Below are 72,089 nucleotides of genomic sequence, written 5' to 3'. Positions count from 1 at the left end.
GGTGAGCGGGGGAATACAGGGCCACCGCTGGGAGAAACAACCGGAGCAGTCGGTTTCGGAAGGACCCGATGCTTGGGTGCCATCTATTCCTGTGCGAGTGAAATGCTCGGTGCTCCGAACATAATGTGGCCCCCGCGTCGGACAGAGAATCGTTACCTAAATGTGTTCTTTCCACCGTGAGTACAACATGAAGCGGTGAGCGAGGGAATGCAGGGCCACCGCTGGGAGAAACAACCGGAGCAGTCGGTTTCGGAAGGACCCGATGCTTGGGTGCCATCTATTCCTGTGCGAGTGAAATGCTCGGTGCTCCGAACATAATGTGGCCCCCGCGTCGGACAGAGAATCGTTACCTAAATGTGTTCTTTCCACCGTGAGTACAACATGAAGCGGTGAGCGAGGGAATGCAGGGCCACCGCTGGGAGAAACAACCGGAGCAGTCGGTTTGGGAAGGACCCGATGCTTGGGTGCCATCTATTCCTGTGCGAGTGAAATGCTCGGTGCTCCGAACATAATGTGGCCCCCGCGTCGGACAGAGAATCGTTACCTAAATGTGTTCTTTCCACCGTGAGTACAACATGAAGCGGTGAGCGAGGGAATGCAGGGCCACCGCTGGGAGAAACAACCGGAGCAGTCGGTTTGGGAAGGACCCGATGCTTGGGTGCCATCTATTCCTGTGCGAGTGAAATGCTCGGTGCTCCGAACATAATGTGGCCCCCGCGTCGGACAGAGAATCGTTACCTAAATGTGTTCTTTCCACCGTGAGTACAACATGAAGCGGTGAGCGAGGGAATGCAGGGCCACCGCTGGGAGAAACAACCGGAGCAGTCGGTTTGGGAAGGACCCGATGCTTGGGTGCCATCTATTCCCGTGCGAGTGAAATGCTCGGTGCACCGAACATAATGTGGCCCCCGCGTCGGACAGAGAATCGTTACCTAAATGTGTTCTTTCCACCGTGAGTACAACATGAAGCGGTGAGCGAGGGAATGCAGGGCCACCGCTGGGAGAAACAACCGGAGCAGTCGGTTTGGGAGGGACCCGATGCTTGGGTGCCATCTATTCCCGTGCGAGTGAAATGCTCGGTGCACCGAACATAATGTGGCCCCCGCGTCGGACAGAGAATCGTTACCTAAATGTGTTCTTTCCACCGTGAGTACAACATGAAGCGGTGAGCGAGGGAATGCAGGGCCACCGCTGGGAGAAACAACCGGAGCAGTCGGTTTGGGAGGGACCCGATGCTTGGGTGCCATCTATTCCCGTGCGAGTGAAATGCTCGGTGCACCGAACATAATGTGGCCCCCGCGTCGGACAGAGAATCGTTACCTAAATGTGTTTCTTCCACGTGAGTACAGCATGAAGCGGTGAGCGAGGGAATGCAGGGCCACCGCTGGGAGAAACAACCGGAGCAGTCGGTTTGGGAGGGACCCGATGCTTGGGTGCCATCTATTCCCGTGCGAGTGAAATGCTCGGTGCTCCGAACATAATGTGGCCCCCGCGTCGGACAGAGAATCGTTACCAAAATGTGTTTCTTCCACCGTGAGTACAACATGAAGCGGTGAGCGAGGGAATGCAGGGCCACCGCTGGGAGAAACAACCGGAGCAGTCGGTTTGGGAGGGACCCGGTGCTTGGGTGCCATCTATTCCCGTGCGAGTGAAATGCTCGGTGCTCCGAACATAATGTGGCCCCCGCGTCGGACAGAGAATCGTTACCCAAATGTGTTCCTTCCAACGTGAGTACAACATGAAGCGGTGAGCGAGGGAATGCAGGGCCACCGCTGGGAGAAACAACCGGAGCAGTCGGTTTAGGAGGGACCCGATGCTTGGGTGCCATCTATTCCCGTGCGAGTGAAATGCTCGGTGCTCCGAACATAATGTGGCCCCCGCGTCGGACAGAGAATCGTTACCTAAATGTGTTTCTTCCACCGTGAGTACAACATGAAGCGGTGAGCGAGGGAATGCAGGGCCACCGCTGGGAGAAACAACCGGAGCAGTCGGTTTGGGAGGGACCCGATGCTTGGGTGCCATCTATTCCCGTGCGAGTGAAATGCTCGGTGCTCCGAACATAATGTGGCCCCCGCGTCGGACAGAGAATCGTTACCAAAATGTGTTCCTTCCACCGTGAGTACAACATGAAGCGGTGAGCGAGGGAATGCAGGGCCACCGCTGGGAGAAACAACCGGAGCAGTCGGTTTGGGAGGGACCCGATGCTTGGGTGCCATCTATTCCCGTGCGAGTGAAATGCTCGGTGCTCCGAACATAATGTGGCCCCCGCGTCGGACAGAGAATCGTTACCTAAATGTGTTTCTTCCACCGTGAGTACAACATGAAGCGGTGAGCGAGGGAATGCAGGGCCACCGCTGGGAGAAACAACCGGAGCAGTCGGTTTGGGAGGGACCCGATGCTTGGGTGCCATCTATTCCCGTGCGAGTGAAATGCTCGGTGCTCCGAACATAATGTGGCCCCCGCGTCGGACAGAGAATCGTTACCTAAATGTGTTTCTTCCACCGTGAGTACAACATGAAGCGGTGAGCGAGGGAATGCAGGGCCACCGCTGGGAGAAACAACCGGAGCAGTCGGTTTGGGAGGGACCCGATGCTTGGGTGCCATCTATTCCCGTGCGAGTGAAATGCTCGGTGCACCGAACATAATGTGGCCCCCGCGTCGGACAGAGAATCGTTACCTAAATGTGTTCCTTCCACCGTGAGTACAACATGAAGCGGTGAGCGAGGGAATGCAGGGCCACCGCTGGGAGAAACAACCGGAGCAGTCGGTTTGGGAAGGACCCGATGCTTGGGTGCCATCTATTCCCGTGCGAGTGAAATGCTCGGTGCTCCGAACATAATGTGGCCCCCGCGTCGGACAGAGAATCGTTACCTAAATGTGTTTCTTCCACCGTGAGTACAACATGAAGCGGTGAGCGAGGGAATGCAGGGCCACCGCTGGGAGAAACAACCGGAGCAGTCGGTTTGGGAGGGACCCGATGCTTGGGTGCCATCTATTCCCGTGCGAGTGAAATGCTCGGTGCACCGAACATAATGTGGCCCCCGCGTCGGACAGAGAATCGTTACCTAAATGTGTTCTTTCCACCGTGAGTACAACATGAAGCGGTGAGCGGGGGAATACAGGGCCACCGCTGGGAGAAACAACCGGAGCAGTCGGTTTCGGAAGGACCCGATGCTTGGGTGCCATCTATTCCCGTGCGAGTGAAATGCTCGGTGCTCCGAACATAATGTGGCCCCCGCGTCGGACAGAGAATCGTTACCTAAATGTGTTCTTTCCACCGTGAGTACAACATGAAGCGGTGAGCGAGGGAATGCAGGGCCACCGCTGGGAGAAACAACCGGAGCAGTCGGTTTGGGAAGGACCTGATGCTTGGGTGCCATCTATTCCCGTGCGAGTGAAATGCTCGGTGCTCCGAACATAATGTGGCCCCCGCGTCGGACAGAGAATCGTTACCTAAATGTGTTCTTTCCACCGTGAGTACAACATGAAGCGGTGAGCGAGGGAATGCAGGGCCACCGCTGGGAGAAACAACCGGAGCAGTCGGTTTCGGAAGGACCCGATGCTTGGGTGCCATCTATTCCCGTGCGAGTGAAATGCTCGGTGCTCCGAACATAATGTGGCCCCCGCGTCGGACAGAGAATCGTTACCTAAATGTGTTCTTTCCACCGTGAGTACAACATGAAGCGGTGAGCGAGGGAATGCAGGGCCACCGCTGGGAGAAACAACCAGAGCAGTCGGTTTCGGAAGGACCCGATGCTTGGGTGCCATCTATTCCCGTGCGAGTGAAATGCTCGGTGCACCGAACATAATGTGGCCCCCGCGTCGGACAGAGAATCGTTACCTAAATGTGTTTCTTCCACCGTGAGTACAACATGAAGCGGTGAGCGAGGGAATGCAGGGCCACCGCTGGGAGAAACAACCGGAGCAGTCGGTTTGGGAGGGACCCGATGCTTGGGTGCCATCTATTCCCGTGCGAGTGAAATGCTCGGTGCACCGAACATAATGTGGCCCCCGAATCGGACAGAGAATCGTTACCTAAATGTGTTCTTTCCACCGTGAGTACAACATGAAGCGGTGAGCGAGGGAATGCAGGGCCACCGCTGGGAGAAACAACCGGAGCAGTCGGTTTCGGAAGGACCCGATGCTTGGGTGCCATCTATTCCCGTGCGAGTGAAATGCTCGGTGCACCGAACATAATGTGGCCCCCGCGTCGGACAGAGAATCGTTACCTAAATGTGTTCCTTCCACCGTGAGTACAACATGAAGCGGTGAGCGAGGGAATGCAGGGCCACCGCTGGGAGAAACAACCGGAGCAGTCGGTTTGGGAAGAACCCGATGCTTGGGTGCCATCTATTCCCGTGCGAGTGAAATGCTCGGTGCTCCGAACATAATGTGGCCCCCGCGTCGGACAGAGAATCGTTACCTAAATGTGTTTCTTCCACCGTGAGTACAACATGAAGCGGTGAGCGAGGGAATGCAGGGCCACCGCTGGGAGAAACAACCGGAGCAGTCGGTTTGGGAGGGACCCGATGCTTGGGTGCCATCTATTCCCGTGCGAGTGAAATGCTCGGTGCACCGAACATAATGTGGCCCCCGCGTCGGACAGAGAATCGTTACCTAAATGTGTTCTTTCCACCGTGAGTACAACATGAAGCGGTGAGCGGGGGAATACAGGGCCACCGCTGGGAGAAACAACCGGAGCAGTCGGTTTCGGAAGGACCCGATGCTTGGGTGCCATCTATTCCCGTGCGAGTGAAATGCTCGGTGCTCCGAACATAATGTGGCCCCCGCGTCGGACAGAGAATCGTTACCTAAATGTGTTCTTTCCACCGTGAGTACAACATGAAGCGGTGAGCGAGGGAATGCAGGGCCACCGCTGGGAGAAACAACCGGAGTAGTCGGTTTGGGAAGGACCCGATGCTTGGGTGCCATCTATTCCCGTGCGAGTGAAATGCTCGGTGCTCCGAACATAATGTGGCCCCCGCGTCGGACAGAGAATCGTTACCTAAATGTGTTCTTTCCACCGTGAGTACAACATGAAGCGGTGAGCGAGGGAATGCAGGGCCACCGCTGGGAGAAACAACCGGAGCAGTCGGTTTGGGAGGGACCCGATGCTTGGGTGCCATCTATTCCCGTGCGAGTGAAATGCTCGGTGCTCCGAACATAATGTGGCCCCCGCGTCGGACAGAGAATCGTTACCTAAATGTGTTCTTTCCACCGTGAGTACAACATGAAGCGGTGAGCGAGGGAATGCAGGGCCACCGCTGGGAGAAACAACCGGAGCAGTCGGTTTCGGAAGGACCCGATGCTTGGGTGCCATCTATTCCCGTGCGAGTGAAATGCTCGGTGCACCGAACATAATGTGGCCCCCGCGTCGGACAGAGAATCGTTACCTAAATGTGTTTCTTCCACCGTGAGTACAACATGAAGCGGTGAGCGAGGGAATGCAGGGCCACCGCTGGGAGAAACAACCGGAGCAGTCGGTTTGGGAGGGACCCGATGCTTGGGTGCCATCTATTCCCGTGCGAGTGAAATGCTCGGTGCCCCGAACATAATGTGGCCCCCGCGTCGGACAGAGAATCGTTACCTAAATGTGTTCTTTCCACCGTGAGTACAACATGAAGCGGTGAGCGAGGGAATGCAGGGCCACCGCTGGGAGAAACAACCGGAGCAGTCGGTTTGGGAGGGACCCGATGCTTGGGTGCCATCTATTCCCGTGCGAGTGAAATGCTCGGTGCACCGAACATAATGTGGCCCCCGCGTCGGACAGAGAATCGTTACCTAAATGTGTTTCTTCCACGTGAGTACAGCATGAAGCGGTGAGCGAGGGAATGCAGGGCCACCGCTGGGAGAAACAACCGGAGCAGTCGGTTTGGGAGGGACCCGGTGCTTGGGTGCCATCTATTCCCGTGCGAGTGAAATGCTCGGTGCTCCGAACATAATGTGGCCCCCGCGTCGGACAGAGAATCGTTACCTAAATGTGTTCTTTCCACCGTGAGTACAACATGAAGCGGTGAGCGAGGGAATGCAGGGCCACCGCTGGGAGAAACAACCGGAGCAGTCGGTTTCGGAAGGACCCGATGCTTGGGTGCCATCTATTCCCGTGCGAGTGAAATGCTCGGTGCTCCGAACATAATGTGGCCCCCGCGTCGGACAGAGAATCGTTACCTAAATGTGTTCTTTCCACCGTGAGTACAACATGAAGCGGTGAGCGAGGGAATGCAGGGCCACCGCTGGGAGAAACAACCAGAGCAGTCGGTTTCGGAAGGACCCGATGCTTGGGTGCCATCTATTCCCGTGCGAGTGAAATGCTCGGTGCACCGAACATAATGTGGCCCCCGCGTCGGACAGAGAATCGTTACCTAAATGTGTTTCTTCCACCGTGAGTACAACATGAAGCGGTGAGCGAGGGAATGCAGGGCCACCGCTGGGAGAAACAACCGGAGCAGTCGGTTTGGGAGGGACCCGATGCTTGGGTGCCATCTATTCCCGTGCGAGTGAAATGCTCGGTGCACCGAACATAATGTGGCCCCCGCGTCGGACAGAGAATCGTTACCTAAATGTGTTCTTTCCACCGTGAGTACAACATGAAGCGGTGAGCGAGGGAATGCAGGGCCACCGCTGGGAGAAACAACCGGAGCAGTCGGTTTCGGAAGGACCCGATGCTTGGGTGCCATCTATTCCCGTGCGAGTGAAATGCTCGGTGCACCGAACATAATGTGGCCCCCGCGTCGGACAGAGAATCGTTACCTAAATGTGTTCCTTCCACCGTGAGTACAACATGAAGCGGTGAGCGAGGGAATGCAGGGCCACCGCTGGGAGAAACAACCGGAGCAGTCGGTTTGGGAAGGACCCGATGCTTGGGTGCCATCTATTCCCGTGCGAGTGAAATGCTCGGTGCTCCGAACATAATGTGGCCCCCGCGTCGGACAGAGAATCGTTACCTAAATGTGTTTCTTCCACCGTGAGTACAACATGAAGCGGTGAGCGAGGGAATGCAGGGCCACCGCTGGGAGAAACAACCGGAGCAGTCGGTTTGGGAGGGACCCGATGCTTGGGTGCCATCTATTCCCGTGCGAGTGAAATGCTCGGTGCACCGAACATAATGTGGCCCCCGCGTCGGACAGAGAATCGTTACGTAAATGTGTTCTTTCCACCGTGAGTACAACATGAAGCGGTGAGCGGGGGAATACAGGGCCACCGCTGGGAGAAACAACCGGAGCAGTCGGTTTCGGAAGGACCCGATGCTTGGGTGCCATCTATTCCCGTGCGAGTGAAATGCTCGGTGCTCCGAACATAATGTGGCCCCCGCGTCGGACAGAGAATCGTTACCTAAATGTGTTCTTTCCACCGTGAGTACAACATGAAGCGGTGAGCGAGGGAATGCAGGGCCACCGCTGGGAGAAACAACCGGAGCAGTCGGTTTGGGAAGGACCCGATGCTTGGGTGCCATCTATTCCCGTGCGAGTGAAATGCTCGGTGCTCCGAACATAATGTGGCCCCCGCGTCGGACAGAGAATCGTTACCTAAATGTGTTCTTTCCACCGTGAGTACAACATGAAGCGGTGAGCGAGGGAATGCAGGGCCACCGCTGGGAGAAACAACCGGAGCAGTCGGTTTGGGAGGGACCCGATGCTTGGGTGCCATCTATTCCCGTGCGAGTGAAATGCTCGGTGCTCCGAACATAATGTGGCCCCCGCGTCGGACAGAGAATCGTTACCTAAATGTGTTCTTTCCACCGTGAGTACAACATGAAGCGGTGAGCGAGGGAATGCAGGGCCACCGCTGGGAGAAACAACCGGAGCAGTCGGTTTCGGAAGGACCCGATGCTTGGGTGCCATCTATTCCCGTGCGAGTGAAATGCTCGGTGCACCGAACATAATGTGGCCCCCGCGTCGGACAGAGAATCGTTACCTAAATGTGTTTCTTCCACCGTGAGTACAACATGAAGCGGTGAGCGAGGGAATGCAGGGCCACCGCTGGGAGAAACAACCGGAGCAGTCGGTTTGGGAGGGACCCGATGCTTGGGTGCCATCTATTCCCGTGCGAGTGAAATGCTCGGTGCACCGAACATAATGTGGCCCCCGCGTCGGACAGAGAATCGTTACCTAAATGTGTTCTTTCCACCGTGAGTACAACATGAAGCGGTGAGCGAGGGAATGCAGGGCCACCGCTGGGAGAAACAACCGGAGCAGTCGGTTTGGGAGGGACCCGATGCTTGGGTGCCATCTATTCCCGTGCGAGTGAAATGCTCGGTGCACCGAACATAATGTGGCCCCCGCGTCGGACAGAGAATCGTTACCTAAATGTGTTTCTTCCACGTGAGTACAGCATGAAGCGGTGAGCGAGGGAATGCAGGGCCACCGCTGGGAGAAACAACCGGAGCAGTCGGTTTGGGAGGGACCCGGTGCTTGGGTGCCATCTATTCCCGTGCGAGTGAAATGCTCGGTGCTCCGAACATAATGTGGCCCCCGCGTCGGACAGAGAATCGTTACCCAAATGTGTTCCTTCCAACGTGAGTACAACATGAAGCGGTGAGCGAGGGAATGCAGGGCCACCGCTGGGAGGAACAACCGGAGCAGTCGGTTTAGGAGGGACCCGATGCTTGGGTGCCATCTATTCCCGTGCGAGTGAAATGCTCGGTGCTCCGAACATAATGTGGCCCCCGCGTCGGACAGAGAATCGTTACCTAAATGTGTTTCTTCCACCGTGAGTACAACATGAAGCGGTGAGCGAGGGAATGCAGGGCCACCGCTGGGAGAAACAACCGGAGCAGTCGGTTTGGGAGGGACCCGGTGCTTGGGTGCCATCTATTCCCGTGCGAGTGAAATGCTCGGTGCTCCGAACATAATGTGGCCCCCGCGTCGGACAGAGAATCGTTACCCAAATGTGTTCCTTCCAACGTGAGTACAACATGAAGCGGTGAGCGAGGGAATGCAGGGCCACCGCTGGGAGAAACAACCGGAGCAGTCGGTTTAGGAGGGACCCGATGCTTGGGTGCCATCTATTCCCGTGCGAGTGAAATGCTCGGTGCTCCGAACATAATGTGGCCCCCGCGTCGGACAGAGAATCGTTACCTAAATGTGTTTCTTCCACCGTGAGTACAACATGAAGCGGTGAGCGAGGGAATGCAGGGCCACCGCTGGGAGAAACAACCGGAGCAGTCGGTTTGGGAGGGACCCGATGCTTGGGTGCCATCTATTCCCGTGCGAGTGAAATGCTCGGTGCTCCGAACATAATGTGGCCCCCGCGTCGGACAGAGAATCGTTACCAAAATGTGTTCCTTCCACCGTGAGTACAACATGAAGCGGTGAGCGAGGGAATGCAGGGCCACCGCTGGGAGAAACAACCGGAGCAGTCGGTTTGGGAGGGACCCGATGCTTGGGTGCCATCTATTCCCGTGCGAGTGAAATGCTCGGTGCTCCGAACATAATGTGGCCCCCGCGTCGGACAGAGAATCGTTACCTAAATGTGTTTCTTCCACCGTGAGTACAACATGAAGCGGTGAGCGAGGGAATGCAGGGCCACCGGTGGGAGAAACAACCGGAGCAGTCGGTTTGGGAGGGACCCGATGCTTGGGTGCCATCTATTCCCGTGCGAGTGAAATGCTCGGTGCACCGAACATAATGTGGCCCCCGCGTCGGACAGAGAATCGTTACCTAAATGTGTTCTTTCCACCGTGAGTACAACATGAAGCGGTGAGCGAGGGAATGCAGGGCCACCGCTGGGAGAAACAACCGGAGCAGTCGGTTTGGGAGGGACCCGATGCTTGGGTGCAATCTATTCCCGTGCGAGTGAAATGCTCGGTGCACCGAACATAATGTGGCCCCCGCGTCGGGCAGAGAATCGTTACCTAAATGTGTTCTTTCCACCGTGAGTACAACATGAAGCGGTGAGCGAGGGAATGCAGGGCCACCGCTGGGAGAAACAACCGGAGCAGTCGGTTTGGGAGGGACCCGATGCTTGGGTGCCATCTATTCCCGTGCGAGTGAAATGCTCGGTGCACCGAACATAATGTGGCCCCCGCGTCGGGCAGAGAATCGTTACCTAAATGTGTTCTTTCCACCGTGAGTACAACATGAAGCGGTGAGCGAGGGAATGCAGGGCCACCGCTGGGAGAAACAACCGGAGCAGTCGGTTTGGGAGGGACCCGATGCTTGGGTGCCATCTATTCCCGTGCGAGTGAAATGCTCGGTGCACCGAACATAATGTGGCCTTCGCGTCGGACAGAGAATCGTTACCTAAATGTGTTTCTTCCACGTGAGTACAGCATGAAGCGGTGAGCGAGGGAATGCAGGGCCACCGCTGGGAGAAACAACCGGAGCAGTCGGTTTGGGAGGGACCCGATGCTTGGGTGCCATCTATTCCCGTGCGAGTGAAATGCTCGGTGCTCCGAACATAATGTGGCCCCCGCGTCGGACAGAGAATCGTTTCCTAAATGTGTTTCTTCCACCGTGAGTACAACATGAAGCGGTGAGCGAGGGAATGCAGGGCCACCGCCGGGAGAAACAACCGGAGCAGTCGGTTTGGGAGGGACCCGATGCTTGGGTGCCATCTATTCCCGTGCGAGTGAAATGCTCGGTGCACCGAACATAATGTGGCCCCCGCGTCGGACAGAGAATCGTTACCTAAATGTGTTTCTTCCACGTGAGTACAGCATGAAGCGGTGAGCGAGGGAATGCAGGGCCACCGCTGGGAGAAACAACCGGAGCAGTCGGTTTGGGAGGGACCCGATGCTTGGGTGCCATCTATTCCCGTGCGAGTGAAATGCTCGGTGCACCGAACATAATGTGGCCCCCGCGTCGGACAGAGAATCGTTACCTAAATGTGTTTCTTCCACGTGAGTACAGCATGAAGCGGTGAGCGAGGGAATGCAGGGCCACCGCTGGGAGAAACAACCGGAGCAGTCGGTTTGGGAGGGACCCGATGCTTGGGTGCCATCTATTCCCGTGGGAGTGAAATGCTCGGTGCTCCGAACATAATGTGGCCCCCGCGTCGGACAGAGAATCGTTTCCTAAATGTGTTTCTTCCACGTGAGTACAGCATGAAGCGGTGAGCGAGGGAATGCAGGGCCACCGCTGGGAGAAACAACCGGAGCAGTCGGTTTGGGAGGGACCCGATGCTTGGGTGCCATCTATTCCCGTGCGAGTGAAATGCTCGGTGCACCGAACATAATGTGGCCCCCGCGTCGGACAGAGAATCGTTACCTAAATGTGTTTCTTCCACGTGAGTACAGCATGAAGCGGTGAGCGAGGGAATGCAGGGCCACCGCTGGGAGAAACAACCGGAGCAGTCGGTTTGGGAGGGACCCGATGCTTGGGTGCCATCTATTCCCGTGCGAGTGAAATGCTCGGTGCTCCGAACATAATGTGGCCCCCGCGTCGGACAGAGAATCGTTTCCTAAATGTGTTTCTTCCACCGTGAGTACAACATGAAGCGGCGAGCGAGGGAATGCAGGGCCACCGCCGGGAGAAACAACCGGAGCAGTCGGTTTGGGAGGGACCCGATGCTTGGGTGCCATCTATTCCCGTGCGAGTGAAATGCTCGGTGCACCGAACATAATGTGGCCCCCGCGTCGGACAGAGAATCGTTACCTAAATGTGTTTCTTCCACGTGAGTACAGCATGAAGCGGTGAGCGAGGGAATGCAGGGCCACCGCTGGGAGAAACAACCGGAGCAGTCGGTTTGGGAGGGACCCGATGCTTGGGTGCCATCTATTCCCGTGCGAGTGAAATGCTCGGTGCACCGAACATAATGTGGCCCCCGCGTCGGACAGAGAATCGTTACCTAAATGTGTTTCTTCCAGGTGAGTACAGCATGAAGCGGTGAGCGAGGGAATGCAGGGCCACCGCTGGGAGAAACAACCGGAGCAGTCGGTTTGGGAGGGACCCGATGTTTGGGTGCCATCTATTCCCGTGCGAGTGAAATGCTCGGTGCACCGAACATAATGTGGCCTTCGCGTCGGACAGAGAATCGTTACCGAAATGTGTTTCTTCCACGTGAGTACAGCATGAAGCGGTGAGCGAGGGAATGCAGGGCCACCGCTGGGAGAAACAACCGGAGCAGTCGGTTTGGGAGGGACCCGATGCTTGGGTGCCATCTATTCCCGTGCGAGTGAAATGCTCGGTGCTCCGAACATAATGTGGCCCCCGCGTCGGACAGAGAATCGTTTCCTAAATGTGTTTCTTCCACCGTGAGTACAACATGAAGCGGTGAGCGAGGGAATGCAGGGCCACCGCCGGGAGAAACAACCGGAGCAGTCGGTTTGGGAGGGACCCGATGCTTGGGTGCCATCTATTCCCGTGCGAGTGAAATGCTCGGTGCTCCGAACATAATGTGGCCCCCGCGTCGGACAGAGAATCGTTTCCTAAATGTGTTTCTTCCACCGTGAGTACAACATGAAGCGGTGAGCGAGGGAATGCAGGGCCACCGCCGGGAGAAACAACCGGAGCAGTCGGTTTGGGAGGGACCCGATGCTTGGGTGCCATCTATTCCCGTGCGAGTGAAATGCTCGGTGCACCGAACATAATGTGGCCCCCGCGTCGGACAGAGAATCGTTACCTAAATGTGTTTCTTCCACGTGAGTACAGCATGAAGCGGTGAGCGAGGGAATGCAGGGCCACCGCTGGGAGAAACAACCGGAGCAGTCGGTTTGGGAGGGACCCGATGCTTGGGTGCCATCTATTCCCGTGCGAGTGAAATGCTCGGTGCACCGAACATAATGTGGCCCCCGCGTCGGACAGAGAATCGTTACCTAAATGTGTTTCTTCCACGTGAGTACAGCATGAAGCGGTGAGCGAGGGAATGCAGGGCCACCGCTGGGAGAAACAACCGGAGCAGTCGGTTTGGGAGGGACCCGATGCTTGGGTGCCATCTATTCCCGTGCGAGTGAAATGCTCGGTGCTCCGAACATAATGTGGCCCCCGCGTCGGACAGAGAATCGTTTCCTAAATGTGTTTCTTCCACGTGAGTACAGCATGAAGCGGTGAGCGAGGGAATGCAGGGCCACCGCTGGGAGAAACAACCGGAGCAGTCGGTTTGGGAGGGACCCGATGCTTGGGTGCCATCTATTCCCGTGCGAGTGAAATGCTCGGTGCACCGAACATAATGTGGCCCCCGCGTCGGACAGAGAATCGTTACCTAAATGTGTTTCTTCCACGTGAGTACAGCATGAAGCGGTGAGCGAGGGAATGCAGGGCCACCGCTGGGAGAAACAACCGGAGCAGTCGGTTTGGGAGGGACCCGATGCTTGGGTGCCATCTATTCCCGTGCGAGTGAAATGCTCGGTGCTCCGAACATAATGTGGCCCCCGCGTCGGACAGAGAATCGTTTCCTAAATGTGTTTCTTCCACCGTGAGTACAACATGAAGCGGTGAGCGAGGGAATGCAGGGCCACCGCCGGGAGAAACAACCGGAGCAGTCGGTTTGGGAGGGACCCGATGCTTGGGTGCCATCTATTCCCGTGCGAGTGAAATGCTCGGTGCACCGAACATAATGTGGCCCCCGCGTCGGACAGAGAATCGTTACCTAAATGTGTTTCTTCCACGTGAGTACAGCATGAAGCGGTGAGCGAGGGAATGCAGGGCCACCGCTGGGAGAAACAACCGGAGCAGTCGGTTTGGGAGGGACCCGATGCTTGGGTGCCATCTATTCCCGTGCGAGTGAAATGCTCGGTGCACCGAACATAATGTGGCCCCCGCGTCGGACAGAGAATCGTTACCTAAATGTGTTTCTTCCACGTGAGTACAGCATGAAGCGGTGAGCGAGGGAATGCAGGGCCACCGCTGGGAGAAACAACCGGAGCAGTCGGTTTGGGAGGGACCCGATGCTTGGGTGCCATCTATTCCCGTGCGAGTGAAATGCTCTGTGCTCCGAACATAATTTTGGCCCCCGCGTCGGACAGAGAATCGTTACCTAAATGTGTTTCTTCCACCGTGAGTACAACATGAAGCGGTGAGCGAGGGAATGCAGGGCCACCGCTGGGAGAAACAACCGGAGCAGTCGGTTTGGGAAGGACCCGATGCTTGGGTGCCATCTATTCCCGTGCGAGTGAAATGCTCGGTGCTCCGAACATAATGTGGCCCCCGCGTCGGACAGAGAATCGTTACCTAAATGTGTTCCTTCCACCGTGAGTACAACATGAAGCGGTGAGCGAGGGAATGCAGGGCCACCGCTGGGAGAAACAACCGGAGCAGTCGGTTTGGGAGGGACCCGATGCTTGGGTGCCATCTATTCCCGTGCGAGTGAAATGCTCGGTGCACCGAACATAATGTGGCCCCCGCGTCGGACAGAGAATCGTTACCTAAATGTGTTCTTTCCACCGTGAGTACAACATGAAGCGGTGAGCGAGGGAATGCAGGGCCACCGCTGGGAGAAACAACCGGAGCAGTCGGTTTGGGAGGGACCCGATGCTTGGGTGCCATCTATTCCCGTGCGAGTGAAATGCTCGGTGCTCCGAACATAATGTGGCCCCCGCGTCGGACAGAGTATCGTTACCTAAATGTGTTCCTTCCACCGTGAGTACAACATGAAGCGGTGAGCGAGGGAATGCAGGGCCACCGCTGGGAGAAACAACCGGAGCAGTCGGTTTGGGAAGGACCCGATGCTTGGGTGCCATCTATTCCCGTGCGAGTGAAATGCTCGGTGCTCCGAACATAATCTGGCCCCCGCGTCGGACAGAGTATCGTTACCTAAATGTGTTCCTTCCACCGTGAGTACAACATGAAGCGGTGAGCGAGGGAATGCAGGGCCACCGCTGGGAGAAACAACCGGAGCAGTCGGTTTGGGAGGGACCAGATGCTTGGGTGCCATCTATTCCCGTGCGAGTGAAATGCTCGGTGCACCGAACATAATGTGGCCCCCGCGTCGGACAGAGAATCGTTACCTAAATGTGTTCTTTCCACCGTGAGTACAACATGAAGCGGTGAGCGAGGGAATGCAGGGCCACCGCTGGGAGAAACAACCGGAGCAGTCGGTTTGGGAGGGACCAGATGCTTGGGTGCCATCTATTCCCGTGCGAGTGAAATGCTCGGTGCACCGAACATAATGTGGCCCCCGCGTCGGACAGAGAATCGTTACCTAAATGTGTTCCTTCCACCGTGAGTACAACATGAAGCGGTGAGCGAGGGAATGCAGGGCCACCGCTGGGAGAAACAACCGGAGCAGTCGGTTTGGGAGGGACCCGATGCTTGGGTGCCATCTATTCCCGTGCGAGTGAAATGCTCGGTGCACCGAACATAATGTGGCCCCCGCGTCGGACAGAGAATCGTTACCTAAATGTGTTTCTTCCACGTGAGTACAGCATGAAGCGGTGAGCGAGGGAATGCAGGGCCACCGCTGGGAGAAACAACCGGAGCAGTCGGTTTGGGAAGGACCCGATGCTTGGGTGCCATCTATTCCCGTGCGAGTGAAATGCTCGGTGCTCCGAACATAATGTGGCCCCCGCGTCGGACAGAGAATCGTTACCTAAATGTGTTCCTTCCACCGTGAGTACAACATGAAGCGGTGAGCGAGGGAATGCAGGGCCACCGCTGGGAGAAACAACCGGAGCAGTCGGTTTGGGAGGGACCAGATGCTTGGGTGCCATCTATTCCCGTGCGAGTGAAATGCTCGGTGCACCGAACATAATGTGGCCCCCGCGTCGGACAGAGAATCGTTACCTAAATGTGTTCTTTCCACCGTGAGTACAACATGAAGCGGTGAGCGAGGGAATGCAGGGCCACCGCTGGGAGAAACAACCGGAGCAGTCGGTTTGGGAGGGACCCGATGCTTGGGTGCCATCTATTCCCGTGCGAGTGAAATGCTCGGTGCACCGAACATAATGTGGCCCCCGCGTCGGACAGAGAATCGTTACCTAAATGTGTTTTTTCCACCGTGAGTACAACATGAAGCGGTGAGCGAGGGAATGCAGGGCCACCGCTGGGAGAAACAACCGGAGCAGTCGGTTTGGGAGGGACCCGATGCTTGGGTGCCATCTATTCCCGTGCGAGTGAAATGCTCGGTGCTCCGAACATAATGTGGCCCCCGCGTCGGACAGAGAATCGTTACCTAAATGTGTTTCTTCCACCGTGAGTACAACATGAAGTGGTGAGCGAGGGAATGCAGGGCCACCGCTGGGAGAAACAACCGGAGCAGTCGGTTTGGGAAGGACCCGATGCTTGGGTGCCATCTATTCCCGTGCGAGTGAAATGCTCGGTGCTCCGAACATAATGTGGCCCCCGCGTCGGACAGAGAATCGTTAGCTAAATGTGTTCTTTCCACCGTGAGTACAGCATGAAGCGGTGAGCGAGGGAATGCAGGGCCACTGCTGGGAGAAACAACCGGAGCAGTCGGTTTGGGAAGGACCCAATGCTTGGGTGCCATCTATTCCCGTGCGAGTGAAATGCTCGGTGCTCCGAACATAATGTGGCCCCCGCGTCGGACAGAGAATCGTTACCTAAATGTGTTTCTTCCACCGTGAGTACAACATGAAGCGGTGAGCGAGGGAATGCAGGGCCACCGCTGGGAGAAACAACCGGAGCAGTCGGTTTGGGAGGGACCCGATGCTTGGGTGCCATCTATTCCCGTGCGAGTGAAATGCTCGGTGCTCCGAACATAGTGTGGCCCCCGCGTCGGACAGAGAATCGTTACCTAAATGTGTTTCTTCCACCGTGAGTACAACATGAAGCGGTGAGCGAGGGAATGCAGGGCCACCGCTGGGAGAAACAACCGGAGCAGTCGGTTTGGGAGGGACCCGATGCTTGGGTGCCATCTATTCCCGTGCGAGTGAAATGCTCGGTGCACCGAACATAATGTGGCCCCCGCGTCGGACAGAGAATCGTTACCTAAATGTGTTCTTTCCACAGTGAGTACAACATGAAGCGGTGAGCGAGGGAATGCAGGGCCACCGCTGGGAGAAACAACCGGAGCAGTCGGTTTGGGAGGGACCCGATGCTTGGGTGCCATCTATTCCCGTGCGAGTGAAATGCTCGGTGCTCCGAACATAATGTGGCCCCCGCGTCGGACAGAGAATCGTTACCTAAATGTGTTTCTTCCACCGTGAGTACAACATGAAGCGGTGAGCGAGGGAATGCAGGGCCACCGCTGGGAGAAACAACCGGAGCAGTCGGTTTGGGAGGGACCAGATGCTTGGGTGCCATCTATTCCCGTGCGAGTGAAATGCTCGGTGCTCCGAACATAATGTGGCCCCCGCGTCGGACAGAGAATCGTTACCTAAATGTGTTTCTTCCACTGTGAGTACAACATGTAGCGGTGAGCGAGGGAATGCAGGGCCACCGCTGGGAGAAACAACCGGAGCAGTCGGTTTGGGAGGGACCCGATGCTTGGGTGCCATCTATTCCCGTGCGAGTGAAATGCTCGGTGCTCCGAACATAATGTGGCCCCCGCGTCGGACAGAGAATCGTTACCTAAATGTGTTTCTTCCACCGTGAGTACAACATGAAGCGGTGAGCGAGGGAATGCAGGGCCACCGTTGGGAGAAACAACCGGAGCAGTCGGTTTGGGAGGGACCCGATGCTTGGGTGCCATCTATTCCCGTGCGAGTGAAATGCTCGGTGCTCCGAACATAATGTGGCCCCCGCGTCGGACAGAGAATCGTTAGCTAAATGTGTTCTTTCCACCGTGAGTACAGCATGAAGCGGTGAGCGAGGGAATGCAGGGCCACTGCTGGGAGAAACAACCGGAGCAGTCGGTTTGGGAAGGACCCAATGCTTGGGTGCCATCTATTCCCGTGCGAGTGAAATGCTCGGTGCTCCGAACATAATGTGGCCCCCGCGTCGGACAGAGAATCGTTACCTAAATGTGTTTCTTCCACCGTGAGTACAACATGAAGCGGTGAGCGAGGGAATGCAGGGCCACCGCTGGGAGAAACAACCGGAGCAGTCGGTTTGGGAGGGACCCGATGCTTGGGTGCCATCTATTCCCGTGCGAGTGAAATGCTCGGTGCACCGAACATAATGTGGCCCCCGCGTCGGACAGAGAATCGTTACCTAAATGTGTTCTTTCCACCGTGAGTACAACATGAAGCGGTGAGCGAGGGAATGCAGGGCCACCGCTGGGAGAAACAACCGGAGCAGTCGGTTTGGGAGGGACCCGATGCTTGGGTGCCATCTATTCCCGTGCGAGTGAAATGCTCGGTGCACCGAACATAATGTGGCCCCCGCGTCGGACAGAGAATCGTTACCTAAATGTGTTCTTTCCACCGTGAGTACAACATGAAGCGGTGAGCGAGGGAATGCAGGGCCACCGCTGGGAGAAACAACCGGAGCAGTCGGTTTGGGAGGGACCCGATGCTTGGGTGCCATCTATTCCCGTGCGAGTGAAATGCTCGGTGCACCGAACATAATGTGGCCCCCGCGTCGGACAGAGAATCGTTACCTAAATGTGTTCCTTCCACCGTGAGTACAACATGAAGCGGTGAGCGAGGGAATGCAGGGCCACCGCTGGGAGAAACAACCGGAGCAGTCGGTTTGGGAAGGACCCGATGCTTGGGTGCCATCTATTCCCGTGCGAGTGAAATGCTCGGTGCTCCGAACATAATCTGGCCCCCGCGTCGGACAGAGTATCGTTACCTAAATGTGTTCCTTCCACCGTGAGTACAACATGAAGCGGTGAGCGAGGGAATGCAGGGCCACCGCTGGGAGAAACAACCGGAGCAGTCGGTTTGGGAGGGACCAGATGCTTGGGTGCCATCTATTCCCGTGCGAGTGAAATGCTCGGTGCACCGAACATAATGTGGCCCCCGCGTCGGACAGAGAATCGTTACCTAAATGTGTTCTTTCCACCGTGAGTACAACATGAAGCGGTGAGCGAGGGAATGCAGGGCCACCGCTGGGAGAAACAACCGGAGCAGTCGGTTTGGGAGGGACCAGATGCTTGGGTGCCATCTATTCCCGTGCGAGTGAAATGCTCGGTGCACCGAACATAATGTGGCCCCCGCGTCGGACAGAGAATCGTTACCTAAATGTGTTCCTTCCACCGTGAGTACAACATGAAGCGGTGAGCGAGGGAATGCAGGGCCACCGCTGGGAGAAACAACCGGAGCAGTCGGTTTGGGAGGGACCCGATGCTTGGGTGCCATCTATTCCCGTGCGAGTGAAATGCTCGGTGCACCGAACATAATGTGGCCCCCGCGTCGGACAGAGAATCGTTACCTAAATGTGTTTCTTCCACGTGAGTACAGCATGAAGCGGTGAGCGAGGGAATGCAGGGCCACCGCTGGGAGAAACAACCGGAGCAGTCGGTTTGGGAAGGACCCGATGCTTGGGTGCCATCTATTCCCGTGCGAGTGAAATGCTCGGTGCTCCGAACATAATGTGGCCCCCGCGTCGGACAGAGAATCGTTACCTAAATGTGTTCCTTCCACCGTGAGTACAACATGAAGCGGTGAGCGAGGGAATGCAGGGCCACCGCTGGGAGAAACAACCGGAGCAGTCGGTTTGGGAGGGACCAGATGCTTGGGTGCCATCTATTCCCGTGCGAGTGAAATGCTCGGTGCACCGAACATAATGTGGCCCCCGCGTCGGACAGAGAATCGTTACCTAAATGTGTTCTTTCCACCGTGAGTACAACATGAAGCGGTGAGCGAGGGAATGCAGGGCCACCGCTGGGAGAAACAACCGGAGCAGTCGGTTTGGGAGGGACCCGATGCTTGGGTGCCATCTATTCCCGTGCGAGTGAAATGCTCGGTGCACCGAACATAATGTGGCCCCCGCGTCGGACAGAGAATCGTTACCTAAATGTGTTTTTTCCACCGTGAGTACAACATGAAGCGGTGAGCGAGGGAATGCAGGGCCACCGCTGGGAGAAACAACCGGAGCAGTCGGTTTGGGAGGGACCCGATGCTTGGGTGCCATCTATTCCCGTGCGAGTGAAATGCTCGGTGCTCCGAACATAATGTGGCCCCCGCGTCGGACAGAGAATCGTTACCTAAATGTGTTTCTTCCACCGTGAGTACAACATGAAGTGGTGAGCGAGGGAATGCAGGGCCACCGCTGGGAGAAACAACCGGAGCAGTCGGTTTGGGAAGGACCCGATGCTTGGGTGCCATCTATTCCCGTGCGAGTGAAATGCTCGGTGCTCCGAACATAATGTGGCCCCCGCGTCGGACAGAGAATCGTTAGCTAAATGTGTTCTTTCCACCGTGAGTACAGCATGAAGCGGTGAGCGAGGGAATGCAGGGCCACTGCTGGGAGAAACAACCGGAGCAGTCGGTTTGGGAAGGACCCAATGCTTGGGTGCCATCTATTCCCGTGCGAGTGAAATGCTCGGTGCTCCGAACATAATGTGGCCCCCGCGTCGGACAGAGAATCGTTACCTAAATGTGTTTCTTCCACCGTGAGTACAACATGAAGCGGTGAGCGAGGGAATGCAGGGCCACCGCTGGGAGAAACAACCGGAGCAGTCGGTTTGGGAGGGACCCGATGCTTGGGTGCCATCTATTCCCGTGCGAGTGAAATGCTCGGTGCTCCGAACATAGTGTGGCCCCCGCGTCGGACAGAGAATCGTTACCTAAATGTGTTTCTTCCACCGTGAGTACAACATGAAGCGGTGAGCGAGGGAATGCAGGGCCACCGCTGGGAGAAACAACCGGAGCAGTCGGTTTGGGAGGGACCCGATGCTTGGGTGCCATCTATTCCCGTGCGAGTGAAATGCTCGGTGCACCGAACATAATGTGGCCCCCGCGTCGGACAGAGAATCGTTACCTAAATGTGTTCTTTCCACCGTGAGTACAACATGAAGCGGTGAGCGAGGGAATGCAGGGCCACCGCTGGGAGAAACAACCGGAGCAGTCGGTTTGGGAGGGACCCGATGCTTGGGTGCCATCTATTCCCGTGCGAGTGAAATGCTCGGTGCTCCGAACATAATGTGGCCCCCGCGTCGGACAGAGAATCGTTACCTAAATGTGTTTCTTCCACCGTGAGTACAACATGAAGCGGTGAGCGAGGGAATGCAGGGCCACCGCTGGGAGAAACAACCGGAGCAGTCGGTTTGGGAGGGACCAGATGCTTGGGTGCCATCTATTCCCGTGCGAGTGAAATGCTCGGTGCTACGAACATAATGTGGCCCCCGCGTCGGACAGAGAATCGTTACCTAAATGTGTTTCTTCCACTGTGAGTACAACATGTAGCGGTGAGCGAGGGAATGCAGGGCCACCGCTGGGAGAAACAACCGGAGCAGTCGGTTTGGGAGGGACCCGATGCTTGGGTGCCATCTATTCCCGTGCGAGTGAAATGCTCGGTGCTCCGAACATAATGTGGCCCCCGCGTCGGACAGAGAATCGTTACCTAAATGTGTTTCTTCCACCGTGAGTACAACATGAAGCGGTGAGCGAGGGAATGCAGGGCCACCGCTGGGAGAAACAACCGGAGCAGTCGGTTTGGGAGGGACCCGATGCTTGGGTGCCATCTATTCCCGTGCGAGTGAAATGCTCGGTGCTCCGAACATAATGTGGCCCCCGCGTCGGACAGAGAATCGTTAGCTAAATGTGTTCTTTCCACCGTGAGTACAGCATGAAGCGGTGAGCGAGGGAATGCAGGGCCACTGCTGGGAGAAACAACCGGAGCAGTCGGTTTGGGAAGGACCCAATGCTTGGGTGCCATCTATTCCCGTGCGAGTGAAATGCTCGGTGCTCCGAACATAATGTGGCCCCCGCGTCGGACAGAGAATCGTTACCTAAATGTGTTTCTTCCACCGTGAGTACAACATGAAGCGGTGAGCGAGGGAATGCAGGGCCACCGCTGGGAGAAACAACCGGAGCAGTCGGTTTGGGAGGGACCCGATGCTTGGGTGCCATCTATTCCCGTGCGAGTGAAATGCTCGGTGCACCGAACATAATGTGGCCCCCGCGTCGGACAGAGAATCGTTACCTAAATGTGTTCTTTCCACCGTGAGTACAACATGAAGCGGTGAGCGAGGGAATGCAGGGCCACCGCTGGGAGAAACAACCGGAGCAGTCGGTTTGGGAGGGACCCGATGCTTGGGTGCCATCTATTCCCGTGCGAGTGAAATGCTCGGTGCACCGAACATAATGTGGCCCCCGCGTCGGACAGAGAATCGTTACCTAAATGTGTTCTTTCCACCGTGAGTACAACATGAAGCGGTGAGCGAGGGAATGCAGGGCCACCGCTGGGAGAAACAACCGGAGCAGTCGGTTTGGGAGGGACCCGATGCTTGGGTGCCATCTATTCCCGTGCGAGTGAAATGCTCGGTGCACCGAACATAATGTGGCCCCCGCGTCGGACAGAGAATCGTTACCTAAATGTGTTTCTTCCACGTGAGTACAGCATGAAGCGGTGAGCGAGGGAATGCAGGGCCACCGCTGGGAGAAACAACCGGAGCAGTCGGTTTGGGAGAGACCCGATGCTTGGGTGCCATCTATTCCCGTGCGAGTGAAATGCTCGGTGCTCCGAACATAATGTGGCCCCCGCGTCGGACAGAGAATCGTTACCTAAATGTGTTTCTTCCACCGTGAGTACAACATGAAGCGGTGAGCGAGGGAATGCAGGGCCACCGCTGGGAGAAACAACCGGAGCAGTCGGTTTGGGAGGGACCCGATGCTTGGGTGCCATCTATTCCCGTGCGAGTGAAATGCTCGGTGCACCGAACATAATGTGGCCCCCGCGTCGGACAGAGAATCGTTACCTAAATGTGTTTCTTCCACCGTGAGTACAACATGAAGCGGTGAGCGAGGGAATGCAGGGCCACCGCTGGGAGAAACAACCGGAGCAGTCGGTTTGGGAGGGACCCGATGCTTGGGTGCCATCTATTCCCGTGCGAGTGAAATGCTCGGTGCTCCGAACATAATGTGGCCCCCGCGTCGGACAGAGAATCGTTACCTAAATGTGTTTCTTCCACCGTGAGTACAACATGAAGCGGTGAGCGAGGGAATGCAGGGCCACCGCTGGGAGAAACAACCGGAGCAGTCGGTTTGGGAGGGACCCGATGCTTGGGTGCCATCTATTCCCGTGCGAGTGAAATGCTCGGTGCTCCGAACATAATGTGGCCCCCGCGTCGGACAGAGAATCGTTACCTAAATGTGTTTCTTCCACCGTGAGTACAACATGAAGCGGTGAGCGAGGGAATGCAGGGCCACCGCTGGGAGAAACAACCGGAGCAGTCGGTTTGGGAGGGACCCGATGCTTGGGTGCCATCTATTCCCGTGCGAGTGAAATGCTCGGTGCTCCGAACATAATGTGGCCCCCGCGTCGGACAGAGAATCGTTACCTAAATGTGTTCCTTCCACCGTGAGTACAACATGAAGCGGTGAGCGAGGGAATGCAGGGCCACCGCTGGGAGAAACAACCGGAGCAGTCGGTTTGGGAGGGACCCGATGCTTGGGTGCCATCTATTCCCGTGCGAGTGAAATGCTCGGTGCACCGAACATAATGTGGCCCCCGCGTCGGACAGAGAATCGTTACCTAAATGTGTTTTTTCCACCGTGAGTACAACATGAAGCGGTGAGCGAGGGAATGCAGGGCCACCGCTGGGAGAAACAACCGGAGCAGTCGGTTTGGGAGGGACCCGATGCTTGGGTGCCATCTATTCCCGTGCGAGTGAAATGCTCGGTGCTCCGAACATAATGTGGCCCCCGCGTCGGACAGAGAATCGTTACCTAAATGTGTTTCTTCCACCGTGAGTACAACATGAAGTGGTGAGCGAGGGAATGCAGGGCCACCGCTGGGAGAAACAACCGGAGCAGTCGGTTTGGGAAGGACCCGATGCTTGGGTGCCATCTATTCCCGTGCGAGTGAAATGCTCAGTGCTCCGAACATAATGTGGCCCCCGCGTCGGACAGAGAATCGTTAGCTAAATGTGTTCTTTCCACCGTGAGTACAGCATGAAGCGGTGAGCGAGGGAATGCAGGGCCACCGCTGGGAGAAACAACCGGAGCAGTCGGTTTGGGAAGGACCCGATGCTTGGGTGCCATCTATTCCCGTGCGAGTGAAATGCTCAGTGCTCCGAACATAATGTGGCCCCCGCGTCGGACAGAGAATCGTTACCTAAATGTGTTTTTTCCACCGTGAGTACAACATGAAGTGGTGAGCGAGGGAATGCAGGGCCACCGCTGGGAGAAACAACCGGAGCAGTCGGTTTGGGAAGGACCCGATGCTTGGGTGCCATCTATTCCCGTGCGAGTGAAATGCTCGGTGCTCCGAACATAATGTGGCCCCCGCGTCGGACAGAGAATCGTTAGCTAAATGTGTTCTTTCCACCGTGAGTACAGCATGAAGCGGTGAGCGAGGGAATGCAGGACCACCGCTGGGAGAAACAACCGGAGCAGTCGGTTTGTTAAGGACCCGATGCTTGGGTGCCATCTATTCCCGTGCGAGTGAAATGCTCGGTGCTCCGAACATAGTGTGGCCCCCGCGTCGGACAGAGAATCGTTACCTAAATGTGTTTCTTCCACCGTGAGTACAACATGAAGCGGTGAGCGAGGGAATGCAGGGCCACCGCTGGGAGAAACAACCGGAGCAGTCGGTTTGGGAGGGACCCGATGCTTGGGTGCCATCTATTCCCGTGCGAGTGAAATGCTCGGTGCACCGAACATAATGTGGCCCCCGCGTCGGACAGAGAATCGTTACCTAAATGTGTTCTTTCCACCGTGAGTACAACATGAAGCGGTGAGCGAGGGAATGCAGGGCCACCACTGGGAGAAACAACCGGAGCAGTCGGTTTGGGAGGGACCCGATGCTTGGGTGCCATCTATTCCCGTGCGAGTGAAATGCTCGGTGCACCGAACATAATGTGGCCCCCGCGTCGGACAGAGAATCGTTACCTAAATGTGTTCTTTCCACCGTGAGTACAACATGAAGCGGTGAGCGAGGGAATGCAGGGCCACCGCTGGGAGAAACAACCGGAGCAGTCGGTTTGGGAGGGACCCGATGCTTGGGTGCCATCTATTCCCGTGCGAGTGAAATGCTCGGTGCACCGAACATAATGTGGCCCCCGCGTCGGACAGAGAATCGTTACCTAAATGTGTTTCTTCCACGTGAGTACAGCATGAAGCGGTGAGCGAGGGAATGCAGGGCCACCGCTGGGAGAAACAACCGGAGCAGTCGGTTTGGGAGGGACCCGATGCTTGGGTGCCATCTATTCCCGTGCGAGTGAAATGCTCGGTGCTCCGAACATAATGTGGCCCCCGCGTCGGACAGAGAATCGTTACCTAAATGTGTTTCTTCCACCATGAGTACAACATGAAGCGGTGAGCGAGGGAATGCAGGGCCACCGCTGGGAGAAACAACCGGAGCAGTCGGTTTGGGAGGGACCCGATGCTTGGGTGCCATCTATTCCCGTGCGAGTGAAATGCTCGGTGCTCCGAACATAATGTGGCCCCCGCGTCGGACAGAGAATCGTTACCTAAATGTGTTCCTTCCACCGTGAGTACAACATGAAGCGGTGAGCGAGGGAATGCAGGGCCACCGCTGGGAGAAACAACCGGAGCAGTCGGTTGGGGAGGGACCCGATGCTTGGGTGCCATCTATTCCCGTGCGAGTGAAATGCTCGGTGCTCCGAACATAATGTGGCCCCCGCGTCGGACGGAGAATCGTTACCTAAATGTGTTCCTTCCACCGTGAGTACAACATGAAGCGGTGAGCGAGGGAATGCAGGGCCACCGCTGGGAGAAACAACCGGAGCAGTCGGTTTGGGAGGGACCCGATGCTTGGGTGCCATCTATTCCCGTGCGAGTGAAATGCTCGGTGCTCCGAACATAATGTGGCCCCCGCGTCGGACAGAGAATCGTTACCTAAATGTGTTTCTTCCACCGTGAGTACAACATGAAGCGGTGAGCGAGGGAATGCAGGGCCACCGCTGGGAGAAACAACCGGAGCAGTCGGTTTGGGAGGGACCCGATGCTTGGGTGCCATCTATTCCCGTGCGAGTGAAATGCTCGGTGCTCCGAACATAATGTGGCCCCCGCGTCGGACAGGGAATCGTTACCTAAATGTGTTCCTTCCACCGTGAGTACAACATGAAGCGGTGAGCGAGGGAATGCAGGGCCACCGCTGGGAGAAACAACCGGAGCAGTCGGTTTGGGAGGGACCCGATGCTTGGGTGCCATCTATTCCCGTGCGAGTGAAATGCTCGGTGCTCCGAACATAATGTGGCCCCCGCGTCGGACAGAGAATCGTTACCTAAATGTGTTCCTTCCACCGTGAGTACAACATGAAGCGGTGAGCGAGGGAATGCAGGGCCACCGCTGGGAGAAACAACCGGAGCAGCCGGTTTAGGAGGGACCCGATGCTTGGGTGCCATCTATTCCCGTGCGAGTGAAATGCTCGGTGCTCCGAACATAATGTGGCCCCCGCGTCGGACAGAGAATCGTTACCTAAATGTGTTTCTTCCACCGTGAGTACAACATGAAGCGGTGAGCGAGGGAATGCAGGGCCACCGCTGGGAGAAACAACCGGAGCAGTCGGTTTGGGAGGGACCCGATGCTTGGGTGCCATCTATTCCCGTGCGAGTGAAATGCTCGGTGCTCCGAACATAATGTGGCCCCCGCGTCGGACGGAGAATCGTTACCTAAATGTGTTCCTTCCACCGTGAGTACAACATGAAGCGGTGAGCGAGGGAATGCAGGGCCACCGCTGGGAGAAACAACCGGAGCAGTCGGTTTGGGAGGGACCCGATGCTTGGGTGCCATCTATTCCCGTGCGAGTGAAATGCTCGGTGCTCCGAACATAATGTGGCCCCCGCGTCGGACAGAGAATCGTTACCTAAATGTGTTTCTTCCACCGTGAGTACAACATGAAGCGGTGAGCGAGGGAATGCAGGGCCACCGCTGGGAGAAACAACCGGAGCAGTCGGTTTGGGAGGGACCCGATGCTTGGGTGCCATCTATTCCCGTGCGAGTGAAATGCTCGGTGCTCCGAACATAATGTGGCCCCCGCGTCGGACAGAGAATCGTTACCTAAATGTGTTCCTTCTACCGTGAGTACAACATGAAGCGGTGAGCGAGGGAATGCAGGGCCACCGCTGGGAGAAACAACCGGAGCAGTCGGTTTAGGAGGGACCCGATGCTTGGGTGCCATCTATTCCCGTGCGAGTGAAATGCTCGGTGCTCCGAACATAATGTGGCCCCCGCGTCGGACAGAGAATCGTTACCTAAATGTGTTTCTTCCACCGTGAGTACAACATGAAGCGGTGAGCGAGGGAATGCAGGGCCACCGCTGGGAGAAACAACCGGAGCAGTCGGTTTGGGAGGGACCCGATGCTTGGGTGCCATCTATTCCCGTGCGAGTGAAATGCTCGGTGCTCCGAACATAATGTGGCCCCCGCGTCGGACAGAGAATCGTTACCTAAATGTGTTCCTTCCACCGTGAGTACAACATGAAGCGGTGAGCGAGGGAATGCAGGGTCACCGCTGGGAGAAACAAACGGAGCAGTCTGTTTGGGAAGGACCCGATGCTTGGGTGCCATCTATTCCCGTGCGAGTGAAATGCTCGGTGCTCCGAACATAATGTGGCCCCCGCGTCGGACAGAGAATCGTTACCTAAATGTGTTCCTTCTACCGTGAGTACAACATGAAGCGGTGAGCGAGGGAATGCAGGGCCACCGCTGGGAGAAACAACCGGAGCAGTCGGTTTAGGAGGGACCCGATGCTTGGGTGCCATCTATTCCCGTGCGAGTGAAATGCTCGGTGCTCCGAACATAATGTGGCCCCCGCGTCGGACAGAGAATCGTTACCTAAATGTGTTCCTTCTACCGTGAGTACAACATGAAGCGGTGAGCGAGGGAATGCAGGGTCACCGCTGGGAGAAACAAACGGAGCAGTCTGTTTGGGAGGGACCCGATGCTTGGGTGCCATCTATTCCCGTGCGAGTGAAATGCTCGGTGCTCCGAACATAATGTGGCCCCCCGCGTCGGACAGAGAATCGTTACCTAAATGTGTTCCTTCCACCGTGAGTACAACATGAAGCGGTGAGCGAGGGAATGCAGGGTCACCGCTGGGAGAAACAAACGGAGCAGTCTGTTTGGGAGGGACCCGATGCTTGGGTGCCATCTATTCCCGTGCGAGTGAAATGCTCGGTGCTCGGAACATAATGGGGCCCCCGCGTCGGACAGAGAATCGTTACCTAAATGTGTTCCTTCTACCGTGAGTACAACATGAAGCGGTGAGCGAGGGAATGCAGGGCCACCGCTGGGAGAAACAACCGGAGCAGTCGGTTTAGGAGGGACCCGATGCTTGGGTGCCATCTATTCCCGTGCGAGTGAAATGCTCGGTGCTCCGAACATAGTGTGGCCCCCGCGTCGGACAGAGAATCGTTACCTAAATGTGTTCCTTCTACCGTGAGTACAACATGAAGCGGTGAGCGAGGGAATGCAGGGCCACCGCTGGGAGAAACAACCGGAGCAGTCGGTTTGGGAGGGACCCGATGCTTGGGTGCCATCTATTCCCGTGCGAGTGAAATGCTCGGTGCTCCGAACATAATGTGGCCCCCGCGTCGGACAGAGAATCGTTACCTAAATGTGTTCCTTCCACCGTGAGTAGAACATGAAGCGGTGAGCGAGGGAATGCAGGGCCACCGCTGGGAGAAACAACCGGAGCAGTCGGTTTGGGAGGGACCCGATGCTTGGGTGCCATCTATTCCCGTGCGAGTGAAATGCTCGGTGCTCCGAACATAATGTGGCCCCCGCGTCGGACAGAGAATCGTTACCTAAATGTGTTTCTTCCACCGTGAGTACAACATGAAGCGGTGAGCGAGGGAATGCAGGGTCACCGCTGGGAGAAACAAACGGAGCAGTCTGTTTGGGAAGGACCCGATGCTTGGGTGCCATCTATTCCCGTGCGAGTGAAATGCTCGGTGCACCGAACATAATGTGGCCCCCGCGTCGGACAGAGAATCGTTACCTTAATGTGTTCTTTCCACCGTGAGTACAACATGAAGCGGTGAGCGAGGGAATGCAGGGCCACCGCTGGGAGAAACAACCGGAGCAGTCGGTTTGGGAGGGACCCGATGCTTGTGTGCCATCTATTCCCGTGCGAGTGAAATGCTCGGTGCTCCGAACATAATGTGGCCCCCGCGTCGGACAGAGAATCGTTCCCTAAATGTGTTTCTTCCACCGTGAGTACAACATGAAGCGGTGAGCGAGGGAATGCAGGGCCACCGCTGGGAGAAACAAACGGAGCAGTCTGTTTGGGAAGGACCCGATGCTTGGGTGCCATCTATTCCCGTGCGAGTGAAATGCTCGGTGCTCCGAACATAATGTGGCCCCCGCGTCGGACAGAGAATCGTTACCTAAATGTGTTCTTTCCACCGTGAGTACAACATGAAGCGGTGAGCGAGGGAATGCAGGGCCACCGCTGGGAGAAACAATCTGAGCGGTCGGTTTGGGAGGGACCCGATGCTTGGGTGCCATCTATTCCCGTGCGAGTGAAATGCTCGGTGCACCGAACATAATGTGGCCCCCGCGTCGGACAGAGAATCGTTACCTAAATGTGTTCTTTCCACCGTGAGTACAACATGAAGCGGTGAGCGAGGGAATGCAGGGCCACCGCTGGGAGAAACAACCGGAGCAGTCGGTTTGGGAGGGACCCGATGCTTGGGTGCCATCTATTCCCGTGCGAGTGAAATGCTCGGTGCTCCGAACATAATGTGGCCCCCGCGTCGGACAGAGAATCGTTACCTAAATGTGTTCCTTCCACCGTGAGTACAACATGAAGCGGTGAGCGAGGGAATGCAGGGCCACCGCTGGGAGAAACAATCTGAGCAGTCGGTTTGGGAGGGACCCGATGCTTGGGTGCCATCTATTCCCGTGCGAGTGAAATGCTCGGTGCTCCGAACATAATGTGGCCCCCGCGTCGGACAGAGAATCGTTACCTAAATGTGTTCCTTCCACCGTGAGTACAACATGAAGCGGTGAGCGAGGGAATGCAGGGCCACCGCTGGGAGAAACAACCGGAGCAGTCGGTTTAGGAGGGACCCGATGCTTGGGTGCCATCTATTCCCGTGCGAGTGAAATGCTCGGTGCTCCGAACATAATGTGGCCCCCGCGTCGGACAGAGAATCGTTACCTAAATGTGTTCTTTCCACCGTGAGTACAACATGAAGCGGTGAGCGAGGGAATGCAGGGCCACCGCTGGGAGAAACAACCGGAGCAGTCGGTTTAGGAGGGACCCGATGCTTGGGTGCCATCTATTCCCGTGCGAGTGAAATGCTCGGTGCTCCGAACATAATGTGGCCCCCGCGTCGGACAGAGAATCGTTACCTAAATGTGTTCTTTCCACCGTGAGTACAACATGAAGCGGTGAGCGAGGGAATGCAGGGCCACCGCTGGGAGAAACAATCTGAGCGGTCGGTTTGGGAGGGACCCGATGCTTGGGTGCCATCTATTCCCGTGCGAGTGAAATGCTCGGTGCACCGAACATAATGTGGCCCCCGCGTCGGACAGAGAATCGTTACCTAAATGTGTTCTTTCCACCGTGAGTACAACATGAAGCGGTGAGCGAGGGAATGCAGGGCCACCGCTGGGAGAAACAACCGGAGCAGTCGGTTAGGAGGGACCCGATGCTTGGGTGCCATCTATTCCCGTGCGAGTGAAATGCTCGGTGCTCCGAACATAATGTGGCCCCCGCGTCGGACAGAGAATCGTTACCTAAATGTGTTCTTTCCACCGTGAGTACAACATGAAGCGGTGAGCGAGGGAATGCAGGGCCACCGCTGGGAGAAACAATCTGAGCGGTCGGTTTGGGAGGGACCCGATGCTTGGGTGCCATCTATTCCCGTGCGAGTGAAATGCTCGGTGCACCGAACATAATGTGGCCCCCGCGTCGGACAGAGAATCGTTACCTAAATGTGTTCTTTCCACCGTGAGTACAACATGAAGCGGTGAGCGAGGGAATGCAGGGCCACCGCTGGGAGAAACAACCGGAGCAGTCGGTTTGGGAGGGACCCGATGCTTGGGTGCCATCTATTCCCGTGCGAGTGAAATGCTCGGTGCTCCGAACATAATGTGGCCCCCGCGTCGGACAGAGAATCGTTACCTAAATGTGTTCCTTCCACCGTGAGTACAACATGAAGCGGTGAGCGAGGGAATGCAGGGCCACCGCTGGGAGAAACAACCGGAGCAGTCGGTTTAGGAGGGACCCGATGCTTGGGTGCCATCTATTCCCGTGCGAGTGAAATGCTCGGTGCTCCGAACATAATGTGGCCCCCGCGTCGGACAGAGAATCGTTACCTAAATGTGTTTCTTCCACCGTGAGTACAACATGAAGCGGTGAGCGAGGGAATGCAGGGCCACCGCTGGGAGAAACAACCGGAGCAGTCGGTTTGGGAGGGACCCGATGCTTGGGTGCCATCTATTCCCGTGCGAGTGAAATGCTCGGTGCTCCGAACATAATGTGGCCCCCGCGTCGGACAGAGAATCGTTACCTAAATGTGTTCCTTCCACCGTGAGTACAACATGAAGCGGTGAGCGAGGGAATGCAGGGCCACCGCTGGGAGAAACAATCTGAGCGGTCGGTTTGGGAGGGACCCGATGCTTGGGTGCCATCTATTCCCGTGCGAGTGAAATGCTCGGTGCTCCGAACATAATGTGGCCCCCGCGTCGGACAGAGAATCGTTACCTAAATGTGTTTCTTCCACCGTGAGTACAACATGAAGCGGTGAGCGAGGGAATGCAGGGCCACCGCTGGGAGAAACAACCGGAGCAGTCGGTTTGGGAGGGACCCGATGCTTGGGTGCCATCTATTCCCGTGCGAGTGAAATGCTCGGTGCTCCGAACATAATGTGGCCCCCGCGTCGGACAGAGAATCGTTACCTAGATGTGTTCTTTCCACCGTGAGTACAACATGAAGCGGTGAGCGAGGGAATGCAGGGCCACCGCTGGGAGAAACAATCTGAGCGGTCGGTTTGGGAGGGACCCGATGCTTGGGTGCCATCTATTCCCGTGCGAGTGAAATGCTCGGTGCTCCGAACATAATGTGGCCCCCGCGTCGGACAGAGAATCGTTACCTAAATGTGTTTCTTCCACCGTGAGTACAACATGAAGCGGTGAGCGAGGGAATGCAGGGCCACCGCTGGGAGAAACAAACGGAGCAGTCTGTTTGGGAAGGACCCGATGCTTGGGTGCCATCTATTCCCGTGCGAGTGAAGTGCTCGGTGCACCGAACATAATGTGGCCCCCGCGTCGGACAGAGAATCGTTACCTAAATGTGTTCTTTCCACCGTGAGTACAACATGAAGCGGTGAGCGAGGGAATGCAGGGCCACCGCTGGGAGAAACAATCTGAGCGGTCGGTTTGGGAGGGACCCGATGCTTGGGTGCCATCTATTCCCGTGCGAGTGAAATGCTCGGTGCACCGAACATAATGTGGCCCCCGCGTCGGACAGAGAATCGTTACCTAAATGTGTTCTTTCCACCGTGAGTACAACATGAAGCGGTGAGCGAGGGAATGCAGGGCCACCGCTGGGAGAAACAACCGGAGCAGTCGGTTTGGGAGGGACCCGATGCTTGGGTGCCATCTATTCCCGTGCGAGTGAAATGCTCGGTGCTCCGAACATAATGTGGCCCCCGCGTCGGACAGAGAATCGTTACCTAAATGTGTTCCTTCCACCGTGAGTACAACATGAAGCGGTGAGCGAGGGAATGCAGGGCCACCGCTGGGAGAAACAACCGGAGCAGTCGGTTTGGGAGGGACCCGATGCTTGGGTGCCATCTTTTCCCGTGCGAGTGAAATGCTCGGTGCTCCGAACATAATGTGGCCCCCGCGTCGGACAGAGAATCGTTACCTAAATGTGTTTCTTCCACCGTGAGTACAACATGAAGCGGTGAGCGAGGGAATGCAGGGCCACCGCTGGGAGAAACAACCGGAGCAGTCGGTTTGGGAGGGACCCGATGCTTGGGTGCAATCTATTCCCGTGCGAGTGAAATGCTCGGTGCTCCGAACATAATGTGGCCCCCGCGTCGGACAGAGAATCGTTACCTAAATGTGTTCCTTCCACCGTGAGTACAACATGAAGCGGTGAGCGAGGGAATGCAGGGCCACCGCTGGGAGAAACAACCGGAGCAGTCGGTTTGGGAGGGACCCGATGCTTGGGTGCCATCTATTCCCGTGCGAGTGAAATGCTCGGTGCTCCGAACATAATGTGGCCCCCGCGTCGGACAGAGAATCGTTACCTAAATGTGTTCCTTCCACCGTGAGTACAACATGAAGCGGTGAGCGAGGGAATGCAGGGCCACCGCTGGGAGAAACAATCTGAGCGGTCGGTTTGGGAGGGACCCGATGCTTGGGTGCCATCTATTCCCGTGCGAGTGAAATGCTCGGTGCTCCGAACATAATGTGGCCCCCGCGTCGGACAGAGAATCGTTACCTAAATGTGTTCCTTCCACCGTGAGTACAACATGAAGCGGTGAGCGAGGGAATGCAGGGCCACCGCTGGGAGAAACAATCTGAGCGGTCGGTTTGGGAGGGACCCGATGCTTGGGTGCCATCTATTCCCGTGCGAGTGAAATGCTCGGTGCTCCGAACATAATGTGGCCCCCGCGTCGGACAGAGAATCGTTACCTAAATGTGTTCCTTCCACCGTGAGTACAACATGAAGCGGTGAGCGAGGGAATGCAGGGCCACCGCTGGGAGAAACAATCTGAGCGGTCGGTTTGGGAGGGACCCGATGCTTGGGTGCCATCTATTCCCGTGCGAGTGAAATGCTCGGTGCTCCGAACATAATGTGGCCCCCGCGTCGGACAGAGAATCGTTACCTAAATGTGTTCCTTCCACCGTGAGTACAACATGAAGCGGTGAGCGAGGGAATGCAGGGCCACCGCTGGGAGAAACAACCGGAGCAGTCGGTTTGGGAGGGACCCGATGCTTGGGTGCCATCTAATCCCGTGCGAGTGAAATGCTCGGTGCTCCGAACATAATGTGGCCCCCGCGTCGGACAGAGAATCGTTACCTAAATGTGTTCCTTCCACCGTGAGTACAACATGAAGCGGTGAGCGAGGGAATGCAGGGCCACCGCTGGGAGAAACAATCTGAGCGGTCGGTTTGGGAGGGACCCGATGCTTGGGTGCCATCTATTCCCGTGCGAGTGAAATGCTCGGTGCTCCGAACATAATGTGGCCCCCGCGTCGGACAGAGAATCGTTACCTAAATGTGTTCCTTCCACCGTGAGTACAACATGAAGCGGTGAGCGAGGGAATGCAGGGCCACCGCTGGGAGAAACAATCTGAGCGGTCGGTTTGGGAGGGACCCGATGCTTGGGTGCCATCTATTCCCGTGCGAGTGAAATGCTCGGTGCTCCGAACATAATGTGGCCCCCGCGTCGGACAGAGAATCGTTACCTAAATGTGTTTCTTCCACCGTGAGTACAACATGAAGCGGTGAGCGAGGGAATGCAGGGCCACCGCTGGGAGAAACAACCGGAGCAGTCGGTTTGGGAGGGACCCGATGCTTGGGTGCCATCTATTCCCGTGCGAGTGAAATGCTCGGTGCACCGAACATAATGTGGCCCCCGCGTCGGACAGAGAATCGTTACCTAAATGTGTTCTTTCCACCGTGAGTACAACATGAAGCGGTGAGCGAGGGAATGCAGGGCCACCGCTGGGAGAAACAACCGGAGCAGTCGGTTTGGGAGGGACCCGATGCTTGGGTGCCATCTATTCCCGTGCGAGTGAAATGCTCGGTGCACCGAACATAATGTGGCCCCCGCGTCGGACAGAGAATCGTTACCTAAATGTGTTCTTTCCACCGTGAGTACAACATGAAGCGGTGAGCGAGGGAATGCAGGGCCACCGCTGGGAGAAACAACCGGAGCAGTCGGTTTGGGAGGGACCCGATGCTTGGGTGCCATCTATTCCCGTGCGAGTGAAATGCTCGGTGCTCCGAACATAATGTGGCCCCCGCGTCGGACAGAGAATCGTTACCTAAATGTGTTTCTTCCACCGTGAGTACAACATGAAGCGGTGAGCGAGGGAATGCAGGGCCACCGCTGGGAGAAACAACCGGAGCAGTCGGTTTGGGAGGGACCCGATGCTTGGGTGCCATCTATTCCCGTGCGAGTGAAATGCTCGGTGCACCGAACATAACGTGGCCCCCGCGTCGGACAGAGAATCGTTACCTAAATGTGTTTCTTCCACCTTGAGTACAACATGAAGCGGTGAGCGAGGGAATGCAGGGCCACCGCTGGGAGAAACAACCGGAGCAGTCGGTTTGGGAGGGACCCGATGCTTGGGTGCCATCTATTCCCGTGCGAGTGAAATGCTCGGTGCTCCGAACATAATGTGGCCCCCGCGTCGGACAGAGAATCGTTACCTAAATGTGTTTCTTCCACCGTGAGTACAACATGAAGCGGTGAGCGAGGGAATGCAGGGCCACCGCTGGGAGAAACAACCGGAGCAGTCGGTTTGGGAGGGACCCGATGCTTGGGTGCCATCTATTCCCGTGCGAGTGAAATGCTCGGTGCTCCGAACATAATGTGGCCCCCGCGTCGGACAGAGAATCGTTACCTAAATGTGTTCCTTCCACCGTGAGTACAACATGAAGCGGTGAGCGAGGGAATGCAGGGCCACCGCTGGGAGAAACAATCTGAGCGGTCGGTTTGGGAGGGACCCGATGCTTGGGTGCCAGCTATTCCCGTGCGAGTGAAATGCTCGGTGCTCCGAACATAATGTGGCCCCCGCGTCGGACAGAGAATCGTTACCTAAATGTGTTTCTTCCACCGTGAGTACAACATGAAGCGGTGAGCGAGGGAATGCAGGGCCACCGCTGGGAGAAACAACCGGAGCAGTCGGTTTGGGAGGGACCCGATGCTTGGGTGCCATCTATTCCCGTGCGAGTGAAATGCTCGGTGCACCGAACATAATGTGGCCCCCGCGTCGGACAGAGAATCGTTACCTAAATGTGTTCTTTCCACCGTGAGTACAACATGAAGCGGTGAGCGAGGGAATGCAGGGCCACCGCTGGGAGAAACAACCGGAGCAGTCGGTTTGGGAGGGACCCGATGCTTGGGTGCCATCTATTCCCGTGCGAGTGAAATGCTCGGTGCACCGAACATAATGTGGCCCCCGCGTCGGACAGAGAATCGATACCTAAATGTGTTCTTTCCACCGTGAGTACAACATGAAGCGGTGAGCGAGGGAATGCAGGGCCACCGCTGGGAGAAACAACCGGAGCAGTCGGTTTGGGAGGGACCCGATGCTTGGGTGCCATCTATTCCCGTGCGAGTGAAATGCTCGGTGCTCCGAACATAATGTGGCCCCCGCGTCGGACAGAGAATCGTTACCTAAATGTGTTCCTTCCACCGTGAGTACAACATGAAGCGGTGAGCGAGGGAATGCAGGGCCACCGCTGGGAGAAACAACCGGAGCAGTCGGTTTGGGAGGGACCCGATGCTTGGGTGCCATCTAATCCCGTGCGAGTGAAATGCTCGGTGCTCCGAACATAATGTGGCCCCCGCGTCGGACAGAGAATCGTTACCTAAATGTGTTCCTTCCACCGTGAGTACAACATGAAGCGGTGAGCGAGGGAATGCAGGGCCACCGCTGGGAGAAACAATCTGAGCGGTCGGTTTGGGAGGGACCCGATGCTTGGGTGCCATCTATTCCCGTGCGAGTGAAATGCTCGGTGCTCCGAACATAATGTGGCCCCCGCGTCGGACAGAGAATCGTTACCTAAATGTGTTCCTTCCACCGTGAGTACAACATGAAGCGGTGAGCGAGGGAATGCAGGGCCACCGCTGGGAGAAACAATCTGAGCGGTCGGTTTGGGAGGGACCCGATGCTTGGGTGCCATCTATTCCCGTGCGAGTGAAATGCTCGGTGCTCCGAACATAATGTGGCCCCCGCGTCGGACAGAGAATCGTTACCTAAATGTGTTTCTTCCACCGTGAGTACAACATGAAGCGGTGAGCGAGGGAATGCAGGGCCACCGCTGGGAGAAACAACCGGAGCAGTCGGTTTGGGAGGGACCCGATGCTTGGGTGCCATCTATTCCCGTGCGAGTGAAATGCTCGGTGCACCGAACATAATGTGGCCCCCGCGTCGGACAGAGAATCGTTACCTAAATGTGTTCTTTCCACCGTGAGTACAACATGAAGCGGTGAGCGAGGGAATGCAGGGCCACCGCTGGGAGAAACAACCGGAGCAGTCGGTTTGGGAGGGACCCGATGCTTGGGTGCCATCTATTCCCGTGCGAGTGAAATGCTCGGTGCACCGAACATAATGTGGCCCCCGCGTCGGACAGAGAATCGTTACCTAAATGTGTTCTTTCCACCGTGAGTACAACATGAAGCGGTGAGCGAGGGAATGCAGGGCCACCGCTGGGAGAAACAACCGGAGCAGTCGGTTTGGGAGGGACCCGATGCTTGGGTGCCATCTATTCCCGTGCGAGTGAAATGCTCGGTGCTCCGAACATAATGTGGCCCCCGCGTCGGACAGAGAATCGTTACCTAAATGTGTTTCTTCCACCGTGAGTACAACATGAAGCGGTGAGCGAGGGAATGCAGGGCCACCGCTGGGAGAAACAACCGGAGCAGTCGGTTTGGGAGGGACCCGATGCTTGGGTGCCATCTATTCCCGTGCGAGTGAAATGCTCGGTGCACCGAACATAACGTGGCCCCCGCGTCGGACAGAGAATCGTTACCTAAATGTGTTTCTTCCACCTTGAGTACAACATGAAGCGGTGAGCGAGGGAATGCAGGGCCACCGCTGGGAGAAACAACCGGAGCAGTCGGTTTGGGAGGGACCCGATGCTTGGGTGCCATCTATTCCCGTGCGAGTGAAATGCTCGGTGCTCCGAACATAATGTGGCCCCCGCGTCGGACAGAGAATCGTTACCTAAATGTGTTTCTTCCACCGTGAGTACAACATGAAGCGGTGAGCGAGGGAATGCAGGGCCACCGCTGGGAGAAACAACCGGAGCAGTCGGTTTGGGAGGGACCCGATGCTTGGGTGCCATCTATTCCCGTGCGAGTGAAATGCTCGGTGCTCCGAACATAATGTGGCCCCCGCGTCGGACAGAGAATCGTTACCTAAATGTGTTCCTTCCACCGTGAGTACAACATGAAGCGGTGAGCGAGGGAATGCAGGGCCACCGCTGGGAGAAACAACCGGAGCAGTCGGTTTGGGAGGGACCCGATGCTTGGGTGCCATCTATTCCCGTGCGAGTGAAATGCTCGGTGCTCCGAACATAATGTGGCCCCCGCGTCGGACAAAGAATCGTTACCTAAATGTGTTTCTTCCACCGTGAGTACAACATGAAGCGGTGAGCGAGGGAATGCAGGGCCACCGCTGGGAGAAACAGCCGGAGCAGTCGGTTTGGGAGGGACCCGATGCTTGGGTGCCATCTATTCCCGTGTGAGTGAAATGCTCGGTGCACCGAACATAATGTGGCCCCCGCGTCGGACAAAGAATCGTTACCTAAATGTGTTTCTTCCACCGTGAGTACAACATGAAGCGGTGAGCGAGGGAATGCAGGGCCACCGCTGGGAGAAACAACCGGAGCAGTCGGTTTGGGAGGGACCCGATGCTTGGGTGCCATCTATTCCCGTGCGAGTGAAATGCTCGGTGCACCGAACATAATGTGGCCCCCGCGTCGGACAAAGAATCGTTACCTAAATGTGTTTCTTCCACCGTGAGTACAACATGAAGCGGTGAGCGAGGGAATGCAGGGCCACCGCTGGGAGAAACAGCCGGAGCAGTCGGTTTGGGAGGGACCCGATGCTTGGGTGCCATCTATTCCCGTGCGAGTGAAATGCTCGGTGCACCGAACATAATGTGGCCCCCGCGTCGGACAAAGAATCGTTACCTAAATGTGTTTCTTCCACCGTGAGTACAACATGAAGCGGTGAGCGAGGGAATGCAGGGCCACCGCTGGGAGAAACAGCCGGAGCAGTCGGTTTGGGAGGGACCCGATGCTTGGGTGCCATCTATTCCCGTGCGAGTGAAATGCTCGGTGCACCGAACATAATGTGGCCCCCGCGTCGGACAAAGAATCGTTACCTAAATGTGTTTCTTCCACCGTGAGTACAACATGAAGCGGTGAGCGAGGGAATGCAGGGCCACCGCTGGGAGAAACAGCCGGAGCAGTCGGTTTGGGAGGGACCCGATGCTTGGGTGCCATCTATTCCCGTGCGAGTGAAATGCTCGGTGCACCGAACATAATGTGGCCCCCGCGTCGGACAAGGAATCGTTACCTAAATGTGTTTCTTCCACCGTGAGTACAACATGAAGCGGTGAGCGAGGGAATGCAGGGCCACCGCTGGGAGAAACAGCCGGAGCAGTCGGTTTGGGAGGGACCCGATGCTTGGGTGCCATCTATTCCCGTGTGAGTGAAATGCTCGGTGCACCGAACATAATGTGGCCCCCGCGTCGGACAAAGAATCGTTACCTAAATGTGTTTCTTCCACCGTGAGTACAACATGAAGCGGTGAGCGAGGGAATGCAGGGCCACCGCTGGGAGAAACAGCCGGAGCAGTCGGTTTGGGAGGGACCCGATGCTTGGGTGCCATCTATTCCCGTGCGAGTGAAATGCTCGGTGCACCGAACATAATGTGGCCCCCGCGTCGGACAAAGAATCGTTACCTAAATGTGTTTCTTCCACCGTGAGTACAACATGAAGCGGTGAGCGAGGGAATGCAGGGCCACCGCTGGGAGAAACAGCCGGAGCAGTCGGTTTGGGAGGGACCCGATGCTTGGGTGCCATCTATTCCCGTGCGAGTGAAATGCTCGGTGCTCCTAACATAATGTGGCCCCCGCGTCGGACAAAGAATCGTTACCTAAATGTGTTTCTTCCACCGTGAGTACAACATGAAGCGGTGAGCGAGGGAATGCAGGGCCACCGCTGGGAGAAACAACCGGAGCAGTCGGTTTGGGAGGGACCCGATGCTTGGGTGCCATCTATTCCCGTGTGAGTGAAATGCTCGGTGCACCGAACATAATGTGGCCCCCGCGTCGGACAGAGAATCGTTACCTAAATGTGTTTCTTCCACCGTGAGTACAACATGAAGCGGTGAGCGAGGGAATGCAGGGCCACCGCTGGGAGAAACAACCGGAGCAGTCGGTTTGGGAGGGACCCGATGCTTGGGTGCCATCTATTCCCGTGCGAGTAAATGCTCGGTGCTCCGAACATAATGTGGCCCCCGCGTCGGACAGAGAATCGTTACCTAAATGTGTTTCTTCCACCGTGAGTACAACATGAAGCGGTGAGCGAGGGAATGCAGGGCCACCGCTGGGAGAAACAACCGGAGCAGTCGGTTTGGGAGGGACCCGATGCTTGGGTGCCATCTATTCCCGTGCGAGTGAAATGCTCGGTGCTCCGAACATAATGTGGCCCCCGCGTCGGACAGAGAATCGTTACCTAAATGTGTTCCTTCCACCGTGAGTACAACATGAAGCGGTGAGCGAGGGAATGCAGGGCCACCGCTGGGAGAAACAATCTGAGCGGTCGGTTTGGGAGGGACCCGATGCTTGGGTGCCATCTATTCCCGTGCGAGTGAAATGCTCGGTGCTCCGAACATAATGTGGCCCCCGCGTCGGACAGAGAATCGTTACCTAAATGTGTTCCTTCCACCGTGAGTACAACATGAAGCGGTGAGCGAGGGAATGCAGGGCCACCGCTGGGAGAAACAACCGGAGCAGTCGGTTTGGGAGGGACCCGATGCTTGGGTGCCATCTAATCCCGTGCGAGTGAAATGCTCGGTGCTCCGAACATAATGTGGCCCCCGCGTCGGACAGAGAATCGTTACCTAAATGTGTTCCTTCCACCGTGAGTACAACATGAAGCGGTGAGCGAGGGAATGCAGGGCCACCGCTGGGAGAAACAATCTGAGCGGTCGGTTTGGGAGGGACCCGATGCTTGGGTGCCATCTATTCCCGTGCGAGTGAAATGCTCGGTGCTCCGAACATAATGTGGCCCCCGCGTCGGACAGAGAATCGTTACCTAAATGTGTTCCTTCCACCGTGAGTACAACATGAAGCGGTGAGCGAGGGAATGCAGGGCCACCGCTGGGAGAAACAATCTGAGCGGTCGGTTTGGGAGGGACCCGATGCTTGGGTGCCATCTATTCCCGTGCGAGTGAAATGCTCGGTGCTCCGAACATAATGTGGCCCCCGCGTCGGACAGAGAATCGTTACCTAAATGTGTTTCTTCCACCGTGAGTACAACATGAAGCGGTGAGCGAGGGAATGCAGGGCCACCGCTGGGAGAAACAACCGGAGCAGTCGGTTTGGGAGGGACCCGATGCTTGGGTGCCATCTATTCCCGTGCGAGTGAAATGCTCGGTGCACCGAACATAATGTGGCCCCCGCGTCGGACAGAGAATCGTTACCTAAATGTGTTCTTTCCACCGTGAGTACAACATGAAGCGGTGAGCGAGGGAATGCAGGGCCACCGCTGGGAGAAACAACCGGAGCAGTCGGTTTGGGAGGGACCCGATGCTTGGGTGCCATCTATTCCCGTGCGAGTGAAATGCTCGGTGCACCGAACATAATGTGGCCCCCGCGTCGGACAGAGAATCGTTACCTAAATGTGTTCTTTCCACCGTGAGTACAACATGAAGCGGTGAGCGAGGGAATGCAGGGCCACCGCTGGGAGAAACAACCGGAGCAGTCGGTTTGGGAGGGACCCGATGCTTGGGTGCCATCTATTCCCGTGCGAGTGAAATGCTCGGTGCTCCGAACATAATGTGGCCCCCGCGTCGGACAGAGAATCGTTACCTAAATGTGTTTCTTCCACCGTGAGTACAACATGAAGCGGTGAGCGAGGGAATGCAGGGCCACCGCTGGGAGAAACAACCGGAGCAGTCGGTTTGGGAGGGACCCGATGCTTGGGTGCCATCTATTCCCGTGCGAGTGAAATGCTCGGTGCACCGAACATAACGTGGCCCCCGCGTCGGACAGAGAATCGTTACCTAAATGTGTTTCTTCCACCTTGAGTACAACATGAAGCGGTGAGCGAGGGAATGCAGGGCCACCGCTGGGAGAAACAACCGGAGCAGTCGGTTTGGGAGGGACCCGATGCTTGGGTGCCATCTATTCCCGTGCGAGTGAAATGCTCGGTGCTCCGAACATAATGTGGCCCCCGCGTCGGACAGAGAATCGTTACCTAAATGTGTTTCTTCCACCGTGAGTACAACATGAAGCGGTGAGCGAGGGAATGCAGGGCCACCGCTGGGAGAAACAACCGGAGCAGTCGGTTTGGGAGGGACCCGATGCTTGGGTGCCATCTATTCCCGTGCGAGTGAAATGCTCGGTGCTCCGAACATAATGTGGCCCCCGCGTCGGACAGAAAATCGTTACCTAAATGTGTTCCTTCCACCGTGAGTACAACATGAAGCGGTGAGCGAGGGAATGCAGGGCCACCGCTGGGAGAAACAATCTGAGCGGTCGGTTTGGGAGGGACCCGATGCTTGGGTGCCAGCTATTCCCGTGCGAGTGAAATGCTCGGTGCTCCGAACATAATGTGGCCCCCGCGTCGGACAGAGAATCGTTACCTAAATGTGTTTCTTCCACCGTGAGTACAACATGAAGCGGTGAGCGAGGGAATGCAGGGCCACCGCTGGGAGAAACAACCGGAGCAGTCGGTTTGGGAGGGACCCGATGCTTGGGTGCCATCTATTCCCGTGCGAGTGAAATGCTCGGTGCACCGAACATAATGTGGCCCCCGCGTCGGACAGAGAATCGTTACCTAAATGTGTTCTTTCCACCGTGAGTACAACATGAAGCGGTGAGCGAGGGAATGCAGGGCCACCGCTGGGAGAAACAACCGGAGCAGTCGGTTTGGGAGGGACCCGATGCTTGGGTGCCATCTATTCCCGTGCGAGTGAAATGCTCGGTGCACCGAACATAATGTGGCCCCCGCGTCGGACAGAGAATCGATACCTAAATGTGTTCTTTCCACCGTGAGTACAACATGAAGCGGTGAGCGAGGGAATGCAGGGCCACCGCTGGGAGAAACAACCGGAGCAGTCGGTTTGGGAGGGACCCGATGCTTGGGTGCCATCTATTCCCGTGCGAGTGAAATGCTCGGTGCTCCGAACATAATGTGGCCCCCGCGTCGGACAGAGAATCGTTACCTAAATGTGTTCCTTCCACCGTGAGTACAACATGAAGCGGTGAGCGAGGGAATGCAGGGCCACCGCTGGGAGAAACAACCGGAGCAGTCGGTTTGGGAGGGACCCGATGCTTGGGTGCCATCTAATCCCGTGCGAGTGAAATGCTCGGTGCTCCGAACATAATGTGGCCCCCGCGTCGGACAGAGAATCGTTACCTAAATGTGTTCCTTCCACCGTGAGTACAACATGAAGCGGTGAGCGAGGGAATGCAGGGCCACCGCTGGGAGAAACAATCTGAGCGGTCGGTTTGGGAGGGACCCGATGCTTGGGTGCCATCTATTCCCGTGCGAGTGAAATGCTCGGTGCTCCGAACATAATGTGGCCCCCGCGTCGGACAGAGAATCGTTACCTAAATGTGTTCCTTCCACCGTGAGTACAACATGAAGCGGTGAGCGAGGGAATGCAGGGCCACCGCTGGGAGAAACAATCTGAGCGGTCGGTTTGGGAGGGACCCGATGCTTGGGTGCCATCTATTCCCGTGCGAGTGAAATGCTCGGTGCTCCGAACATAATGTGGCCCCCGCGTCGGACAGAGAATCGTTACCTAAATGTGTTTCTTCCACCGTGAGTACAACATGAAGCGGTGAGCGAGGGAATGCAGGGCCACCGCTGGGAGAAACAACCGGAGCAGTCGGTTTGGGAGGGACCCGATGCTTGGGTGCCATCTATTCCCGTGCGAGTGAAATGCTCGGTGCACCGAACATAATGTGGCCCCCGCGTCGGACAGAGAATCGTTACCTAAATGTGTTCTTTCCACCGTGAGTACAACATGAAGCGGTGAGCGAGGGAATGCAGGGCCACCGCTGGGAGAAACAACCGGAGCAGTCGGTTTGGGAGGGACCCGATGCTTGGGTGCCATCTATTCCCGTGCGAGTGAAATGCTCGGTGCACCGAACATAATGTGGCCCCCGCGTCGGACAGAGAATCGTTACCTAAATGTGTTCTTTCCACCGTGAGTACAACATGAAGCGGTGAGCGAGGGAATGCAGGGCCACCGCTGGGAGAAACAACCGGAGCAGTCGGTTTGGGAGGGACCCGATGCTTGGGTGCCATCTATTCCCGTGCGAGTGAAATGCTCGGTGCTCCGAACATAATGTGGCCCCCGCGTCGGACAGAGAATCGTTACCTAAATGTGTTTCTTCCACCGTGAGTACAACATGAAGCGGTGAGCGAGGGAATGCAGGGCCACCGCTGGGAGAAACAACCGGAGCAGTCGGTTTGGGAGGGACCCGATGCTTGGGTGCCATCTATTCCCGTGCGAGTGAAATGCTCGGTGCACCGAACATAACGTGGCCCCCGCGTCGGACAGAGAATCGTTACCTAAATGTGTTTCTTCCACCTTGAGTACAACATGAAGCGGTGAGCGAGGGAATGCAGGGCCACCGCTGGGAGAAACAACCGGAGCAGTCGGTTTGGGAGGGACCCGATGCTTGGGTGCCATCTATTCCCGTGCGAGTGAAATGCTCGGTGCTCCGAACATAATGTGGCCCCCGCGTCGGACAGAGAATCGTTACCTAAATGTGTTTCTTCCACCGTGAGTACAACATGAAGCGGTGAGCGAGGGAATGCAGGGCCACCGCTGGGAGAAACAACCGGAGCAGTCGGTTTGGGAGGGACCCGATGCTTGGGTGCCATCTATTCCCGTGCGAGTGAAATGCTCGGTGCTCCGAACATAATGTGGCCCCCGCGTCGGACAGAGAATCGTTACCTAAATGTGTTCCTTCCACCGTGAGTACAACATGAAGCGGTGAGCGAGGGAATGCAGGGCCACCGCTGGGAGAAACAACCGGAGCAGTCGGTTTGGGAGGGACCCGATGCTTGGGTGCCATCTATTCCCGTGCGAGTGAAATGCTCGGTGCTCCGAACATAATGTGGCCCCCGCGTCGGACAAAGAATCGTTACCTAAATGTGTTTCTTCCACCGTGAGTACAACATGAAGCGGTGAGCGAGGGAATGCAGGGCCACCGCTGGGAGAAACAGCCGGAGCAGTCGGTTTGGGAGGGACCCGATGCTTGGGTGCCATCTATTCCCGTGTGAGTGAAATGCTCGGTGCACCGAACATAATGTGGCCCCCGCGTCGGACAAAGAATCGTTACCTAAATGTGTTTCTTCCACCGTGAGTACAACATGAAGCGGTGAGCGAGGGAATGCAGGGCCACCGCTGGGAGAAACAACCGGAGCAGTCGGTTTGGGAGGGACCCGATGCTTGGGTGCCATCTATTCCCGTGCGAGTGAAATGCTCGGTGCACCGAACATAATGTGGCCCCCGCGTCGGACAAAGAATCGTTACCTAAATGTGTTTCTTCCACCGTGAGTACAACATGAAGCGGTGAGCGAGGGAATGCAGGGCCACCGCTGGGAGAAACAGCCGGAGCAGTCGGTTTGGGAGGGACCCGATGCTTGGGTGCCATCTATTCCCGTGCGAGTGAAATGCTCGGTGCACCGAACATAATGTGGCCCCCGCGTCGGACAAAGAATCGTTACCTAAATGTGTTTCTTCCACCGTGAGTACAACATGAAGCGGTGAGCGAGGGAATGCAGGGCCACCGCTGGGAGAAACAGCCGGAGCAGTCGGTTTGGGAGGGACCCGATGCTTGGGTGCCATCTATTCCCGTGCGAGTGAAATGCTCGGTGCACCGAACATAATGTGGCCCCCGCGTCGGACAAAGAATCGTTACCTAAATGTGTTTCTTCCACCGTGAGTACAACATGAAGCGGTGAGCGAGGGAATGCAGGGCCACCGCTGGGAGAAACAGCCGGAGCAGTCGGTTTGGGAGGGACCCGATGCTTGGGTGCCATCTATTCCCGTGCGAGTGAAATGCTCGGTGCACCGAACATAATGTGGCCCCCGCGTCGGACAAGGAATCGTTACCTAAATGTGTTTCTTCCACCGTGAGTACAACATGAAGCGGTGAGCGAGGGAATGCAGGGCCACCGCTGGGAGAAACAGCCGGAGCAGTCGGTTTGGGAGGGACCCGATGCTTGGGTGCCATCTATTCCCGTGTGAGTGAAATGCTCGGTGCACCGAACATAATGTGGCCCCCGCGTCGGACAAAGAATCGTTACCTAAATGTGTTTCTTCCACCGTGAGTACAACATGAAGCGGTGAGCGAGGGAATGCAGGGCCACCGCTGGGAGAAACAGCCGGAGCAGTCGGTTTGGGAGGGACCCGATGCTTGGGTGCCATCTATTCCCGTGCGAGTGAAATGCTCGGTGCACCGAACATAATGTGGCCCCCGCGTCGGACAAAGAATCGTTACCTAAATGTGTTTCTTCCACCGTGAGTACAACATGAAGCGGTGAGCGAGGGAATGCAGGGCCACCGCTGGGAGAAACAGCCGGAGCAGTCGGTTTGGGAGGGACCCGATGCTTGGGTGCCATCTATTCCCGTGCGAGTGAAATGCTCGGTGCTCCTAACATAATGTGGCCCCCGCGTCGGACAAAGAATCGTTACCTAAATGTGTTTCTTCCACCGTGAGTACAACATGAAGCGGTGAGCGAGGGAATGCAGGGCCACCGCTGGGAGAAACAACCGGAGCAGTCGGTTTGGGAGGGACCCGATGCTTGGGTGCCATCTATTCCCGTGTGAGTGAAATGCTCGGTGCACCGAACATAATGTGGCCCCCGCGTCGGACAGAGAATCGTTACCTAAATGTGTTTCTTCCACCGTGAGTACAACATGAAGCGGTGAGCGAGGGAATGCAGGGCCACCGCTGGGAGAAACAACCGGAGCAGTCGGTTTGGGAGGGACCCGATGCTTGGGTGCCATCTATTCCCGTGCGAGTAAATGCTCGGTGCTCCGAACATAATGTGGCCCCCGCGTCGGACAGAGAATGGTTACCTAAATGTGTTTCTTCCACCGTGAGTACAACATGAAGCGGTGAGCGAGGGAATGCAGGGCCACCGCTGGGAGAAACAACCGGAGCAGTCGGTTTGGGAGGGACCCGATGCTTGGGTGCCATCTATTCCCGTGCGAGTGAAATGCTCGGTGCTCCGAACATAATGTGGCCCCCGCGTCGGACAGAGAATCGTTACCTAAATGTGTTTCTTCCACCGTGAGTACAACATGAAGCGGTGAGCGAGGGAATGCAGGGCCACCGCTGGGAGAAACAACCGGAGCAGTCGGTTTGGGAGGGACCCGATGCTTGGGTGCCATCTATTCCCGTGCGAGTGAAATGCTCGGTGCACCGAACATAATGTGGCCCCCGCGTCGGACAGAGAATCGTTACCTAAATGTGTTCTTTCCACCGTGAGTACAACATGAAGCGGTGAGCGAGGGAATGCAGGGCCACCGCTGGGAGAAACAACCGGAGCAGTCGGTTTGGGAGGGACCCGATGCTTGGGTGCCATCTATTCCCGTGCGAGTAAATGCTCGGTGCTCCGAACATAATGTGGCCCCCGCGTCGGACAGAGAATCGTTACCTAAATGTGTTTCTTCCACCGTGAGTACAACATGAAGCGGTGAGCGAGGGAATGCAGGGCCACCGCTGGGAGAAACAACCGGAGCAGTCGGTTTGGGAGGGACCCGATGCTTGGGTGCCATCTATTCCCGTGCGAGTGAAATGCTCGGTGCTCCGAACATAATGTGGCCCCCGCGTCGGACAGAGAATCGTTACCTAAATGTGTTTCTTCCACCGTGAGTACAACATGAAGCGGTGAGCGAGGGAATGCAGGGCCACCGCTGGGAGAAACAACCGGAGCAGTCGGTTTGGGAGGGACCCGATGCTTGGGTGCCATCTATTCCCGTGCGAGTGAAATGCTCGGTGCACCGAACATAATGTGGCCCCCGCGTCGGACCGAGAATCGTTACCTAAATGTGTTCTTTCCACCGTGAGTACAACATGAAGCGGTGAGCGAGGGAATGCAGGGCCACCGCTGGGAGAAACAACCGGAGCAGTCGGTTTGGGCGGGACCCGATGCTTGGGTGCCATCTATTCCCGTGCGAGTGAAATGCTCGGTGCTCCGAACATAATGTGGCCCCCGCGTCGGACAGAGAATCGTTACCTAAATGTGTTCTTTCCACCGTGAGTACAACATGGAGCGGTGAGCGAGGGAATGCAGGGCCACCGCTGGGAGAAACAACCGGAGCAGTCGGTTTGGGAGGGACCCGATGCTTGGGTGCCATCTATTCCCGTGCGAGTGAAATGCTCGGTGCACCGAACATAATGTGGCCCCCGCGTCGGACAGAGAATCGTTACCTAAATGTGTTCTTTCCACCGTGAGTACAACATGAAACGGTGAGCGAGGGAATGCAGGGCCACCGCTGGGAGAAACAACCGGAGCAGTCGGTTTGGGCGGGACCCGATGCTTGGGTGCCATCTATTCCCGTGCGAGTGAAATGCTCGGTGCACCGAACATAATGTGGCCCCCGCGTCAGACAGAGAATCGTTACCTAAATGTGTTCTTTCCACCGTGAGTACAACATGAAGCGGTGAGCGAGGGAATGCAGGGCCACCGCTGGGAGAAACAACCGGAGCAGTCGGTTTGGGAGGGACCCGATGCTTGGGTGCCATCTATTCCCGTGCGAGTGAAATGCTCGGTGCACCGAACATAATGTGGCCCCCGCGTCGGACAGAGAATCGTTACCTAAATGTGTTCTTTCCACCGTGAGTACAACATAAAGCGGTGAGCGAGGGAATGCAGGGCCACTGCTGGGAGAAACAACCGGAGCAGTCGGTTTGGGAGGGACCCGATGCTTGGGTGCCATCTATTCCCGTGCGAGTGAAATGCTCGGTGCACCGAACATAATGTGGCCCCCGCGTCGGACAGAGAATCGTTACCTAAATGTGTTCTTTCCACCGTGAGTACAACATGAAGCGGTGAGCGAGGGAATGCAGGGCCACCGCTGGGAGAAACAACCGGAGCAGTCGGTTTGGGAGGGACCCGATGCTTGGGTGCCATCTATTCCCGTGCGAGTGAAATGCTCGGTGCACCGAACATAATGTGGCCCCCGCGTCAGACAGAGAATCGTTACCTAAATGTGTTCTTTCCACCGTGAGTACAACATGAAGCGGTGAGCGAGGGAATGCAGGGCCACCGCTGGGAGAAACAACCGGAGCAGTCGGTTTGGGAGGGACCCGATGCTTGGGTGCCATCTATTCCCGTGCGAGTGAAATGCTCGGTGCTCCGAAGATAATGTGGCCCCCGCGTCGGACAGAGAATCGTTACCTAAATGTGTTCCTTCCACCGTGAGTACAACATGAAGCGGTGAGCGAGGGAATGCAGGGCCACCGCTGGGAGAAACAACCGGAGCAGTCGGTTTGGGAGGGACCCGATGCTTGGGTGCCATCTATTCCCGTGCGAGTGAAATGCTCGGTGCTCCGAACATAATGTGGCCCCCGCGTCGGACAGAGAATCGTTACCTAAATGTGTTCCTTCCACCGTGAGTAACACATGAAGCGGTGAGCGAGGGAATGCAGGGCCACCGCTGGGAGAAACAATCTGAGCGGTCGGTTTGGGAGGGACCCGATGCTTGGGTGCCATCTATTCCCGTGCGAGTGAAATGCTCGGTGCACCGAACATAATGTGGCCCCCGCGTCGGACAGAGAATCGTTACCTAAATGTGTTTCTTCCACCGTGAGTACAACATGAAGCGGTGAGCGAGGGAATGCAGGGCCACCGCTGGGAGAAACAATCTGAGCGGTCGGTTTGGGAGGGACCCGATGCTTGGGTGCCATCTATTCCCGTGCGAGTGAAATGCTCGGTGCTCCGAACATAATGTGGCCCCCGCGTCAGACAGAGAATCGTTACCTAAATGTGTTTCTTCCACCGTGAGTACAACATGAAGCGGTGAGCGAGGGAATGCAGGGCCACCGCTGGGAGAAACAACCGGAGCAGTCGGTTTGGGAGGGACCCGATGCTTGGGTGCCATCTATTCCCGTGCGAGTGAAATGCTCGGTGCACCGAACATAATGTGGCCCCCGCGTCAGACAGAGAATCGTTACCTAAATGTGTTCTTTCCACCGTGAGTACAACATGAAGCGGTGAGCGAGGGAATGCAGGGCCACCGCTGGGAGAAACAACCGGAGCAGTCGGTTTGGGAGGGACCCGATGCTTGGGTGCCATCTATTCCCGTGCGAGTGAAATGCTCGGTGCTCCGAACATAATGTGGCCCCCGCGTCAGACAGAGAATCGTTACCTAAATGTGTTCTTTCCACCGTGAGTACAACATGAAGCGGTGAGCGAGGGAATGCAGGGCCACCGCTGGGAGAAACAACCGGAGCAGTCGGTTTGGGAGGGACCCGATGCTTGGGTGCCATCTATTCCCGTGCGAGTGAAATGCTCGGTGCTCCGAACATAATGTGGCCCCCGCGTCAGACAGAGAATCGTTACCTAAATGTGTTCTTTCCACCGTGAGTACAACATGAAGCGGTGAGCGAGGGAATGCAGGGCCACCGCTGGGAGAAACAACCGGAGCAGTCGGTTTGGGAGGGACCCGATGCTTGGGTGCCATCTATTCCCGTGCGAGTGAAATGCTCGGTGCTCCGAACATAATGTGGCCCCCGCGTCAGACAGAGAATCGTTACCTAAATGTGTTTCTTCCACCGTGAGTACAACATGAAGCGGTGAGCGAGGGAATGCAGGGCCACCGCTGGGAGAAACAATCTGAGCGGTCGGTTTGGGAGGGACCCGATGCTTGGGTGCCATCTATTCCCGTGCGAGTGAAATGCTCGGTGCTCCGAACATAATGTGGCCCCCGCGTCAGACAGAGAATCGTTACCTAAATGTGTTTCTTCCACCGTGAGTACAACATGAAGCGGTGAGCGAGGGAATGCAGGGCCACCGCTGGGAGAAACAACCGGAGCAGTCGGTTTGGGAGGGACCCGATGCTTGGGTGCCATCTATTCCCGTGCGAGTGAAATGCTCGGTGCTCCGAACATAATGTGGCCCCCGCGTCAGACAGAGAATCGTTACCTAAATGTGTTCTTTCCACCGTGAGTACAACATGAAGCGGTGAGCGAGGGAATGCAGGGCCACCGCTGGGAGAAACAATCTGAGCGGTCGGTTTGGGAGGGACCCGATGCTTGGGTGCCATCTATTCCCGTGCGAGTGAAATGCTCGGTGCTCCGAACATAATGTGGCCCCCGCGTCAGACAGAGAATCGTTACCTAAATGTGTTTCTTCCACCGTGAGTACAACATGAAGCGGTGAGCGAGGGAATGCAGGGCCACCGCTGGGAGAAACAACCGGAGCAGTCGGTTTGGGAGGGACCCGATGCTTGGGTGCCATCTATTCCCGTGCGAGTGAAATGCTCGGTGCACCGAACATAATGTGGCCCCCGCGTCAGACAGAGAATCGTTACCTAAATGTGTTCTTTCCACCGTGAGTACAACATGAAGCGGTGAGCGAGGGAATGCAGGGCCACCGCTGGGAGAAACAACCGGAGCAGTCGGTTTGGGAGGGACCCGATGCTTGGGTGCCATCTATTCCCGTGCGAGTGAAATGCTCGGTGCTCCGAACATAATGTGGCCCCCGCGTCAGACAGAGAATCGTTACCTAAATGTGTTTCTTCCACCGTGAGTACAACATGAAGCGGTGAGCGAGGGAATGCAGGGCCACCGCTGGGAGAAACAACCGGAGCAGTCGGTTTGGGAGGGACCCGATGCTTGGGTGCCATCTATTCCCGTGCGAGTGAAATGCTCGGTGCACCGAACATAATGTGGCCCCCGCGTCAGACAGAGAATCGTTACCTAAATGTGTTCTTTCCACCGTGAGTGCAACATGAAGCGGTGAGCGAGGGAATGCAGGGCCACCGCTGGGAGAAACAACCGGAGCAGTCGGTTTGGGAGGGACCCGATGCTTGGGTGCCATCTATTCCCGTGCGAGTGAAATGCTCGGTGCTCCGAACATAATGTGGCCCCCGCGTCGGACAGAGAATCGTTACCTAAATGTGTTTCTTCCACCGTGAGTACAACATGAAGCGTTGAGCGAGGGAATGCAGGGCCACCGCTGGGAGAAACAATCTGAGCGGTCGGTTTGGGAGGGACCCGATGCTTGGGTGCCATCTATTCCCGTGCGAGTGAAATGCTCGGTGCTCCGAACATAATGTGGCCCCCGCGTCGGACAGAGAATCGTTACCTAAATGTGTTCCTTCCACCGTGAGTAACACATGAAGCGGTGAGCGAGGGAATGCAGGGCCACCGCTGGGAGAAACAATCTGAGCGGTCGGTTTGGGAGGGACCCGATGCTTGGGTGCCATCTATTCCCGTGCGAGTGAAATGCTCGGTGCTCCGAACATAATGTGGCCCCCGCGTCGGACAGAGAATCGTTACCTAAATGTGTTTCTTCCACCGTGAGTACAACATGAAGCGGTGAGCGAGGGAATGCAGGGCCACCGCTGGGAGAAACAACCGGAGCAGTCGGTTTGGGAGGGACCCGATGCTTGGGTGCCATCTATTCCCGTGCGAGTGAAATGCTCGGTGCACCGAACATAATGTGGCCCCCGCGTCGGACAGAGAATCGTTACCTAAATGTGTTCCTTCCACCGTGAGTACAACATGAAGCGGTGAGCGAGGGAATGCAGGGCCACCGCTGGGAGAAACAACCGGAGCAGTCGGTTTGGGAGGGACCCGATGCTTGGGTGCCATCTATTCCCGTGCGAGTGAAATGCTCGGTGCTCCGAACATAATGTGGCCCCCGCGTCGGACAGAGAATCGTTACCTAAATGTGTTCCTTCCACCGTGAGTACAACATGAAGCGGTGAGCGAGGGAATGCAGGGCCACCGCTGGGAGAAACAACCGGAGCAGTCGGTTTGGGAGGGACCCGATGCTTGGGTGCCATCTATTCCCGTGCGAGTGAAATGCTCGGTGCTCCGAACATAATGTGGCCCCCGCGTCGGACAGAGAATCGTTACCTAAATGTGTTCCTTCCACCGTGAGTACAACATGAAGCGGTGAGCGAGGGAATGCAGGGCCACCGCTGGGAGAAACAACCGGAGCAGTCGGTTTGGGAGGGACCCGATGCTTGGGTGCCATCTATACCCGTGCGAGTGAAATGCTCGGTGCACCGAACATAATGTGGCCCCCGCGTCGGACAGAGAATCGTTACCTAAATGTGTTTCTTCCACCGTGAGTACAACATGAAGCGGTGAGCGAGGGAATGCAGGGCCACCGCTGGGAGAAACAACCGGAGCAGTCGGTTTGGGAGGGACCCGATGCTTGGGTGCCATCTATTCCCGTGCGAGTGAAATGCTCGGTGCACCGAACATAATGTGGCCCCCGCGTCGGACAGAGAATCGTTACCTAAATGTGTTTCTTCCACCGTGAGTACAACATGAAGCGGTGAGCGAGGGAATGCAGGGCCACCGCTGGGAGAAACAACCGGAGCAGTCGGTTTGGGAGGGACCCGATGCTTGGGTGCCATCTATTCCCGTGCGAGTGAAATGCTCGGTGCTCCGAACATAATGTGGCCCCCGCGTCGGACAGTGAATCGTTACCTAAATGTGTTCCTTCCACCGTGAGTACAACATGAAGCGGTGAGCGAGGGAATGCAGGGCCACCGCTGGGAGAAACAACCGGAGCAGTCGGTTTGGGAGGGACCCGATGCTTGGGTGCCATCTATTCCCGTGCGAGTGAAATGCTCGGTGCTCCGAACATAATGTGGCCCCCGCGTCGGACAGAGAATCGTTACCTAAATGTGTTCCTTCCACCGTGAGTACAACATGAAGCGGTGAGCGAGGGAATGCAGGGCCACCGCTGGGAGAAACAACCGGAGCAGTCGGTTTGGGAGGGACCCGATGCTTGGGTGCCATCTATTCCCGTGCGAGTGAAATGCTCGGTGCACCGAACATAATGTGGCCCCCGCGTCGGACAGAGAATCGTTACCTAAATGTGTTTCTTCCACCGTGAGTACAACATGAAGCGGTGAGCGAGGGAATGCAGGGCCACCGCTGGGAGAAACAACCGGAGCAGTCGGTTTGGGAGGGACCCGATGCTTGGGTGCCATCTATTCCCGTGCGAGTGAAATGCTCGGTGCACCGAACATAATGTGGCCCCCGCGTCGGACAGAGAATCGTTACCTAAATGTGTTTCTTCCACCGTGAGTACAACATGAAGCGGTGAGCGAGGGAATGCAGGGCCACCGCTGGGAGAAACAACCGGAGCAGTCGGTTTGGGAGGGACCCGATGCTTGGGTGCCATCTATTCCCGTGCGAGTTAAATGCTCGGTGCACCGAACATAATGTGGCCCCCGAGTCGGACAGAGAATCGTTACCTAAATGTGTTTCTTCCACTGTGAGTACAACATGTAGCGGTGAGCGAGGGAATGCAGGGCCACCGCTGGGAGAAACAACCGGAGCAGTCGGTTTGGGAGGGACCCGATGCTTGGGTGCCATCTATTCCCGTGCGAGTTAAATGCTCGGTGCACCGAACATAATGTGGCCCCCGAGTCGGACAGAGAATCGTTACCTAAATGTGTTTCTTCCACCGTGAGTACAACATGAAGCGGTGAGCGAGGGAATGCAGGGCCACCGCTGGGAGAAACAACCGGAGCAGTCGGTTTGGGAGGGACCCGATGCTTGGGTGCCATCTATTCCCGTGCGAGTTAAATGCTCGGTGCACCGAACATAATGTGGCCCCCGAGTCGGACAGAGAATCGTTACCTAAATGTGTTTCTTCCACCGTGAGTACAACATGAAGCGGTGAGCGAGGGAATGCAGGGCCACCGCTGGGAGAAACAACCGGAGCAGTCGGTTTGGGAGGGACCCGATGCTTGGGTGCCATCTATTCCCGTGCGAGTTAAATGCTCGGTGCACCGAACATAATGTGGCCCCCGAGTCGGACAGAGAATCGTTACCTAAATGTGTTTCTTCCACTGTGAGTACAACATGTAGCGGTGAGCGAGGGAATGCAGGGCCACCGCTGGGAGAAACAACCGGAGCAGTCGGTTTGGGAGGGACCCGATGCTTGGGTGCCATCTATTCCCGTGCGAGTTAAATGCTCGGTGCACCGAACATAATGTGGCCCCCGAGTCGGACAGAGAATCGTTACCTAAATGTGTTTCTTCCACCGTGAGTACAACATGAAGCGGTGAGCGAGGGAATGCAGGGCCACCGCTGGGAGAAACAACCGGAGCAGTCGGTTTGGGAGGGACCCGATGCTTGGGTGCCATCTATTCCCGTGCGAGTTAAATGCTCGGTGCACCGAACATAATGTGGCCCCCGCGTCGGACAGAGAATCGTTACCTAAATGTGTTTCTTCCACTGTGAGTACAACATGAAGCGGTGAGCGAGGGAATGCAGGGCCACCGCTGGGAGAAACAACCGGAGCAGTCGGTTTGGGAGGGACCCGATGCTTGGGTGCCATCTATTCCCGTGCGAGTTAAATGCTCGGTGCACCGAACATAATGTGGCCCCCGCGTCGGACAGAGAATCGTTACCTAAATGTGTTTCTTCCACCGTGAGTACAACATGAAGCGGTGAGCGAGGGAATGCAGGGCCACCGCTGGGAGAAACAACCGGAGCAGTCGGTTTGGGAGGGACCCGATGCTTGGGTGCCATCTATTCCCGTGCGAGTTAAATGCTCGGTGCACCGAACCTAATGTGGCCCCCGCGTCAGACAGAGAATCGTTACCTAAATGTGTTTCTTCCACCGTGAGTACAACATGAAGCGGTGAGCGAGGGAATGCAGGGCCACCGCTGGGAGAAACAACCGGAGCAGTCGGTTTGGGAGGGACCCGATGCTTGGGTGCCATCTATTCCCGTGCGAGTTAAATGCTCGGTGCACCGAACATAATGTGGCCCCCGAGTCGGACAGAGAATCGTTACCTAAATGTGTTTCTTCCACTGTGAGTACAACATGTAGCGGTGAGCGAGGGAATGCAGGGCCACCGCTGGGAGAAACAACCGGAGCAGTCGGTTTGGGAGGGACCCGATGCTTGGGTGCCATCTATTCCCGTGCGAGTTAAATGCTCGGTGCACCGAACATAATGTGGCCCCCGAGTCGGACAGAGAATCGTTACCTAAATGTGTTTCTTCCACCGTGAGTACAACATGAAGCGGTGAGCGAGGGAATGCAGGGCCACCGCTGGGAGAAACAACCGGAGCAGTCGGTTTGGGAGGGACCCGATGCTTGGGTGCCATCTATTCCCGTGCGAGTTAAATGCTCGGTGCACCGAACATAATGTGGCCCCCGCGTCAGACAGAGAATCGTTACCTAAATGTGTTTCTTCCACCGTGAGTACAACATGAAGCGGTGAGCGAGGGAATGCAGGGCCACCGCTGGGAGAAACAACCGGAGCAGTCGGTTTGGGAGGGACCCGATGCTTGGGTGCCATCTATTCCCGTGCGAGTTAAATGCTCGGTGCACCGAACATAATGTGGCCCCCGAGTCGGACAGAGAATCGTTACCTAAATGTGTTTCTTCCACCGTGAGTACAACATGAAGCGGTGAGCGAGGGAATGCAGGGCCACCGCTGGGAGAAACAACCGGAGCAGTCGGTTTGGGAGGGACCCGATGCTTGGGTGCCATCTATTCCCGTGCGAGTTAAATGCTCGGTGCACCGAACATAATGTGGCCCCCGCGTCGGACAGAGAATCGTTACCTAAATGTGTTTCTTCCACCGTGAGTACAACATGAAGCGGTGAGCGAGGGAATGCAGGGCCACCGCTGGGAGAAACAACCGGAGCAGTCGGTTTGGGAGGGACCCGATGCTTGGGTGCCATCTATTCCCGTGCGAGTGAAATGCTCGGTGCACCGAACATAATGTGGCCCCCGCGTCGGACAGAGAATCGTTACCTAAATGTGTTTCTTCCACCGTGAGTACAACATGAAGCGGTGAGCGAGGGAATGCAGGGCCACCGCTGGGAGAAACAACCGGAGCAGTCGGTTTGGGAGGGACCCGATGCTTGGGTGCCATCTATTCCCGTGCGAGTTAAATGCTCGGTGCACCGAACATAATGTGGCCCCCGCGTCGGACAGAGAATCGTTACCTAAATGTGTTTCTTCCACCGTGAGTACAACATGAAGCGGTGAGCGAGGGAATGCAGGGCCACCGCTGGGAGAAACAACCGGAGCAGTCGGTTTGGGAGGGACCCGATGCTTGGGTGCCATCTATTCCCGTGCGAGTTAAATGCTCGGTGCACCGAACCTAATGTGGCCCCCGCGTCAGACAGAGAATCGTTACCTAAATGTGTTTCTTCCACCGTGAGTACAACATGAAGCGGTGAGCGAGGGAATGCAGGGCCACCGCTGGCAGAAACAACCGGAGCAGTCGGTTTGGGAGGGACCCGATGCTTGGGTGCCATCTATTCCCGTGCGAGTTAAATGCTCGGTGCACCGAACATAATGTGGCCCCCGCGTCGGACAGAGAATCGCTACCTAAATGTGTTTCTTCCACCGTGAGTACAACATGAAGCGGTGAGCGAGGGAATGCAGGGCCACCGCTGGGAGAAACAACCGGAGCAGTCGGTTTGGGAGGGACCCGATGCTTGGGTGCCATCTATTCCCGTGCGAGTGAAATGCTCGGTGCACCGAACATAATGTGGCCCCCGCGTCGGACAGAGAATCGTTACCTAAATGTGTTTCTTCCACTGTGAGTACAACATGAAGCGGTGAGCGAGGGAATGCAGGGCCACCGCTGGGAGAAACAACCGGAGCAGTCGGTTTGGGAGGGACCCGATGCTTGGGTGCCATCTATTCCCGTGCGAGTGAAATGCTCGGTGCACCGAACATAATGTGGCCCCCGCGTCGGACAGAGAATCGTTACCTAAATGTGTTTCTTCCACCGTGAGTACAACATGAAGCGGTGAGCGAGGGAATGCAGGGCCACCGCTGGGAGAAACAACCGGAGCAGTCGGTTTGGGAGGGACCCGATGCTTGGGTGCCATCTATTCCCGTGCGAGTTAAATGCTCGGTGCACCGAACCTAATGTGGCCCCCGCGTCAGACAGAGAATCGTTACCTAAATGTGTTTCTTCCACCGTGAGTACAACATGAAGCGGTGAGCGAGGGAATGCAGGGCCACCGCTGGGAGAAACAACCGGAGCAGTCGGTTTGGGAGGGACCCGATGCTTGGGTGCCATCTATTCCCGTGCGAGTGAAATGCTCGGTGCACCGAACATAATGTGGCCCCCGCGTCGGACAGAGAATCGTTACCTAAATGTGTTTCTTCCACCGTGAGTACAACATGAAGCGGTGAGCGAGGGAATGCAGGGCCACCGCTGGGAGAAACAACCGGAGCAGTCGGTTTGGGAGGGACCCGATGCTTGGGTGCCATCTATTCCCGTGCGAGTGAAATGCTCGGTGCACCGAACATAATGTGGCCCCCGCGTCAGACAGAGAATCGTTACCTAAATGTGTTTCTTCCACCGTGAGTACAACATGAAGCGGTGAGCGAGGGAATGCAGGGCCACCGCTGGGAGAAACAACCGGAGCAGTCGGTTTGGGAGGGACCCGATGCTTGGGTGCCATCTATTCCCGTGCGAGTGAAATGCTCGGTGCTCCGAACATAATGTGGCCCCCGCGTCGGACAGAGAATCGTTACCTAAATGTGTTTCTTCCACCGTGAGTACAACATGAAGCGGTGAGCGAGGGAATGCAGGGCCACCGCTGGGAGAAACAACCGGAGCAGTCGGTTTGGGAGGGACCCGATGCTTGGGTGCCATCTATTCCCGTGCGAGTGAAATGCTCGGTGCACCGAACATAATGTGGCCCCCGCGTCGGACAGAGAATCGTTACCTAAATGTGTTTCTTCCACCGTGAGTACAACATGAAGCGGTGAGCGAGGGAATGCAGGGCCACCGCTAGGGAGAAACAACCGGATCAGTCGGTTTGGGAGGGACCCGATGCTTGGGTGCCATCTATTCCCGTGCGAGTGAAATGCTCGGTGCACCGAACATAATGTGGCCCCCGCGTCAGACAGAGAATCGTTACCTAAATGTGTTTCTTCCACCGTGAGTACAACATGAAGCGGTGAGCGAGGGAATGCAGGGCCACCGCTGGGAGAAACAACCGGAGCAGTCGGTTTGGGAGGGACCCGATGCTTGGGTGCCATCTATTCCCGTGCGAGTGAAATGCTCGGTGCACCGAACATAATGTGGCCCCCGCGTCGGACAGAGAATCGTTACCTAAATGTGTTTCTTCCACCGTGAGTACAACATGAAGCGGTGAGCGAGGGAATGCAGGGCCACCGCTGGGAGAAACAACCGGAGCAGTCGGTTTGGGAGGGACCCGATGCTTGGGTGCCATCTATTCCCGTGCGAGTGAAATGCTCGGTGCACCGAACATAATGTGGCCCCCGCGTCGGACAGAGAATCGTTACCTAAATGTGTTTCTTCCACCGTGAGTACAACATGAAGCGGTGAGCGAGGGAATGCAGGGCCACCGCTGGGAGAAACAACCGGAGCAGTCGGTTTGGGAGGGACCCGATGCTTGGGTGCCATCTATTCCCGTGCGAGTGAAATGCTCGGTGCACCGAACATAATGTGGCCCCCGCGTCGGACAGAGAATCGTTACCTAAATGTGTTTCTTCCACCGTGAGTACAACATGAAGCGGTGAGCGAGGGAATGCAGGGCCACCGCTGGGAGAAACAACCGGAGCAGTCGGTTTGGGAGGGACCCGATGCTTGGGTGCCATCTATTCCCGTGCGAGTGAAATGCTCGGTGCACCGAACATAATGTGGCCCCCGCGTCAGACAGAGAATCGTTACCTAAATGTGTTTCTTCCACGTGAGTACAACATGAAGCGGTGAGCGAGGGAATGCAGGGCCACCGCTGGGAGAAACAACCGGAGCAGTCGGTTTGGGAGGGACCCGATGCTTGGGTGCCATCTATTCCCGTGCGAGTGAAATGCTCGGTGCACCGAACATAATGTGGCCCCTGCGTCAGACAGAGAATCGTTACCTAAATGTGTTCTTTCCACCGTGAGTACAACATGAAGCGGTGAGCGAGGGAATGCAGGGCCACCGCTGGGAGAAACAACCGGAGCAGTCGGTTTGGGAGGGACCCGATGCTTGGGTGCCATCTATTCCCGTGCGAGTGAAATGCTCGGTGCACCGAACATAATGTGGCCCCCGCGTCAGACAGAGAATCGTTACCTAAATGTGTTTCTTCCACCGTGAGTACAACATGAAGCGGTGAGCGAGGGAATGCAGGGCCACCGCTGGGAGAAACAACCGGAGCAGTCGGTTTGGGAGGGACCCGATGCTTGGGTGCCATCTATTCCCGTGCGAGTGAAATGCTCGGTGCACCGAACATAATGTGGCCCCCGCGTCAGACAGAGAATCGTTACCTAAATGTGTTCTTTCCACCGTGAGTACAACATGAAGCGGTGAGCGAGGGAATGCAGGGCCACCGCTGGGAGAAACAACCGGAGCAGTCGGTTTGGGAGGGACCCGATGCTTGGGTGCCATCTATTCCCGTGCGAGTGAAATGCTCGGTGCACCGAACATAATGTGGCCCCCGCGTCGGACAGAGAATCGTTACCTAAATGTGTTTCTTCCACCGTGAGTACAACATGAAGCGGTGAGCGAGGGAATGCAGGGCCACCGCTGGGAGAAACAACCGGAGCAGTCGGTTTGGGAGGGACCCGATGCTTGGGTGCCATCTATTCCCGTGCGAGTGAAATGCTCGGTGCACCGAACATAATGTGGCCCCCGCGTCAGACAGAGAATCGTTACCTAAATGTGTTTCTTCCACGTGCGTACAACATGAAGCGGTGAGCGAGGGAATGCAGGGCCACCGCTGGGAGAAACAACCGGAGCAGTCGGTTTGGGAGGGACCCGATGCTTGGGTGCCATCTATTCCCGTGCGAGTGAAATGCTCGGTGCACCGAACATAATGTGGCCCCCGCGTCAGACAGAGAATCGTTACCTAAATGTGTTCTTTCCACCGTGAGTACAACATGAAGCGGTGAGCGAGGGAATGCAGGGCCACCGCTGGGAGAAACAACCGGAGCAGTCGGTTTGGGAGGGACCCGATGCTTATGTGCCATCTATTCCCGTGCGAGTGAAATGCTCGGTGCACCGAACATAATGTGGCCCCCGCGTCAGACAGAGAATCGTTACCTAAATGTGTTCTTTCCACCGTGAGTACAACATGAAGCGGTGAGCAAGGGAATGCAGGGCCACCGCTGGGAGAAACAACCGGAGCAGTCGGTTTGGGAGGGACCCGATGCTTGGGTGCCATCTATTCCCGTGCGAGTGAAATGCTCGGTGCACCGAACATAATGTGGCCCCCGCGTCGGACAGAGAATGGTTACCTAAATGTGTTTCTTCCACTGTGAGTACAACATGAAGCGGTGAGCGAGGGAATGCAGCGCCACCGCTGGGAGAAACAACCGGAGCAGTCGGTTTGGGAGGGACCCGATGCTTGGGTGCCATCTATTCCCGTGCGAGTGAAATGCTCGGTGCACCGAACATAATGTGGCCCCCGCGTCGGACAGAGAATCGTTACCTAAATGTGTTTCTTCCACCGTGAGTACAACATGAAGCGGTGAGCGAGGGAATGCAGGGCCACCGCTGGGAGAAACAACCGGAGCAGTCGGTTTGGGAGGGACCCGATGCTTGGGTGCCATCTATTCCCGTGCGAGTTAAATGCTCGGTGCACCGAACATAATGTGGCCCCCGCGTCGGACAGAGAATCGTTACCTAAATGTGTTCTTTCCACCGTGAGTACAACATGAAGCGGTGAGCGAGGGAATGCAGGGCCACCGCTGGGAGAAACAACCGGAGCAGTCGGTTTGGGAGGGACCCGATGCTTGGGTGCCATCTATTCCCGTGCGAGTGAAATGCTCGGTGCACCGAACATAATGTGGCCCCCGCGTCGGACAGAGAATCGTTACCTAAATGTGTTTCTTCCACCGTGAGTACAACATGAAGCGGTGAGCGAGGGAATGCAGGGCCACCGCTGGGAGAAACAACCGGAGCAGTCGGTTTGGGAGGGACCCGATGCTTGGGTGCCATCTATTCCCGTGCGAGTGAAATGCTCGGTGCACCGAACATAATGTGGCCCCCGCGTCGGACAGAGAATGGTTACCTAAATGTGTTTCTTCCACTGTGAGTACAACATGAAGCGGTGAGCGAGGGAATGCAGGGCCACCGCTGGGAGAAACAACCGGAGCAGTCGGTTTGGGAGGGACCCGATGCTTGGGTGCCATCTATTCCCGTGCGAGTGAAATGCTCGGTGCACCGAACATAATGTGGCCCCCGCGTCGGACAGAGAATCGTTACCTAAATGTGTTTCTTCCACCGTGAGTACAACATGAAGCGGTGAGCGAGGGAATGCAGGGCCACCGCTGGGAGAAACAACCGGAGCAGTCGGTTTGGGAGGGACCCGATGCTTGGGTGCCATCTATTCCCGTGCGAGTGAAATGCTCGGTGCACCGAACATAATGTGGCCCCCGCGTCGGACAGAGAATCGTTACCTAAATGTCTTTCTTCCACCGTGAGTACAACATGAAGCGGTGAGCGAGGGAATGCAGGGCCACCGCTGGGAGAAACAACCGGAGCAGTCGGTTTGGGAGGGACCCGATGCTTGGGTGCCATCTATTCCCGTGCGAGTTAAATGCTCGGTGCACCGAACATAATGTGGCCCCCGCGTCGGACAGAGAATGGTTACCTAAATGTGTTTCTTCCACTGTGAGTACAACATGAAGCGGTGAGCGAGGGAATGCAGGGCCACCGCTGGGAGAAACAACCGGAGCAGTCGGTTTGGGAGGGACCCGATGCTTGGGTGCCATCTATTCCCGTGCGAGTGAAATGCTCGGTGCACCGAACATAATGTGGCCCCCGCGTCGGACAGAGAATCGTTACCTAAATGTGTTTCTTCCACCGTGAGTACAACATGAAGCGGTGAGCGAGGGAATGCAGGGCCACCGCTGGGAGAAACAAACGGAGCAGTCGGTTTGGGAGGGACCCGATGCTTGGGTGCCTTCTATTCCCGTGCGAGTTAAATGCTCGGTGCACCGAACATAATGTGGCCCCCGCGTCGGACAGAGAATGGTTACCTAAATGTGTTTCTTCCACTGTGAGTACAACATGAAGCGGTGAGCGAGGGAATGCAGGGCCACCGCTGGGAGAAACAACCGGAGCAGTCGGTTTGGGAGGGACCCGATGCTTGGGTGCCATCTATTCCCGTGCGAGTTAAATGCTCGGTGCACCGAACATAATGTGGCCCCCGCGTCGGACAGAGAATGGTTACCTAAATGTGTTTCTTCCACTGTGAGTACAACATGAAGCGGTGAGCGAGGGAATGCAGGGCCACCGCTGGGAGAAACAACCGGAGCAGTCGGTTTGGGAGGGACCCGATGCTTGGGTGCCATCTATTCCCGTGCGAGTTAAATGCTCGGTGCACCGAACATAATGTGGCCCCCGCGTCGGACAGAGAATCGTTACCTAAATGTGTTTCTTCCACCGTGAGTACAACATGAAGCGGTGAGCGAGGGAATGCAGGGCCACCGCTGGGAGAAACAACCGGAGCAGTCGGTTTGGGAGGGACCCGATGCTTGGGTGCCATCTATTCCCGTGCGAGTGAAATGCTCGGTGCACCGAACATAATGTGGCCCCCGCGTCGGACAGAGAATCGTTACCTAAATGTGTTTCTTCCACCGTGAGTACAACATGAAGCGGTGAGCGAGGGAATGCAGGGCCACCGCTGGGAGAAACAACCGGAGCAGTCGGTTTGGGAGGGACCCGATGCTTGGGTGCCATCTATTCCCGTGCGAGTTAAATGCTCGGTGCACCGAACATAATGTGGCCCCCGCGTCGGACAGAGAATGGTTACCTAAATGTGTTTCTTCCACTGTGAGTACAACATGAAGCGGTGAGCGAGGGAATGCAGGGCCACCGCTGGGAGAAACAACCGGAGCAGTCGGTTTGGGAGGGACCCGATGCTTGGGTGCCATCTATTCCCGTGCGAGTGAAATGCTCGGTGCACCGAACATAATGTGGCCCCCGCGTCGGACAGAGAATCGTTACCTAAATGTGTTTCTTCCACCGTGAGTACAACATGAAGCGGTGAGCGAGGGAATGCAGGGCCACCGCTGGGAGAAACAACCGGAGCAGTCGGTTTGGGAGGGACCCGATGCTTGGGTGCCATTTATTCCCGTGCGAGTGAAATGCTCGGTGCACCGAACATAATGTGGCCCCCGCGTCGGACAGAGAATGGTTACCTAAATGTGTTTCTTCCACTGTGAGTACAATATGAAGCGGTGAGCGAGGGAATGCAGGGCCACCGCTGGGAGAAACAACCGGAGCAGTCGGTTTGGGAGGGACCCGATGCTTGGGTGCCATCTATTCCCGTGCGAGTGAAATGCTCGGTGCACCGAACATAATGTGGCCCCCGCGTCGGACAGAGAATCGTTACCTAAATGTGTTTCTTCCACCGTGAGTACAACATGAAGCGGTGAGCGAGGGAATGCAGGGCCACCGCTGGGAGAAACAACCGGAGCAGTCGGTTTGGGAGGGACCCGATGCTTGGGTGCCATCTATTCCCGTGCGAGTTAAATGCTCGGTGCACCGAACATAATGTGGCCCCCGCGTCGGACAGAGAATGGTTACCTAAATGTGTTTCTTCCACTGTGAGTACAACATGAAGCGGTGAGCGAGGGAATGCAGGGCCACCGCTGGGAGAAACAACCGGAGCAGTCGGTTTGGGAGGGACCCGATGCTTGGGTGCCATCTATTCCCGTGCGAGTTAAATGCTCGGTGCACCGAACATAATGTGGCCCCCGCGTCGGACAGAGAATGGTTACCTAAATGTGTTTCTTCCACCGTGAGTACAACATGAAGCGGTGAGCGAGGGAATGCAGGGCCACCGCTGGGAGAAACAACCGGAGCAGTCGGTTTGGGAGGGACCCGATGCTTGGGTGCCATCTATTCCCGTGCGAGTTAAATGCTCGGTGCACCGAACATAATGTGGCCCCCGCGTCGGACAGAGAATGGTTACCTAAATGTGTTTCTTCCACTGTGAGTACAACATGAAGCGGTGAGCGAGGGAATGCAGGGCCACCGCTGGGAGAAACAACCGGAGCAGTCGGTTTGGGAGGGACCCGATGCTTGGGTGCCATCTATTCCCGTGCGAGTGAAATGCTCGGTGCACCGAACATAATGTGGCCCCCGCGTCGGACAGAGAATCGTTACCTAAATGTGTTTCTTCCACTGTGAGTACAACATGAAGCGGTGAGCGAGGGAATGCAGGGCCACCGCTGGGAGAAACAACCGGAGCAGTCGGTTTGGGAGGGACCCGATGCTTGGGTGCCATCTATTCCCGTGCGAGTTAAATGCTCGGTGCACCGAACATAATGTGGCCCCCGCGTCGGACAGAGAATGGTTACCTAAATGTGTTTCTTCCACTGTGAGTACAACATGAAGCGGTGAGCGAGGGAATGCAGGGCCACCGCTGGGAGAAACAACCGGAGCAGTCGGTTTGGGAGGGACCCGATGCTTGGGTGCCATCTATTCCCGTGCGAGTGAAATGCTCGGTGCACCGAACATAATGTGGCCCCCGCGTCGGACAGAGAATCGTTACCTAAATGTGTTTCTTCCACTGTGAGTACAACATGAAGCGGTGAGCGAGGGAATGCAGGGCCACCGCTGGGAGAAACAACCGGAGCAGTCGGTTTGGGAGGGACCCGATGCTTGGGTGCCATCTATTCCCGTGCGAGTTAAATGCTCGGTGCACCGAACATAATGTGGCCCCCGCGTCGGACAGAGAATCGTTACCTAAATGTGTTTCTTCCACTGTGAGTACAACATGAAGCTGTGAGCGAGGGAATGCAGGGCCACCGCTGGGAGAAACAACCGGAGCAGTCGGTTTGGGAGGGACCCGATGCTTGGGTGCCATCTATTCCCGTGCGAGTTAAATGCTCGGTGCACCGAACATAATGTGGCCCCCGCGTCGGACAGAGAATGGTTACCTAAATGTGTTTCTTCCACTGTGAGTACAACATGAAGCGGTGAGCGAGGGAATGCAGGGCCACCGCTGGGAGAAACAACCGGAGCAGTCGGTTTGGGAGGGACCCGATGCTTGGGTGCCATCTATTCCCGTGCGAGTGAAATGCTCGGTGCACCGAACATAATGTGGCCCCCGCGTCGGACAGAGAATCGTTACCTAAATGTGTTTCTTCCACTGTGAGTACAACATGAAGCGGTGAGCGAGGGAATGCAGGGCCACCGCTGGGAGAAACAACCGGAGCAGTCGGTTTGGGAGGGACCCGATGCTTGGGTGCCATCTATTCCCGTGCGAGTTAAATGCTCGGTGCACCGAACATAATGTGGCCCCCGCGTCGGACAGAGAATGGTTACCTAAATGTGTTTCTTCCACTGTGAGTACAACATGAAGCGGTGAGCGAGGGAATGCAGGGCCACCGCTGGGAGAAACAACCGGAGCAGTCGGTTTGGGAGGGACCCGATGCTTGGGTGCCATCTATTCCCGTGCGAGTTAAATGCTCGGTGCACCGAACATAATGTGGCCCCCGCGTCGGACAGAGAATGGTTACCTAAATGTGTTTCTTCCACCGTGAGTACAACATGAAGCGGTGAGCGAGGGAATGCAGGGCCACCGCTGGGAGAAACAACCGGAGCAGTCGGTTTGGGAGGGACCCGATGCTTGGGTGCCATCTATTCCCGTGCGAGTGAAATGCTCGGTGCACCGAACATAATGTGGCCCCCGCGTCGGACAGAGAATCGTTACCTAAATGTGTTTCTTCCACCTTGAGTACAACATGAAGCGGTGAGCGAGGGAATGCAGGGCCACCGCTGGGAGAAACAACCGGAGCAGTCGGTTTGGGAGGGACCCGATGCTTGGGTGCCATCTATTCCCGTGCGAGTGAAATGCTCGGTGCACCGAACATAATGTGGCCCCCGCGTCGGACAGAGAATCGTTACCTAAATGTGTTTCTTCCACCGTGAGTACAACATGAAGCGGTGAGCGAGGGAATGCAGGGCCACCGCTGGGAGAAACAACCGGAGCAGTCGGTTTGGGAGGGACCCGATGCTTGGGTGCCATCTATTCCCGTGCGAGTGAAATGCTCGGTGCACCGAACATAATGTGGCCCCCGCGTCGGACAGAGAATCGTTACCTAAATGTGTTTCTTCCACCGTGAGTACAACATGAAGCGGTGAGCGAGGGAATGCAGGGCCACCGCTGGGAGAAACAACCGGAGCAGTCGGTTTGGGAGGGACCCGATGCTTGGGTGCCATCTATTCCCGTGCGAGTGAAATGCTCGGTGCACCGAACATAATGTGGCCCCCGCGTCGGACAGAGAATCGTTACCTAAATGTGTTTCTTCCACCGTGAGTACAACATGAAGCGGTGAGCGAGGGAATGCAGGGCCACCGCTGGGAGAAACAACCGGAGCAGTCGGTTTGGGAGGGACCCGATGCTTGGGTGCCATCTATTCCCGTGCGAGTGAAATGCTCGGTGCACCGAACATAATGTGGCCCCCGCGTCGGACAGAGAATGGTTACCTAAATGTGTTTCTTCCACTGTGAGTACAACATGAAGCGGTGAGCGAGGGAATGCAGGGCCACCGCTGGGAGAAACAACCGGAGCAGTCGGTTTGGGAGGGACCCGATGCTTGGGTGCCATCTATTCCCGTGCGAGTGAAATGCTCGGTGCACCGAACATAATGTGGCCCCCGCGTCGGACAGAGAATCGTTACCTAAATGTGTTTCTTCCACCGTGAGTACAACATGAAGCGGTGAGCGAGGGAATGCAGGGCCACCGCTGGGAGAAACAACCGGAGCAGTCGGTTTGGGAGGGACCCGATGCTTGGGTGCCATCTATTCCCGTGCGAGTGAAATGCTCGGTGCACCGAACATAATGTGGCCCCCGCGTCGGACAGAGAATCGTTACCTAAATGTGTTTCTTCCACCGTGAGTACAACATGAAGCGGTGAGCGAGGGAATGCAGGGCCACCGCTGGGAGAAACAACCGGAGCAGTCGGTTTGGGAGGGACCCGATGCTTGGGTGCCATCTATTCCCGTGCGAGTTAAATGCTCGGTGCACCGAACATAATGTGGCCCCCGCGTCGGACAGAGAATCGTTACCTAAATGTGTTTCTTCCACCGTGAGTACAACATGAAGCGGTGAGCGAGGGAATGCAGGGCCACCGCTGGGAGAAACAACCGGAGCAGTCGGTTTGGGAGGGACCCGATGCTTGGGTGCCATCTATTCCCGTGCGAGTTAAATGCTCGGTGCACCGAACATAATGTGGCCCCCGCGTCGGACAGAGAATGGTTACCTAAATGTGTTTCTTCCACTGTGAGTACAACATGAAGCGGTGAGCGAGGGAATGCAGGGCCACCGCTGGGAGAAACAACCGGAGCAGTCGGTTTGGGAGGGACCCGATGCTTGGGTGCCATCTATTCCCGTGCGAGTTAAATGCTCGGTGCACCGAACATAATGTGGCCCCCGCGTCGGACAGAGAATGGTTACCTAAATGTGTTTCTTCCACTGTGAGTACAACATGAAGCGGTGAGCGAGGGAATGCAGGGCCACCGCTGGGAGAAACAACCGGAGCAGTCGGTTTGGGAGGGACCCGATGCTTGGGTGCCATCTATTCCCGTGCGAGTGAAATGCTCGGTGCACCGAACATAATGTGGCCCCCGCGTCGGACAGAGAATCGTTACCTAAATGTGTTTCTTCCACCGTGAGTACAACATGAAGCGGTGAGCGAGGGAATGCAGGGCCACCGCTGGGAGAAACAACCGGAGCAGTCGGTTTGGGAGGGACCCGATGCTTGGGTGCCATCTATTCCCGTGCGAGTGAAATGCTCGGTGCACCGAACATAATGTGGCCCCCGCGTCGGACAGAGAATCGTTACCTAAATGTGTTTCTTCCACCGTGAGTACAACATGAAGCGGTGAGCGAGGGAATGCAGGGCCACCGCTGGGAGAAACAACCGGAGCAGTCGGTTTGGGAGGGACCCGATGCTTGGGTGCCATCTATTCCCGTGCGAGTTAAATGCTCGGTGCACCGAACATAATGTGGCCCCCGCGTCGAACAGAGAATGGTTACCTAAATGTGTTTCTTCCACTGTGAGTACAACATGAAGCGGTGAGCGAGGGAATGCAGGGCCACCGCTGGGAGAAACAACCGGAGCAGTCGGTTTGGGAGGGACCCGATGCTTGGGTGCCATCTATTCCCGTGCGAGTGAAATGCTCGGTGCACCGAACATAATGTGGCCCCCGCGTCGGACAGAGAATCGTTACCTAAATGTTTTTCTTCCACCGTGAGTACAACATGAAGCGGTGAGCGAGGGAATGCAGGGCCACCGCTGGGAGAAACAACCGGAGCAGTCGGTTTGGGAGGGACCCGATGCTTGGGTGCCATCTATTCCCGTGCGAGTGAAATGCTCGGTGCACCGAACATAATGTGGCCCCCGCGTCGGACAGAGAATCGTTACCTAAATGTTTTTCTTCCACCGTGAGTACAACATGAAGCGGTGAGCGAGGGAATGCAGGGCCACCGCTGGGAGAAACAACCGGAGCAGTCGGTTTGGGAGGGACCCGATGCTTGGGTGCCATCTATTCCCGTGCGAGTTAAATGCTCGGTGCACCGAACATAATGTGGCCCCCGCGTCGGACAGAGAATGGTTACCTAAATGTGTTTCTTCCACTGTGAGTACAACATGAAGCGGTGAGCGAGGGAATGCAGGGCCACCGCTGGGAGAAACAACCGGAGCAGTCGGTTTGGGAGGGACCCGATGCTTGGGTGCCATCTATTCCCGTGCGAGTGAAATGCTCGGTGCACCGAACATAATGTGGCCCCCGCGTCGGACAGAGAATCGTTACCTAAATGTGTTTCTTCCACCGTGAGTACAACATGAAGCGGTGAGCGAGGGAATGCAGGGCCACCGCTGGGAGAAACAACCGGAGCAGTCGGTTTGGGAGGGACCCGATGCTTGGGTGCCATCTATTCCCGTGCGAGTTAAATGCTCGGTGCACCGAACATAATGTGGTCCCCGCGTCGGACAGAGAATGGTTACCTAAATGTGTTTCTTCCACTGTGAGTACAACATGAAGCGGTGAGCGAGGGAATGCAGGGCCACCGCTGGTAGAAACAACCGGAGCAGTCGGTTTGGGAGGGACCCGATGCTTGGGTGCCATCTATTCCCGTGCGAGTGAAATACTCGGTGCACCGAACATAATGTGGCCCCCGCGTAGGACAGAGAATCGTTACCTAAATGTGTTTCTTCCACCGTGAGTACAACATGAAGCGGTGAGCGAGGGAATGCAGGGCCACCGCTGGGAGAAACAACCGGAGCAGTCGGTTTGGGAGGGACCCGATGCTTGGGTGCCATCTATTCCCGTGCGAGTGAAATACTCGGTGCACCGAACATAATGTGGCCCCCGCGTCGGACAGAGAATCGTTACCTAAATGTGTTTCTTCCACCGTGAGTACAACATGAAGCGGTGAGCGAGGGAATGCAGGGCCACCGCTGGGAGAAACAACCGGAGCAGTCGGTTTGGGAGGGACCCGATGCTTGGGTGCCATCTATTCCCGTGCGAGTGAAATGCTCGGTGCACCGAACATAATGTGGCCCCCGCGTCGGACAGAGAATCGTTACCTAAATGTGTTTCTTCCACCGTGAGTACAACATGAAGCGGTGAGCGAGGGAATGCAGGGCCACCGCTGGGAGAAACAACCGGAGCAGTCGGTTTGGGAGGGACCCGATGCTTGGGTGCCATCTATTCCCGTGCGAGTGAAATGCTCGGTGCACCGAACATAATGTGGCCCCCGCGTCGGACAGAGAATCGTTACCTAAATGTGTTTCTTCCACCGTGAGTACAACATGAAGCGGTGAGCGAGGGAATGCAGGGCCACCGCTGGGAGAAACAACCGGAGCAGTCGGTTTGGGAGGGACCCGATGCTTGGGTGCCATCTATTCCCGTGCGAGTGAAATGCTCGGTGCACCGAACATAATGTGGCCCCCGCGTCAGACAGAGAATCGTTACCTAAATGTGTTTCTTCCACCGTGAGTACAACATGAAGCGGTGAGCGAGGGAATGCAGGGCCACCGCTGGGAGAAACAACCGGAGCAGTCGGTTTGGGAGGGACCCGATGCTTGGGTGCCATCTATTCCCGTGCGAGTGAAATGCTCGGTGCACCGAACATAATGTGGCCCCCGCGTCGGACAGAGAATCGTTACCTAAATGTGTTTCTTCCACCGTGAGTACAACATGAAGCGGTGAGCGAGGGAATGCAGGGCCACCGCTGGGAGAAACAACCGGAGCAGTCGGTTTGGGAGGGACCCGATGCTTGGGTGCCATCTATTCCCGTGCGAGTGAAATGCTCGGTGCACCGAACATAATGTGGCCCCCGCGTCGGACAGAGAATCGTTACCTAAATGTGTTTCTTCCACCGTGAGTACAACATGAAGCGGTGAGCGAGGGAATGCAGGGCCACCGCTGGGAGAAACAACCGGAGCAGTCGGTTTGGGAGGGACCCGATGCTTGGGTGCCATCTATTCCCGTGCGAGTGAAATGCTCGGTGCACCGAACATAATGTGGCCCCCGCGTCAGACAGAGAATCGTTACCTAAATGTGTTTCTTCCACGTGAGTACAACATGAAGCGGTGAGCGAGGGAATGCAGGGCCACCGCTGGGAGAAACAACCGGAGCAGTCGGTTTGGGAGGGACCCGATGCTTGGGTGCCATCTATTCCCGTGCGAGTGAAATGCTCGGTGCACCGAACATAATGTGGCCCCTGCGTCAGACAGAGAATCGTTACCTAAATGTGTTCTTTCCACCGTGAGTACAACATGAAGCGGTGAGCGAGGGAATGCAGGGCCACCGCTGGGAGAAACAACCGGAGCAGTCGGTTTGGGAGGGACCCGATGCTTGGGTGCCATCTATTCCCGTGCGAGTGAAATGCTCGGTGCACCGAACATAATGTGGCCCCCGCGTCGGACAGAGAATGGTTACCTAAATGTGTTTCTTCCACTGTGAGTACAACATGAAGCGGTGAGCGAGGGAATGCAGGGCCACCGCTGGGAGAAACAACCGGAGCAGTCGGTTTGGGAGGGACCCGATGCTTGGGTGCCATCTATTCCCGTGCGAGTGAAATGCTCGGTGCACCGAACATAATGTGGCCCCCGCGTCG

The sequence above is a fragment of the Ixodes scapularis genome, unplaced genomic scaffold (genome assembly GCF_016920785.2).
Source record: "Ixodes scapularis isolate PalLabHiFi unplaced genomic scaffold, ASM1692078v2 PGA_scaffold0__279_contigs__length_252992795, whole genome shotgun sequence".
In the NCBI taxonomy this organism is placed as follows: Eukaryota; Metazoa; Arthropoda; class Arachnida; order Ixodida; family Ixodidae; genus Ixodes; species Ixodes scapularis.
The sequence above is the reverse complement of the archived record's forward strand: the minus strand, read 5'-3'. Positions refer to the sequence as shown.